General features: G+C 38.4%; 2 protein-coding genes across 2 annotated transcripts; one reads left to right on the top strand and one right to left on the bottom strand.

The window, feature by feature from the left end:
* Positions 1 to 4,409: 4,409 nt before the first annotated feature.
* LOC139739283 (DDB1- and CUL4-associated factor 13-like) lies at positions 4,410 to 16,673 on the bottom strand. Its single transcript, XM_071649893.1, has 10 exons — positions 16,571 to 16,673; positions 14,657 to 14,856; positions 13,998 to 14,105; positions 12,640 to 12,729; positions 10,337 to 10,492; positions 9,484 to 9,644; positions 7,253 to 7,417; positions 6,392 to 6,527; positions 4,998 to 5,161; positions 4,410 to 4,497 (listed from the first exon to the last, which is right to left on the bottom strand). The coding sequence occupies exons 1-10, from the start codon at positions 16,641 to 16,643 to the stop codon at positions 4,410 to 4,412; spliced, it is 1,341 nt and encodes a 446-aa protein (XP_071505994.1). The 5' UTR covers positions 16,644 to 16,673.
* A 9,606-nt stretch (positions 16,674 to 26,279) lies between these two features.
* LOC139739276 (ficolin-2-like) lies at positions 26,280 to 28,593 on the top strand. The gene is made up of 3 exons (XM_071649885.1): positions 26,280 to 26,306; positions 27,055 to 27,316; positions 28,322 to 28,593. Exons 1-3 carry the CDS (start codon positions 26,280 to 26,282, stop codon positions 28,591 to 28,593), a joined length of 561 nt encoding a protein of 186 aa, XP_071505986.1.
* Positions 28,594 to 55,814: the final 27,221 nt, after the last annotated feature.

The raw sequence follows: 55,814 nt of genomic DNA on the forward strand, positions 1-55,814 counted from the left end.
ATCAGGTTGGTATATACAAAATCCCTCAAAATGCTAAACAAAAAACAAACAAACAAAAAAAAATCAGCTTTAGTAATCGAGGGGGAACACCCCACCCCCCCCCCCCATTGTCTTGTCTTATATGCCCATGGTGGCCTTTCTCAATTTTGAAACAGAAATACTGTTTCATACTCACTTCTCAACTACATTGTACATGGTACATGCATAATCTATCCCTTCACCATCCCTATCAAACAGGTCAAATTTCCCTAAGTGGAAATGATGAGGCGGGTTGCTTTTTGTGTGCTTGTTTGTGGATATGGATGTGTGTGTATGTGTGTGTGTGTGTATGTGTATGTGTGTGTGTGTGTGCGTGTGTGTGTGTGTGTGTGTGTGTTTGTGTGTGTGTGTGTGTGTGTGTGTGTGTGTGTGTGTGTGTGCAATTTGCTGATATTAACATGGTTCAGACACAAGAAATCAGCATCTGTCAACATTTTTGTTAAAATAAATTACAGTGTATGTACTTTTTATTTCAGCTCCAAGCTCTTGCTTTTCTGCCATGGCATGAAACTGCACTCAACATCACCGGTGATTGTGCTCTGAATGACTGAACATGAAGATTTACAACACCTGTGGATTGAGAGGATCAGCATAAACACAAACACAAACAATTTTATTAAAGGGATGTACAGTTTTGGTTCAGATGGGGCTTCAGGTTTCCAACGTTTTTTGATGATGAGTTTTTGAAATACATGTTTGTAATGATAAACCTGATATGAAACATGAAAGAGCATATATTTGTAGAAGGATCTCAAAGTTTATTTGATGAAAATTGGTATCAAAATGGCTAAGATACATATATCTCACACAAAGCAATCCTAACAAAAGGTGGGACCCACCTTTCATTAGGATTGCTTTGTTCCACTTTGTTTTTGGATATCTCAGCCATTTCAAACCCATTTTCATCAAATAAAGCTTGAATCATTTTACAATTATATGCTCTCTAACATTCCATAAAGTTGTTTCTAAGTATCTTGCAGAAAGTTAAAAGCTGAATCCTCACCTCAACCAATACCACACCATCCCTTTAAAAAGACACAATTCTTCATGAAATAAGTTAACAATACTGTCTGTCAATACATTTTTCAAAAGGGAATATTCCCCCCCCCCCCGCCCAATAAATGTATGCATTTGCATTAGTATTTTTTTCTCACACTGCTTTGCCACCCATATGAAGCTTTAGTTTTCCAAGACAGTTATGCTTTGTTCAGGGTCTGAGCTGCTCCAGTAACATTAACATCAAAGCATCTATTTCAATCACAAATTGTTCAAATCACTTTCCATTTAGAATTTTACTACATTTGTACTAATAATCTGGACTGAAATTGTACAGAATTAATTCTGACAAGTCAGTCATAATTTTAGCTGGCTACAATCATAGAACAAAGAACAAGATGTATCTAGATGTAAAAAAAAAAAGGAGAGGCATCCTTACAATTTGATATGAATGAGCATAATGGACAAAAAAAGAAGAACATATGCATCAATATTTCAAAAACTGGGCAACTATTTGACTTCAATTCAACCAGAACCAACAAAATTTAGACTAAGATAAAAGTTCATTGAGCTCATGGGGAAAAGATAGATTTTTTTTTTTGTGTGTGTGTGCAGCTTTTTATTTGCATTCTCACATTTATCATAAAAAATGGAGTGAGAATATTACAAAATCAGAATTTCTGTAATGAAGATGTCTAGCTAACAATCCTGAATGTATCAAATAAACAAAAACACAGTTTGTCATAAAATGAGGCAGTACATTATGTCACCTTATGATAATTTTCAAAATATTGCTTGGTAAGAAACAAGCAAGATTCCCCCGCCCCGACACCATAAAACTCTGTAGACATTAGACAACTCCACTAAAATCAGAGATAATTACGATCTGTGGAAGGAACATGTTTATAACACTTTTTTTCTTCTTCCAGTATAATTGCTGACATCTGTACGATCTAGACAACTGCACATCAAAATGTGATGTACAAGTTTTAATAACCTGCAAGCCCCATAAGAGGATACAAGCAGAATCAAGCATTTTCTTGGATGACGGGAAGCGTCCCTAACATGTGGATGATATAAAAAATTATGGTACAGTGCACTCCCGTTATAACGAAATGCTTGGGACCGGCAGTTTTCTTTCGTTATAACGAAATTTCATTGTAACCAAACAAATACAATATAGCGAAAACAAGGAAACCACGCATGTCAAATCATATTCTGTTTGTTGAATACTCATCATACACTGGAAAGCTATGTGGAATGGGATGATACCTTTTCAATTTTGTTTAAATATTTCATTTAAAAGAGAGCATTATGTTGTTTGTATTGTCATACATGTATAGAAAATGATGGTTTAGGATTCAGTTACAGTTCGCTATTCCAAAGGTTAGTTTCATACTAAAGTTCGTTACTTTGAAGGATCCTTCTTCCGAAGTTTCGCCATTCCCGGGATTCTGAAGGTTTGTTCATCTGAAGCTTCGCTCTTCCAAAGATTTGTTATTCCAAAAGTTCATAATTTAGTTAGAAATATATTGTTAGTTTTCCGAAGGTTCGTTGATTGGAAAATGAAATGAAATTCACCATTCCGAAGATTTGTAAATCAAAAATTGAGAAAGGTTCACTATTCCGAAGGTTCGTTGATATGAAAATGAAATGAGGTTCGTCATTCCGAAGGTTTGTACATCAAAAACTGAGAAAGGTTTTCTATTCCAAAGGTTCGTTGTTCCGAAGGTTTTTTAATCCAGAAATGAAATAAGGTTCGTTATTCCGAAGGTTTGTTAATCAAAAAATGAGAAAGGTTAATTAATTTCGAAGGTTCGGATATCTTAAGATGATTATAAGCTATTAGTGGACTCACCTTTTTCTCTCTTGGATTAATAAAACTTTTTTTTAAATGTTCTGATTAACGAACGTTTGGAATTTCTATCATTTTCAGACTAACAAACCGTCGTAATAAGACCCATATTTCATATTGTCGGATTAACAAACCTTAAATTGATAACGAACCTTTGGAATAACGCCAAAATGTTCGTAATAACAAACCCTATTTCGTTTCCAAACTAACGGACATTTTAGGTGTATCAGAATCTGTGTGTTTTGTAATAAAGAACCTTCAGAGCAATAAAACGAATAGTTATTTAATTTCAGATTATTGTATTACAATAACGCAAGTTACCCATCACAAACTGTGCGTGACACACGGAGCGAACACACAGTGATGTGAAGCGTTCGCCCATGCAGAGAAGCTATAAATGCTTGTTCCGCTACGTATTTTCGAAAGCGATCCGCATTTCGTTATAATGGAGCACGTTTCTTTTGTTTTTCTTTGTCAGTGGCGCTAGAAAAAGACTTCGTTATAACGAAAATTTCATTGTAACCATGTTCGTTATAAGTGAATTTTGTACCATAAGCTGTAATGGCGATAATTTTGGGACTAGAAGTTTTACTTCGTTATAACGAAATTTTGTTATAACCGTGTTCGTTGTAACGGGAGTGCACTGTACTGAAACAGTTTGATAAATCGAGCAGATACAAACGATGGACAATAGCTACTGAGGGATGAGTTCCTCAAAGTCTATGGGTAGACTAGCAAATAACGTTCATGTAAAATGTCTTCTTTGGTTTGAGAAAATGGGGTAGATGATTTAGTTCTTTTTTTTTCTGGAATTTGGTGATAAGAGGGAGCAGGAATGCAGTGGAGGCCATCATACAATGGGACGAGCTGGTAGCAGCATCAATAGTCTCAATGTGCAAAGCACACAAATGCAAATAATGACTGACAATTTGTTGCAGTGATACTTTTTTCTGAAACGACGGTAGAAAGAAATAAATAAAAAAGTCCTTTTCACAGGCACAAGGCAGGAACCAAGGATTGTTGAACTAAGGTACTACATGTTTGTATACCAGAAGCAGCTGGATGGTGAGTGTGACACTAGTATGCCTTTTTCCACAAAATGTGTCTTCCATAGCACAGCAGGTGAGTATCTTTGGTTGAGAGTTCATCTAGAGTGGGCAATCTCTCCTTACGATACCGTATAAGGTGTTATATTCACGAGGGTTTGATTTTTGCAAAACACAGAAAATGTCGCCTTACACTTGGGTATCAAACAGTGCATTGATAATAATGTCGGTGTCAAGTCGTGAAAACAACATCTTGTGAAAATGTCTGTGATTTCCTCATTTGCAAAAATATCTGTACGCGAAAATAACAGCTTATACAGTAGATCACCAGATGCCAGATCACGGTCGGTGAAAGTTCTCGGCAGGGAGTTTTCCCCAAAATGGCCACATCCTCGTCCGCCATCTCACCATACATCAAAACATTCCTCAGAGGAGAGCTTCAAGGGTAGACGGAGACCGGCAGGTCATCCCTCTCACTCCACCTCCCCTACAACATGCTTCTTCCTCTCCGCCTTGAAGGGGACGGTTCCTGGCTTGCTGTGCTTTCTCCTGTTGTGCTCCCTGCAGATAAAGCATAGAGAATGACAATTAACCCTCTCCACACCACCAACGCAACATGCCTTTCATATTGCACACAAACGGGTTCATGACATAAAGGAAGAGTTTAAAGTTCGTGGATAATTTTTGCCACCCTGATAATTAGATTCCTTTCATAAGTTGGCATATTTCAGTGGTAAGCAATTTACACCTTTCTTCAGAATAATAGAACTGAAAATTCCTTTATGATGGAGAAGAACTGCCCCTCCCCCCCCCCCAAAAAAAAATGCAATTTTACCATTTGTTTTGTAATCCCAAATTTTAGAATAATGTAGACGAAGGATTGCTCTTTCAGAAAATGTAAAAACTTAAGATTGATTAGGTTGACCTGTCTCACTTATCACAATATTATGCCCTCACGTAAAATCGACATGTGTGACTTTCTGTTGGTTTTGTGATGCACGGGTCACATAGTGAACATTTCCTCCATGAAGTAGATCATACAATGCCTAATCCACACTTACTTCCTCTTCTGAGATTCCTTCTGGATGCGAATGGTCTTGCTCTCCTTGTAGATGAGGCTGGGGACATGGCGGTGGCGACTGATCCTCTTCACCTGGGGATGGTGCTGGAACTTCTCCTTCAGTCGAGCGTTGTAGTCCACCGCCGCCTTCTCCCTGCGGCTCAGCTATAGGGAGGGATAAAAGTGGAAGAGAGGATATGATCAGGGGGGCATTTCATGAAGCATTTTGTCCGACAAAATTGTCGGACAAATTTGCTCTCAGCCAATCTCATGCAAGGATTTCAGTAGCTTGTAACAGTTTGTCAAAAAATATCCGACCAAAACGCTCCATGAAATGCCCCGCAAGGACCATCATCTTGTCACAACCATTCTGTGCAGCACATCCTACCACTCAAAACTGAATACACTAGAAATGAAGGCGGTGGACATGTGAACCTTTAACCCTTTTGGTCCTAAATACATGTGGCCACCAATCTTAGAGAAAACAACTTAAGTTATTTGGCGAGGAAGAACGTTCTCTGTTTTACACTTATATAGCAGAAAAATTGAATTTGTCTTTTTTTTTAAACCACAATCACGAGAAAATTTTGAGGTGACAACATCATCAGCTCACTCATTCGCTTATTTCATATCAACTGTTTGAGTTTGCACAAATTAGTGAAACTTCACAATTGCATTATTTAATTCTTATTCAATTTTGATTACATTTCATTGCTGTGCTTAGAAGATTTTACTCTTTGTTTTCAGACAAACTGTTAACTGGTCTGGAATTCTCCCTTGAGAGTCTGAACAGAACTTGTTTCAGATGTTCTACAAATATAAGCACAATCTGTCCACGTCGCTAATGTGATGACTTACTTGAATTGAAAAATCTCAGTAATGACCCCAAGTAAACACCAAGCCTTTTAAATGATAATTGTTTTAGTGACCCACCCAGGAGTTACCACGTCCATGACACTCTGGGAAACTTTTACTCTGCATTGCACATGTTGTCTAATTTCCAGATAGTGTGCAGACTCCAACCCCAAGCACCTTCTGATCTGAAGACTCTCCCGCCTGAAACCCCTAGCAAACAGGAGACTTTAAGTTGATGTGCACATCACGAGCTTGAAGTTCCTTGCGGTTCTAGCATGTCTAGGTTCTAGATGCTCTCACATGCTATCTAAGGCTTATTTTTCAACATACGATATGGCAATAAGTAAGAAATCCTTTCCAACGGGAGACACAGAGCCAGGGCGGGAGAAATTAAATCTCAAGCAGGAGAACAGGAGATTTTGCAAAAATGGGCTTTCGGCGGGAGATCTCCTGTCGAAAGTGGGAGAGTTGGAGTCTCTGAGTGTGTAGTATCAACATAATTCAGGTTCACAGTGCAGCCTGATCAAATATCAAAGTTACCTTTCCAAGTTTCTCTGAGGCGTTGGCCTTCCACAGTCTGATGTTCATCTCATCTGACCCACTCAAGATGTACTTGTTATCTAAGCTCCACCGCACACACGTCACATGCTGCATGCGTTTGGTGTGGTACACTTCTCTGATGTCGGGCGGAATTGGGATATGAATGTTGGCGTGAAATTGGAGTAAAAGAGAGGAAATTTGAGAAAATGGAAACAGATGAGGGAGGAGGAGTAATGGAAGGTATGCACACCAAAGAGAGTGGCATGAAAAACCCCCTCCCTCCAAATGAAAATAATGACTGTAACACAGAACTCCCTATTACAGGGATGGTAAAGTTTCGGTTGAGATGAGGCTTCAGGTTTCCAACTTCTTTTGATGATGATCTTGAGGTAATGAGAAACCTGTCATAAGATAGTAACAGCAAGTATACTCTCAGGAAGTTCTGCACAGTACAGGAAGAAGAAGATATGAAAGAGAATATAATTCTACGAGATGTTCAAAGTTTATTTGATAAAAATTGGTTTTGAAATGACTGAGATATAGAGAAACAAAAGTACATGTGTACATGTATTCTCATAAAAGGTAGGATCCACCTCTTATTAGGATTTCTTTTACTTTGTTGCAGATATCTCAGTCATTTCAAAACTGATTTTCATCAAATGAATTTTATGCTCTATGATATGTTTCTAATTATCTCACAAAAAGTTAAGATCTCAATCCCCCGATCTAAACCAAAACTATACCACCCCTATTACGCAGGAACTGTACTGTTTACAGCCATAATAAACCATCGACAATTAAGTTGTTGTTTTTTTTTCCTTCCCATTGCTCCCTTCACCAAAGCATCACAGATTATCTCACCTGCTGTGTCCTTTATCTGTTTGGAATATTCTGATGGTCTTGTCGAAACTGCCTGACACAAACTCTCGCCCCGTTGGGGAGTAGTCAACATCGAGCACCGCCGAGACATGGTCCATGTGAACATTGACGGCTCTGTCCAACCTCCGCATATCAAAGGTATACAGGCTGCAGGTGGAGAGACAAAATTCACCATGTTTGGCATTATCAGCATCTTCGAAATTCAACTCTTTCGAATTGATAGGCGCTGTTCGACTAACAGAATTAAGGCATTCCGAGAAGTACAAAATGCATCTTCAAAGCTCTTTGAGCATTTCTTGTTTGCTATGGAAATTACAAAAAAGTGGATTATCGTCTTCAAGTTTACACAGGAGATGTTTCTCTACATCTTGGAGATGTCTAAAGACTACATACATGCTCCCACTATGTCTCGAGCAGAATCACTGGTATATAGAACTGTACATGTAAAATGAGAGACGTTTCATATGAACAGCCATGTAATCGCTCTAATAGTGATTTATCCACTATAATTTTTGCATGTTTCCCATAAAACAAAATAACACGAGAACTACAAAATATATGTGCCTTTCTCCCCTGCAGTCCAACTTTTTTCATTGATCTGTGTTTGTCGTTTCATAAATTCACCTTGAAATAATTTTCTGCATGGTACATATTCCTTTCCCGAATGACAAACACTTACTTCACAATACCTTAATCTAAGAAGGGACTAAAATTCTACAATGGGAATGACCCACCAACCATCAAAGAATTATTGTTATGACGAAACATCAGAAAAATTACATGTGTAAAGTCACTGCTTAAACATTGCATAAAATAATTATGATTTTTACAGTAACAGAGAAATCAAAGAGAGGAAGGATAGACAAGGAACAGAGAAAGAGCAGAAAACGGACATTGTGAGAGAAACAGAGAAGTGCATAATGCACAAGCTTGCAAAAACAGACAAGCTGGATTTGATAAGCTTTGATATTCCAGGAATTCACAAAGTCCTGTATTTGCTTCGATGAAGTTCTCCATCATTCTGCCATATGAATGCAATGTGCAAATCCCTTATTAACTCTGATGTCATTAATCTTCAAACAAAAATTGACCATGGATTGGCCGAGGAAAAAAAGGGGGTTCTCCCCGAGATTCTTCTCGTTGAAATATGTGAGAGTGTGAGTTTGTGTGTGTGTGTGTGTGTGTGTGCGTGTGTGTGTGTGAGTGTGTGTGGGGGGTGGCTTTCACCACTATTATAACATTTACATCAGGTTTACAATCACTATTTCTTTCTATCCTTCCTAAAAAATTCTTTTTAAATGCATTACGAAACAATCCTCGATAGGTTAAGTTTGAAAATGTAATTTTTAGCCAAAATGTTTAGTGACCTTTGACCTCAGTCCAACAAGTTTATGGAGTTTTCCCAGAATTTAAATTACTGTAGGTACACAATCACGTCGAAAGTACCACAAAAACCAAAGAGCAGATTTTTTTTTAATCCATTACAAGTTGCGATAGCCATATCCCAATTGTTCATCAGTCAGATTGAAGGTTTGTTTGGAAACACAAGTGTCCTCTACCTAGATGTTCTTTGAGCGAAAAAAAGGAAATAAGTTTGTTAATCCGAACATTAATTGTGGCGTTATTCCGAAGGTTCATAATTACTAAGGTTTGTTAATCTAAAAAAAAAAGGAGTTTGTTATTTTGAAGTTTATGAAAGTTTATGATGTTATGCCCTAATAATTTCTTATTCATTTCAATACACAAATGACAAAAATCTCAGATTTCAGCTGTATATTTGCACGAAACTGTCCTTGGAACCATTTGGTATAAGAATATACTTTTACTTGTACTAGCTAAAAATAACATTTTTTAAAATAGTTTTTCTGAATTTCAGATATAACATACAGTACATGAAAATTGTGAGGGCATGACATCATCTCCTCGCTCATTTGAATATTCATAAAGACTGGTCAAGAAATGTTTTGTGAAGAAATATGAAATTCCAAAATGTCATATCTTCCTCTTTTCTTATCTGATTTTCGTCATTTTATGGAATGCTCTTTAGCGATTTTTTTTTCTCTTTCTTTTAGAAGTTATTTATTTTTAGGGTGGATTTCCTCTTTAAGAGGGCAGAGGCCTTCCTACACAATGAAAGAGCCTAACACCCAGAGGAGAGAGAAAGAAAGGCAGAAAGCAAACAGTGAGAGGCATCTTGTCAAAAGAGGGCGCACTTGTAGTCTTCATTGGCAGCAGTGAACATGAAGGCCTCCATGGGGTTCCACGCCACGGTGTTTGTCCGCATCTCCAGCACCACTTTCCTGACTGGCGCGGCTCCTCGTGTGTCGTACAGAATGATGTTCCTGTCCTGGGTGCAGCTGGCCAGCATGTAGGTCTGTGAGGGAGATTGGAACAACAGTTTTGATGAATTACAATGGTAATGATGTTTTAAAACAACTGTAACAGTGGAATCAGCAGTGACAAAATGAGATATCAATCCATAATAATGATAATGATATTGTAAAAAAATACACTGTACTATTACCATTACTACCCTTCTACAACTATGAAGTACAAATACCAGTACTGATAAGATTAGTTATTATTACTATTACCATCATTATTGTCATTACTTGTAGAAGCATTAGAAGTAGAAGTAATAATAGTACAGAGGATGTAAAAGTAGCAGTACGTAGTGCTTGTACTAAAGCAAATAATCATTCAACATGTAGTCGTAGTAAAAGTAAAGCTACTACATTCTACTGTCAAGTATTATTATTCTGACTTGGACACAGCCTGAATCTAGTACTGTAAAAGTGGAAATTTTTGCGCTGTTGAAATTTTTGCGCATTTCGCGCAACCCGATACTAGCGCAAAAATAAAAGCATGCAAATATTTTTGCTTGTCACATGTTCCTGTAGTTGACGTCAGGATTCTGCGGAATTAAAAACACGCAAAACTCTTCTTAACCTGGCCGAGCGCGAAAAATTTGTCACGCGAAAATATCCACTTTTACAGTATTCTGTTAACAATCAATTCAGGGATTCCTAAACTCAGCCTTCTTATTCAGCAACCCTCTGGACTCACCTCCACAGGGTTGAACTTGACATGATGGATACTGTCCGAGCCCCATGTGTAGGAGTTGATGGGGTCAGCATGACTCTCGTCCCATATGTCCACCTGTGTCCCGCTGGTGGCGTACTTGCTCTCCTTCCAGTGGTGGTCAATGGAGATGTACATGTTCTGCAGTGGCATAAGATTTCATGGGAATTGTGGAGTTGGTTTGTGAATATCTTTCAAAATGAAGATCGCCAAGACTACAAAAATGCACAAATACAGAGACAAATCTGAGAAATGCTATATACTTCCTTGTGAGATTTTATCAAAGAGATTATACCTATAGAGTAAGTAGTCGCCATACGCGTGCGTACAAATAGTGCGTCCAAAATTGAAGAGGGAGCGCACACTCAGCTCCTGGCACTGGATCTAAGTCTACGTTCAAGTCATCTTCTCATATCATACCTGGAATGATATGTTATTCTTCATTACACATTTTCATTTTCAGAATCACAATGTGGTTAATTGTTTAAATATTAGTTTCTACGATGATATCATATCATTTGAACCATTTGGTAGAGTCCAGACCTTTTTGTTGTTCGCAAAATAAACAGTGGGAACTTGGGTGTAGACTAGACAGTACTTGAGCATTATGACGTTTTTTTCGCGTAAATTCCCACTCACGCCATAAAATCAAACAATATCAGCACCATTATGACGCTTAAACATGGCCATTGTGACGTCACAATAAAATAACGCAAGGTCACTGCGCCGAATATTCAAGTCGAGCGCAATAAACAGTGCGCTGCCATCTATTGTACAGGAGCCGTGCAATGGCGGCTCCCACAACGCGAAATGGCAGCTCCCTCGCGCGGCTGCCTCCCCACTGGACTACGCCCTCTTGTGGTATAATCTCTTTGGATTTTATAGACAATTATCAGAAATTTCATAACAAAGATCTTCAATAAATGGCTCATGACAAGATTCATTACAACAGAGAAACACACAGAGTTAGCTTGAGAAGAAACAAAACCAACTGGGGAAATCATTTGCAGTCACGGATGTGTATGACACTGTCCTCATGAACACATCCTATTCTGACTTGTTGCATTCTAACCCACACTTGAGAGAATCCATGAAGTAGCATTAGGACATTTATGCAACAATGCTGATTTTCAACATAGCAGAGAATGTTTCACTGTAGGCGCAGTCACATGTTACAAAACTATGCACAGTTTTACATAAGGTATGCCGCTTCCTGAACAATAGTTTGGGCAGTGTGACTGCAAACTTCTCAAGAAGTTACCGGCAAAACTTTCCACTAAGCTTCCTGCATGCACTTGGGAAGTTTCCCACTTCTCGTGAAACTACACATAGTTTTGTGCAGTGCGACTGTATGCTGCTGAAAAATGGCATAGTAATAGATCCATTCGTTTTGTTAATGCACATTTTCCTTTTTGTGTACGCTGCAGTGTGTTTGCATTAAAGGGATTGTACAGTTATGGTTGAGACCTAATTTCAGGTTTCTAACATTTGTTGGTGAGATAATGAGAAACCTCTTATAAAATGTGAAAGAGCATGTAATTCTATGAGGAATTCAACGTTTATTTGATGAAAATTGGTTTTGAAATGGCTGAGATATCAAAAAAGAGCGATTCTAATAAAGTGTGGGACCCACACTTTATTACGATCGCTTTGTTTTACTTTGTTTTTTGATATTTCAGTCATTCCAAACCCGATCTTCATCAAATAAACTTTGAATTCCTCTTAAAATGGTATGTTCTGTACTATAACATAAGTGTTTTCTTGGTATCTCGCAAAAAGTTAAAAACCCAATTCTCATCTCCACCAAAACTGTACTATCCCTTTAATTTTTTTTTTCCTGTAGGAGACTGAAACGTAAGGTACTTTCATACCACTGAAACTGCACATAGTTTTGTCTGTAGCATGATGGCGTGCACAAAATTTTTGGAAATTATCAGGAAGCAAACTATGTGCATTGCAACTGATTGACCATTTGCCCTACATCAACGTAAATACGCACTAAACTGATGAGATGAGTGTTTTAGTAGTAGCCATGGTAAAAGAAATCATGGCGTACATACTAGAGCAAGATTCGAACCTACTACCTCCTGATCTCTGGTTAGGCGTCATCTCCACTAGACCACTGAGCTTCCGCCCAACAGCAACTGTTGGTTCTCATCCTTATAGCATGAAGCCGATACTGGGTAATTACTTAAATTCATGAAATTTGAACAAACTATGTGTAGTTTTGCATGGTGTGATTACAGCTTGTGCTCTCTTGCTCTGTTCCGAGGTTTCCTTTGATTTACCTTTCCAATGACTGTGTCAAGTGGTTCCTGGCCCGCATCACCCATCCTTGGCTGTGTCCTCCACTTTTTTATTGATTTGTCATCTCCAACCTACGCCCCATGAGCAAACAAAAGGACATCACAAATTATTACAATCCAAACACGTTTCAAATACAATGAACCGTTAATTCAACTATCAGTCAACCTCACCAACGTTGAATCCATTTGGACTGAAAAAATAGCTTCAACTTAGAGAAAATTCAACTTCTGAAAGATTACATAAAATCAAAAGAATATAAAGAGAAGAGGACTTGAAAAGACCTTTCACTTAGGAAATTATTCAACTTATGTGAGGTCTACCTACAATTGTAAGCAAGGTCAACTGTAGTTTAGAACATGTGAGAGGGTTTTGAGTGATAGAAATGTCTGTTTCATCAGCAGGATGTCACAAGTTACAATAACAGTAAAAATCTAATGATGTGCATGTGATTTCTCACTCCTAATATTGTTTAAATGCACGAACTAGTAAAACTAGAATTACATTATTTTTGTGGCTACAAAGTCTTTTGAATTTTGAAATGCAGTCTATTCAAAATTGCTTTTCTTCTTTTTGTCACACACACGCACACACACACACACACACACAGATGCAATAATGCTTTCACTAAGATTCATAACCATTAAGTTCATATTGTCAGTTGTTTTGTATATCACACTTTGAACTTCATATCATTCAAACTCACTGAGCTTGACACTTTTGAAGCCCTCTCAATGAGCTTTTGCACAATATTGAAATAGTGTTGTGTAGGATACTGTGTCTAGCAAAATTGTTGCAGTGGCTGACCTATGACGTAGTAACATCATCAGCCAAGTGGAAATAAATTACCATTTGAATAGTCAGATTAACAAAACTAGCATAGTCACATAAATAGGGATACAGATGTTTGTTTAAAAGGTTAATTAATGGGAATGTTCTAATGGTATGATTTTTGTCCATTTTCATACAATAGTTGATAGCTTGAATTAAAAAAAAATGGTTCAAAACTGCATGCTGATATGGCCATACAACTGTAGGTCACATGCCCTGTGTTCTAGTAATACATTATTATTGTACTACTGCTGCATTGTTTCTAAGACTAATGGGGTGTAAATTTGATGTTCATTGAAGGAAAAAATACAAGAAGACCACTCTATTTAGGACAGAACATAACTTGTGTGTCACAGAAAGGAGATGTTTAGCTGCCAATCTACGGAATCCACAAAAATAGTGTGAAATTCCACTATTACAATATTTCCAAACAAAGTTCTTACAAAACAAAATTCCGTTGCCAAAACCTCATGATGCCATTGAACTACGGTACCTCAAATAGACAACTCACAGAAAGAAAGATTTGCCCTGTTCTGTCCAGGCAGAGTCCACGGACGAAACCCCGGTGGGCATTGACAGTTCTCTCACAGGTCCTGGTTGAAAGATTCCAAATCTTCACCTGAAAGGTCAAATGAATATATCAAAATAAGTAAATGAATGTATTTTTATTTGCAGTATGAGACCCTTTAAATACATGTACCGCCTAAACATTATTGTTTTTAACTTGACTTTGATGCCAACAAGTACTACATAACTTTATTCTTTACAACTTTTCATGTCACTAAATATGATTAACAAAAGACATTGCAGGGAAACCTGCAAGTTATTGTTGTACGTTTGTACATGTACGCTCAATCAAGTGGAAGGTGTATTCTAATGCATTTTGTGAGTCATATTACTACTTGAGCAATGTGAATAATAGACAAATGATGTCACTGGCAGAATCTCAGATTAGAAGGATTTTTTTGTGGGCATATCAAAGTAATCCACAGAAAAATGTGAGAATTATTGTTATAAATTATATGGTACATATTCAGATATTCTTATTGCCACTAAAAAAAGAGGTGAGTAGGGTATCGTGAATCCATACAAGTCAATGTGCATTTGTACTGCATAGCCCCTTCACATAAGGTTAAACCTAACATACTGAACATGATGTACAGTTCTTACCACACCATCACAACTTCCTGACAAGACCGTAGACAGACTGGTCGGGTGTTTGACCATGCAGTGGACCGAGTCCCTGTGCCCTTCCAGTGACCCTAGGAATGGCTTGGCAAAGACTCGTTCCAGCTTGGTGGCATTCAGCGCTCTCACATACTCCCTTGGTGCCTCAAAGGGGTGAAGGGCAGGGTCATAGTTCCTTGGAACTGAATTTTCAAACAAAAGAGAAAAAAATCAGAGATAAAACATACATGTCTATAACACTCAAACAATTTCAAACAGTCAGATTACACGTCATTTGAAATTCTTTTCTCCATCACAACAGAAACAATGAATAGCTTAACTGTTATCTCGGCTCCATCAGCCGAGAAGAAGGAAGCAAAAAAAAAGAAGTTTTGGATTGACATATTTTGATTATGAGATGTTAATCATTTTCTAAAAATCCCAAGATCGGTATGACCATACGATTTTTTACTGTACACGGATATACACGTACATGTATTGTGTTAAGCCTAATTTCATACTTAGATTTAAGCATTAAATGAGTCACATATTTCCAGTATTTGCATATCACTTCATTCAAGCGTATGGCAAAATATGCCTGGTTGATACCATTTGCTGACTATTGCTAGTCACCTGCAGGGTGAACCCACAAGGGGTCAGCATCATTTGCCCATTTTCTTGTGTGGGTGGGTAGGGGCTGGGGGACCACTTCACTGGGCGGATAAGCACCCAGCTCTTCACTCTATCTTAATAGTATGTATGAAATGGGATCTTTTACGTGCATGAGTTGTGGCTATTCAAACTCTAACTGTGACCAGCAGCCCCAGCGCATAGCGTTGGGGCTGTGCATTGTAGGATTTTGGATCTGGAAAGGCGTAGTATCGCGGTTAAATTTAACCTTATATACTAAAAAATGCGTCAATTTGAATTCTTACCGATGTGGATTCCAATCATTGACAAGAGGATATGCGGAACGTAATAGTCCGTTAATAGTCCATTTCTGTCTAAATCAATGACTTACAATGATTTGGTCAGTAGGGATCTCCGAGATCGACAACTGCTCACTTAGACGGGATTTGAAACCTCTGCGCTTGCGTGAGTCGGTAGCACTGTAGCCTTTTTGACCAGGCACTATTGCTGTGCAACATCGTGTGGCACCCGATCACTCGCTGCTGGTGTTCACTCGAACCCTTCCGCTCGCCACCACACAGCACACAGCAAAAGGGCCTGGTTCAAAGGCTAAAATCATCGCGACTCTCATGCGTTATTCATATCGCCAATGCATAAAGTGCCACGCAAAGCTAGTATCGAAAGCCAAAGAATGAATGGGAGGTACATGTATATGGACATGATCTCGTAGAAAAACGTCTTTTCAAGACTAACACTGTTACATGGCCAATGGGATAAACACTGATAAATGTGGAAATTAACAAGTGAACGTATCGTATGAATAAGGTAAGAAATGTACTTACATTATAAAAGTAAGCATTTTGCTGGTAAATTACGAAACTTATAGTTGCGTGAAAATTTGTGTTGCTTTTCCAACTTACAGACTTGTAACAGAGATAGCACTCTTTTTTGACTCACAGTCTCAGGGCGCTCCCACACAGTAGGTATGTAACTGTGTACAAGGAGCGCCCCGGAGTTATTCAAACTCATACATGGGACCACCATTTTAAAATGTCCTATCCGATGGACAGAGTGTTTGTCTCTCTACTAGAGGGGGCGGAATGCTTACAGTTACACACAACATTTAACGTTAGATAGGATCTAACTTAGTTAGGAGTTTCTAATGCCTCTAAAAGGTAGGAATTGGAGGAAAAAACTTACACACGTGAAAGTCAGCGAGTGGGACTACACAAATTCGTGCTGCTTATATACAAATCAGTTTAAGGGTAAAAATTGTTAAAATCTTACCTTTGTGAATATCGAATTTAGTTTCCCGAACGTAGTCATCAGGATTCCGACTTAGGACTTTCACTTTTACCATGATGAGTGTATTCCACAACCACAGGATCTGGAGTTTCTTGATAATAATATCCCCTTCACGTGGTCACAGTCCCTCAACGCCGCGCCGCTCCATTGCATAACGCACATCTCCCCCAGCTCTCGCGCAACACGTCGCACACACTCAATGCTAGCTAGCTACCAAAGATCCTACAGAAGCTTGGCTGCTACGCTCTTTGACAGGTGTTAATGATAGATCATTGCTGCTACACAGTTTTCAATACAGTGAGTGAATGCTTCCGAGAGAGAGGGAGAGGCAAGAGAGAGAGAGAGAGAAAAAAAACGGCCCTCAGCGCAACTTCTGGTGCCACTTCTCATCAAACTGAAGCAAAAAATAATAAAAAAGGACTTCAGCTCAACTTCTGAGGGGCATTTCAAGAAGTATATTATTGTCAAATTTGCTCCCAGCCAATCACATGCAAGGATTTCTCTAGCTTTAATTTGTCTGAAAAAAAACCCTGTTATTTTTAAGCTAGAGAAATCCTTCCATCTGATTGATTAAAAAATAAAACAAAACAAAACACCCCCAACAATAGAAAGAGAAGGAAAAAAGGGTCTTCAGCAGCCAAAACAAAGGGTTTAACCTCGCTCACACTTCAAGGTTTCATTTTATTTCTTTTCTTTTTTGTTTTGTTTTTAGTGCCACTTCTGGGGTAAAAAAAAACCCACCCAAAACGTGTGTGAGTTCAGGTTGGGGGGGTTGCCCAAAATGATGGCACCCTACCCTTGCACAAAAGTGGGGGCCAGAGCACCCCCCTCCCCGTTCCCATGGCGCCGGCCCTGCAAACAACAACAAACAAAAACCAAACAAACAAAGAAAAAAAACACGAAACAGAACCCCCTCCCCCCAAAAAACCCAAACAAACAAACAAACAAACCCAAATCAAAGCAAAACAAAAACATGTAAGATGCATCGCAGCAAACAAAAACAAAAACAAAAACAAAAAAAAGGTTCTACATTGTATGCGAAAGATTCAGTCACAGCGTCTCTTGTTCCCTGATAGTACACAAACTTTTTTTCTTTCATTTCAGTTCTGAAAATTTTTAAGGGGGATTTGTATGCTGAAACTCCGCTCAGAGAGGTTATTATCAAGCAAAGACTATACACTACGACTGAAAAAAAAAATCGCGAGATTTTTTAATCTATTACTCAGGGATGGTTTAGTTATGGTTGTGACGCGGGATTAAGACTTCAACATTTTAAGAGATAATTAAAAACCACGTATGGAATATTAAAGACCATAATATACAATTCCAAGAGGTATTCAAGGTTTTGAAATGGTTGAGATATCCAAAAACAAAGTAAAACAAAGTGGTCCAAATTAAAGGAGGGTCCTATACCTTTAATCAGAACCTCTTTGTTTCTGTATATCTCAGTATAAAACCAATTTTCATCAAATTAACTTTCAATACCTCTTATAATTGTATGTTCTTTTATATTTCATTAGAGGTTTCTCATTAATTCACAAAAAAAAAGTTGAAAACCTGAAGCCCAATCTCAACCAAAATTATACCATCGCTTTAATTTTGCAGTCCCTAGATTCAAAGGAATGGCATATAGTATTGACTGATCGAGGTGAGATTCCAGCTTTAAACTTTTTGCGAGATATTTAGGAACCACTTTATGAGATTAATATTAGAGAGCATACAATTTAAGAGGAATTCAAAGTTTATTTGATGAAAATAAAATTTGAAATGGCTGAGATATCGAAAAACAAAGTAAAACAAAGTTATTCTAATAAAAGTTGAGTCCCACCTTTTATTAAGATCATTTTTTTGGATATCTCAGCCATTTCAAAACTTGGCCAATTTTCGAATTATTGATGTAGATTCTGAATATATACACATCATTGTAATTGAAATTGTATGTTGTTGTTAAATCTTTCCAGACCTTTTCTTTAACGCATAGGGACATATGCATTGTATGTATTGTGTCATAAAGCACTGTTATTATACACGTACATTGCAATACCTCATTGCATTGTACCATATTATCTAAGACATTATTTATGATTTGCAGATGAAACAAAAACCCAGCTTTAGTGCTTCAAAATAGTTCTAAAATGTGACTTAGGGATAGAAACGTGTTAATCAGTATAATCAATGTTAGGTATTGTTGATATACAAAATGTGAACAGTAGTTATGAAAAAATATAAATTATTTCTAGAATAAACCGTCTACATTAATTATATGGTTTATTGAGAAAAAACAATGATATCTCATTACATTTGTGGCTTTATTGCCAAATTTTTATGTGGTAGGATGTTTTGTGATACAACTGAGCTATACACATAATTTATATGCATCAAATGTGCGATCTCGAACATTTTTAAATCACTGCTCGAAATGGTAAACAGTACCTTTAGTGTGCAAATCATTTTGATTTCGGGTTGTTGTTGTTGTTTTTTTCTCTCTCTCAACATAATGTCTACGTATCATCGGTACATGTGCTGCTGATTATCTCAGGATTCCTGGTCCCCCCTACGCACCTGTCAGCCTCCTTAGTCGACAAAATGACACTTTACGTGATCAGTTTGATACCTGGGGGATGTTTCACAAAGAACTTGAAATTTGAGATTGACTAAAAATTATGGTATGCTGTGTGTGTCTTCAATGTTGCTCAACTTTCTAACGAAAATGAAGATTTTGGAGACATTTTTCATGTAGCCATTGATAATACAAGATAAAATAAATAACAATGGAATTATTCTGTAAACATTGATGATAATTTGAAGTGGGTGGTGATTATATGCTAATGAAATTGAACTGTGAAACCAGTGGCATACCATAATTTTTAGTCAATCTTAAATAAATAAGTTCGACTTCGTGAAATACCCCGTGGTCCTCGCGCCGCTCCTAGTAATATAATTTGATGCCGGTCTCATCGGGGACGCTGTCCAGACAACAGCTGTGGCAAATCGAACAGGTACGTGAAAGCGGCTTCCTGGATAGACGCGCTCCTCGATCGCACAAGACGGCTTTTATTACGCCAATCATGAATCCACCACTTGGAAGCCTTCACAGACGAGCCTGAGCAGGAGCAGGCAATTTTGAACCAGTACGGATATTAGTTCAGCCAGAGCCCGCCTCCAGAGGTGTCCTAGCTGATTGGAGGTTCCCTCTCCAGGTAGTGTCATGGTACGCACGTGTCAGGTAGACTACATGCCCTTTCTTTCGTTTACGGCCGGAGATCCATATCCCGCTTTGAGGCCATTTTCGCAATCATTCTGCTGCTCTCCCACGTGAGTTATAAGACTGTTTCCAGCTCTGGTATTATAAGAGATGTACGTGTGTCTCCCGCGGTACGATCTCCGGCGCCCAACTTTGTCAGCATAATAAAAAAGAGTTAAAATAAAGCCCCACACGATATCTACCAGTCAAAGAAAATTAGGTTCAACTTATTGCACCTTTACCAAATGTCACATTGGGGGCACCTTTAAGGGTGCAATTTTGCGCCTTTCAAGACCAGAAAGTTGTAAAGTTGCACCTTTATAAGGTGCTCCCATTGTGAGATTAGTCTGAAAGGTGCAAACTTGCACCCGTAAAGGTGCTCCCAGTGTGACATGCGTAATGTGCAAAGTTGTGCCTCTTTTTCTTAAAAAGTAGGATCTTTTGCCCTATAGAACGGTATTGTGGCAATACCCCTCCAGCATATGCAAGGGACGAAGCACTTAGCGAATAGCGTCCTTGATGAGTGCTCATGACCAGCGCACATCTAACTGGCCCTGGTAAAGACGATATTTTTGTTAATAACTGACAAATATTACACATATACATACAATGCAGTAGTGAAGGTTGAAACAGAAATGACAATCTATACGTGATGATATCAAGACGCGGATGAGAACGATGCAACACGATGATAATGATGACGTATTTAATGGCATTGACTCTGCTAAGATACCGGCAATGTTGCTGCGACTGGCAACTTTTTTTTTTCATTACGATTATTACTACAACGACTGCCGCTAATACTCCTGCAGATTAAATGGAGATTGCGTCTGTGGACTTCAATATAGAAGAGTATACAAGTTTAAACACTGACGGCAAAATAATGAAAACAGTAATGATGATGGTGATAATATACATGTATTAACAATAACAATCATAATGATATCAGCAACACTCTATAAAAATGAAATGGTAAATCATCATTTGTTACTCCTCCGACCTTTTGTTAAATGCTACACTCTAAAAAAAAATCCGGGTCAGAACTGACCCGGAACTGAGTCCGTTGGGGTCACATACCGTTCCGGGTCAGAAATGACAAGGAATGGGGTCAGATATGACCCCATCCATAGTCATGAATTGGGTCAGGGTGACCTCATTCCGGGTCTTCATGACCAAATTCCAAGTCTTTTTTGACCCGGAACGGTGTGTGACCCCAACGGACCCAGTTCAGGGTCAGTTCTGACCCGGATTTTTTTAGAGTGTAGATTTACTGCTCAAAAGTTGAACTACCATTTCGCAAGCTGTAAATGCAAAATTTATTATTGAGTGTTGGATTTAACATTTACAAAAAGGTTGGAGGAGTAATGATATTTGAAATGTTGATTTACCATTTCATTCCTTAGAGTGAATGATAATAATCATGTCGACAGATTAAGCAATCAGCATTTGAAGAGATTTTGGAAATATCAACAGCGTTGAATTCATTACATTGATGGCGACAATAATTAATGTTTATGTCTTTTTTCTTATAATGCATTTAGATTAATAATAGTAATAATAATGGTAATAATAATAATAATAATAATTATGATTATTATTAGTAGTAGTAGTTGTAGCACTAGCATTGCTATTATTATTATCATTATTATTATCACCCAATAGAAAAGGGCAAGGGGGGGGGGCAGAGCGAGAGAAGAGAGAAAATCCTTGTCTCTGATTGTTCATTGAGCACAAACAAAGTGTTTAATAGTTTCAGACTGCTCAGAAAATATTGCGTGCATGTTGCGCTTCCGCTTTGCCCTACTCCCAGTTCCCCCTCAGGATGAACTGTTAAACACGGCAAAATCGAGTGTGGAAGGCGCGTCATCGTCACAGTGAAGTGAGTAATAAGCGTTGACGCCAATGCAAGACGTTTTGTTTTCTCTAAACTTCAGTCTCCCTCTCTCCCTCTCCCCCTCCTTTCTTTCCTTTCTTTGTCTTCCTCTCTTTTCTCTCACTGTTTTACTCTCTTCCTCTCACCCTTCTCTCTCTCTCTCTCTCTCTCATTCTCTTCCCCTGCAAATCCACATCTCTTTTTTCCTCTTTCTTACTAAAATAATTATTTCGTGCAAACCAAAGCGCAAATAGAAACACTGACTTATGTGTCAAAGGTACTAAAGAGCGTTCGAATCACCTCCAAACCAGTTTGCGATTGCTATCTGATAATTTCCCATAATTATAAATCTCCGTTCGGTTGTTCTTGGCATAACTTTAAACCCTCCTCCTCCTTTTTCTCCTCTTCTGTTCCATTCTACTCTTCTTTGATCTTGTCTATCTATCTTTCTCTATCTGGCACTTTCATGCACACTCGATAATTTCATAGTCAATGTTTTCAGTCAATCAATCTACGTCTTCCTGTATTCTCATTCCCTATTTTATGTCTATGATGCTCTCTGAGAATTCTTTCATATATCCAGCTGCATCATTAGTCAACCCCCTCCCCTCTTTCTTATGCTATCAAATCTTTATAATCTGTTCATCTCAACTCTTCAGTAATGTAATCTTCCGTTCCCCTTTATTTCATGTTCCTTTGTTTTTACTTTGTTTCATTTTTGCCTGTTCGTCCTCTCTGCTGCAAAAACAGTCATTTTAAACTATCGAGTTACCTGAGGCTTTAGTCATATCGTAGCTGCGCTACTTGATTTTTTTTTCCCGCGAGGAGCTGTCAAATCTGACATCACTCACTCGGATAGGACTACACACAGACGGGACATCCTATGGGGGAACCGCAGGAAATAGCGCATAGGACAAATAACGACAACAAATTATTATTACCCACAATACTTCGCATATTATGACTTGCGATTGCCGCGGGATAGCCAAGGGTGCACACCAAAGACGAGGTGCCTATTCATTCTTTCTTCTTCTTCTTTTTTTTTTTTTTTGGTATCTGCATGCAGTCTTTGTGTAAGATTCTTTTTCGCCTCAACATAATTCGTCTCCTCGTATGCCGTGGGTTCCCTGAATCTGTCATTTACCCCACAAAAAGTGTTCAGTGTTGAGGCGGGATACATTTAACAATATGACGTGGTTTCCATGGAGATGTGCTGATCGACTTTTACTGGTGTTTTGTTTCGTTGCCTTGACAACCGCGTGGATTAATCCACCGAGGGGAGAAGAAAGCCAAATTACTCCGAGTAGTCAGGTATTTCTGTAATGTTGTTATTATCGTTTTTCCCTGATGTTGATATGATTGCATAAAATTAGTTGTTAGATATGAAATTTTGTCAACATAGCCAGTTGTATGTAGTTAATTGCTCGTTATGCTTTGGTCGTGATCAGAAAAGAATTAATACATGCCTATATCCATCTTTGGCAGAATCTATTTTCTTCGACTTAGCCAATTTTTTCGAATTTGAGAGATCGACTTGTAGGCAAGGTTTACTGTAATTCATCAGTGTAACTGTTTTGATATTATCACTTATATAAAAAGGCAACCGCTATTCGATTGCTATCCATCATGCGTATCGTAACAATTCTGTAAAATATTTCATATATTTTGCTTTTACGTTAGACGGGTTGCAGACATTCGTTTAGTGCATGATAGCTTTAGCATAATATGAAAATATTTAGATTAAGATATAAGCCCTGCAATTTTGTAGTTTCTTTTAAAATCATGCAAAGGTTGATCAAGAAATAGTGTCGTCTTGGAATAGCGCCTATAAGATGGAAATGCTGCAGCTTCAGCTTTTTGAACACACCGATTTAAAACTTAAGGGTGATAACATCATCGCTACTTCTATTTTTTTTAAATTTAAATTTCAATTCATTTCTGCATTTTTTTCCAAGAATACAACGTACAAACGAAATACAAGAATTACGCGGAGATTTAGGGTGAATTGAATATTCTCAGGAAAATCACATTTTACAAACAAATTTGAAAAATCAATGTTTGTGCTTGTCAGAGTTTGTGTGATTGCAAAGAATTTTCACTGTTTGATGAAACCTGCCAAAACTTTGAAACTGCATAGCTTGCTTACTGTGACAATTTTTTCGATTCGATAAAACTTTCACCATTTGTTTCTATCATACGTATTAAATGTAAGTTTACTCTGTTATATTTATCAAACTCAATTTGAACACGATGAGGGATTACATAAATCGAAAACTCAAACACAATGATTAAAGACCATAATTATTCTCTCACGTCCCCCCCCCCCCCCCCCCCCCCCCTTTCTCTCTCTTTTCCGGATTGTATTCAATGAAGGCATCGGGGACAATTCGCGAAACGGAACGTCCCATGGGTCTAGATGTGTTAAACTTGGTGGCCATGGCAAACAGAAATCTTAGGATGTCAGAGTCCCTTCTGAACACGGTTGGCCACAAAGGCGAGTATGTCATCTACTTTCAATACAATTTTATACATACTGGACTCTATTTCTGTAACGGATTTACTGATATCGTATCAGAAGTAGCCCATGTTGGGAAACCTGTCGAATTTGTTCAAATGACCAATCCCCATCATTACAAATGTATTTCAGCCCCTTTACCTTACATTTATTCTAAAAAGTATGTTATTAACTAACATCACTTGATGACATGTGCTTATAATAATTGTTCGTGTTATACGATCAGGCTGATGTAATATATATATATATATAAAATTGAGTGGAAAGTAAATTTGATCCAATTCAATCAAAATAAATTCAAAGCAATTCAGTTCACTTAAGGCCCCAGTCATAATACCATATAAACACGGATCCTCAAGGATCTACACGGTGATCCAGGGAGATCCGGGGAGAACCAGGGAGATCCGGGGAGATCCGGGGAGATCCGGGATAGTTTCGACCTCGATGAAGTGTCGACGAGCGTTGATATGACTGTAAACACGGTATCAACACTGCAGATACACGGATAAGGCCGGAAGAGCGCGGCGTCTACACGGACAAACACGGCATCTACACGGATCAACACGGCAACTACACAGCAGCCACACGGACCATCCCGCATTGCTCTGCCAACACGACAATCCCCGGATGACGCCGGATGTTTTTGACGTCCAAAAGTTGCCGTGTTGGCCCCCGGATGCCCCCGGATCTACACGGACATACATGGATGTCCAAGGATGTCCTATTTAGGCGTCAACACGGCTCTCTCCCCGGATCATCCCGGATCAGATCCGGGGTGGACAGGTCCGGGGTGATCCGGGATGTCTATGTGACTGGGGCATTAATTCTGTTATTGTTTATTTCCATCCAATAAAAGGGTGGAAAATGGCATTATTGAATCAGTTTGCAAGAAATATACAATGTGGATCACGATATATTTAATAGAATTAAGAACCAACTCGGTAATGATAGATAATAATAGAGCTATAGTCCAACAAATAAACGGCGATGCGTGCTTTGCAAGATTGACAGGAAAATAAGTATGAGAATGGAATAGAGTGGCCCAGTCATAGCGAATGCAGCACATTGATAGCGAGTATTAAGAATTATTATTAATGTTGATTTGCAGCTGATCAGATTTCATAGTTATTTCACTTCAAAATGTTCAAACTAGGCAACTGCAATCATTTTCTACAACAAAAAAGTGACAAAAATATTGAATTTACATGAAATTTGATAATGATAATCGTAAGCAGTGTTTATAAAACTTGTCAGTCACTGACAACGGTTACTGACTGTTTTATACTATATTGAAATCCTTGCAACTGATTGGTTGAGAGCATTTTTTTTTTCTGTGAAATCACTGATAGAACACTTGATGAAATGCCCCCCCCCCCCCCCTAATGTGGTGTCCCTTCGGAAATTTTACTGCCGCTACGAAACGTGAAGGAATCAGCATCACAAGATTACGGGATATTTCACGATGAGATATTCTGGACGCATTTTGATATTTAAAGCCAAAACAACATGTTTTAACAGAGCTTAACATTGAACTAAATTTGCTGAAAAACGAGGGTAGGCCGGCGCCAATGACACTTAACGACGATTCCACTTTTCTTTTCTTTTTTACGTGCATAATAAGCTCTGGGGTCTTTTAATCTAGCGACGTAGGTTTTACATGAAAAATTGTTTTTAGAATTTGTGGCAACGAAACGTAGCAAAACAGGAAGAAAGAAAAAATATTAATTTTCTAGTTTTGTCTCACTCTGCCCATTCACCGGATATATTTTGCAATTGGCATGCTCAGTATTCGATATGCTCATTAATTATTCGTCGAGATTTTTTTTTTTTTTTGCCCCTATGATTTTTGTTGTGGCATCAGCGCCACGAAATGTTTTCACATTCATAAATGAGTGCACGCTATCTTCAATATTCATGTTCACATGCAGTAATTTACAGTTCCGCGGACGGTTTCCTTCCTCGCGATTGTGCCGACGTACAGGAATCAGGCCGGAACGTTAGCGGGCGCTATGCCATCTATCCTGATGACTGCGAAGATCCGTTTTTCGTTTACTGCGACATGGACACAGATAGAGGGGGCTGGACTGTAAGTACGAATACGTCGAAGTGGTTTGCTTTAATTCTGACAGTACTATCGGAAACCAGTTTTTTTTAAAAAAATACAATATTAAAGGTATTTTGAGATGGCGCTCCTGCCTTTCCCCCATAAACCTATAAATAAAATTCTTGTTTCTATATGGCATCTTGCAGGGCTGCCCCCAAAGAAAGGAAAATGACATTTTAGGAGAGCTCGAAGTATTGAACTAATAAGAAGTTCTCCCACGTGTACTTGAATTATGTTAGTCTTATCACACCTTGGAAACTGAGTAACATGATTTATTTTTCTTGAATTTGCATCTAGAAAGTGAGTAAAGCTTTAGTACCTCTTACCCATTGAATATGCTAGATTTATTTATTATCATTATTTTCCCAATCTTTATACATATTATGCATTTCTATTTTAAAAAAAAAATCACTGTTTCAAATTCAATGTCATTACTCTGTATCAAAATGCTGTCTCTTTATTGAACGTAACATAAGCTAGCTCTCCTGACAAAGTCTAAAAGAGAAATTATTCCCTGTACCGTTTTCCCAAGCTCCCCACCCACTCCCTCTCGGGGAAAATTAATTATAGGGAAAATAACGGAACTAGAATCATAGGCCAAATCAGTGTAATCAAAGGAGATGACATGCGCTCTTCGCTTTGTCTTGTAAAGACTTACATAGAAACATAGAACATACAAACAAAATTAATGTATTTGTCATCGTTCCTGAAACAATGACATCCTTCCAAGATTTTCCACAGACGACTGGACGGCGGTGAAGACTTCGACCGCGGCTGGGCAGACTACAAGTACGGCTTTGGGTCGGTGGTCAACGAGCACTGGCTGGGCAACGAGAGGGTTTACCGCATTGTCCGTCAGAAACTCTACCAACTACGAGTTGATCTCGAGGACTTTGACGGGGAAAGGCGGCACGCGGAGTACCTGACGATCCGATTGGGCAACGAACACCAGAATTACGTCATCAAACTGGGGCCATACAGTGGCGATGCAGGTAGATACTAGTTTCAACTTTGTAAACTGTGTGTCGGTATAAGATGATACACTTTTATCACTGGGGTGTCAGTGTCATTGGGAGATATCATGCTCGAACGTGTCGGCATATTAAACCGCAGGCTAGCCGGGAAAGCAGTTAATAGATAGATAGATAGATAGATAGATAGATAGATAGATAGATAGATAGACAGATAGACAGACAGACAGATAGAAGATAGATGGACAGACAGATAGATAGATAAACAGATAGATAGATAGATAGATAGATAAACAGATAAATAGATTGATAGATAGATAATCAATAATCATATAGATACTGTAGATAGATCCGTCTGTGTTTTGGATACTTCTGTCATTTGTGTGGGGTTTTTTATTTTGGTCGTTTTCTCATTCTGATTTCGAGTCGTTAAAGGAGACATCCGGATGATTTTCAGACTTTAACATCAAAAATAGATTTTGATCAACTATAAATTAGTCATACTCGGTACAGAGTTTCAGAATTTATAGCGACTGGGATGAGAAATAAGAATGTTGTCAAAATTTATAACAAGTCATAATGGAGAAGGATGATGACATGGCAGCCTCACCATAAGAATGATTTGAGTGCTGCGGGCTCAAGTAAGCAGAACCCCCCCCCCCCCAAAAAAAAAAAAAAAAAATGCATCAATTCCATACAGGTGAACTTTCCAAGCAAGTGGTATTGTAATGAAATTACAAACATTGCTATATTTCTGAAATAATATTATGTGAGCCTCCTATGTCATCATTCTTGTTCAGCGTAATTTTGGCTATTTGATGAGAGTATTGGCTTCTACGCCCAAGGGCCGCAATGAATTCCACAAATTTTTACCTGGAGCTGTCGATTTAAATGATTTATGTTCTGCACGATTTTAAAGTATGACATTTTTCTAGACTTCAGCTCCTAGAAATTTAAAAGTAAGTTGAAATGGTAAATATTCTAAATATTTGTATGTTCCTTTAAAAATCATCAAAATGGCAACAGGGAACGGACTTCTGTCTCACAACAAAAGACCATTCACAACCAAAGATCGCGACAACGACGGTCACGATGGCAACTGCGCGCAGACCTACCACGGGGGATGGTGGTACTTTTCTTGTCACACCGTTTCTCTCAACGGCATATTCCTGGCAGGCTCGCACGACTTCGGCTCCCACGGCGTTGTCTGGTCGCCGTGGAGGGGCCAGAACTATTCGCTGAAGCGAGCAGAGATGAAACTCCGCCCTCTCTCGGCCAGGGCACGTTTCAACGACTGAGCACCTTGAAAATGTTAAGTGACTGTCTCAAATGCAATGGGGAGCTGTAGATTTTCGCGACGCGGACGTTCGACAGGTTCAGAGGACAAACCCTGTTCTGCGCATGTGCGAATTTGCTTATAAACATCGAACTCGCGTCGCCCGAGTTTGCAAGGTCGGTTGTGGGCACTGATCTCTATAGACATCAGTGGTCAGTGCTTGTGGGCCATTTTAGCGTCCCCTCTAATTTGCGACGCACAGAGCTACTCGATGTAATAATCCAACGGAGGCGCCATTTCCTTTGTATCTGCTGCGTCCTTGCGTGATCTAAAGCTACCTTGCAACACGACGCAAGGGGAGAGGAGAACGGCCAACGCAAAAGTCGTTTCAAACGTCCGCGCCGCAAATCTAAAGTTCCCTAATTATTAATGACGTTGTGGACGACCCGCTTGGGAGGAGTGCAAGAGGTGACACGACATGAACAATTTGCTCCTGGGACAATTGCTCCGGACTTATTTTCTTTATAGGGTTAGGGTAAAAGTTAGGATACGATTTTAAGTTAAGTTTGATATAAGGAGTAGGGTTTAGGCTTAGGGTTATGTTTGTGGGTAGGTTTCGTGTTTCATGTTTCATCTTACCCGGCAGATATTATTTCATGAGAAGAATTGTTGCAGTAGCAAATGCCATGGAACTGTTCAAGATACCCAGGGTGTTTGCTCATAATGTAACAAAATGTACTGACTTGCAAGGAACACTTTTCACAGGTGTAAACGAATGCAATTCAAATGGACATGCTGCATAACACCCTGAGAAATGAATATTGAATACTGGATGGGTAAATGAAAATATGCCCGAGAGGACGAATCGAATGAAAGAGAGTCTAATAACAGGAGACTGACTAAAATAGTGGTTATGGGTTCAGAAGATAGATTGTTTGAAATTGGTATATGGGTGCATAGATAATTTGGCAAATCTGTATAGACCGATTCTGTGACGCGCTATGTGTATTTTTGGCATGGGCAGCGCCATTAACGCGGTGTCTTAGCCGACCCCCCCCCCCCACCTCCTCCCCTCTCCCCCACCCCCTTCTACGCACGGAATGAAAAACTGTTGCATGGTTGTTTTAGCCAATGGGCGTCTCGTACTGAGTGCACGAATGCTTGCTTAGTGCGCGAGCCTTTGTTACAAGTGCGCGATAAACATGTTGCCCGGGGGTGGGGGAGAGGAGGGAGGTCGGCTAAGACACCTCAAAATGAGCTCATGGCTGCGCCCAGTGCCACAAATTGTCTGCTGCCCTCAACGAACCCGAATCGGTCTATAGACCATGTCTACTAAATCAACCAAATATTTCATTTAAAATGTTAAAATAACCACGCTTTTACTTTGACATGGTATGATAGATAATAAGTATTTATTGGTTTGCTCGAATGATCATAAGTTTTGTTTTGAATGATTTTCTTTCTCTGATTTAAAGGGGATGGCTAGTAACTGATCAGTGGGAATCAGTGGGAATACTGGGGGATGATTGTTCCAATCCTTATGGGATTCATTTAAGAGTACATTATTATATCTATTGTTGTGTGAAAATTATTTGCTTCAGAATGGTCTCATATTCAAGTAATGTGCAGTTTAATGTTTCCAGGTTAGCATGCCTGTACAGTGACGGGGCGATCGTTAACGGGCCGTTAGCATTAAACTGCACATTACTTGAATATGAGACCATTCTGAAGCAAATGATTTTCACACAAAAGTAGATATATAATGTACTCTTAAATGAATCCCACAAGGATTGGAACAATCATCCCCCAGCATTCCGAGTGATTCCCACATTGTTTGGTGTTGTTGTATTTAATGCTATAGCAAATAAATCGAGGGTAAATCGTATTATATCATAACGTCTAAATATATCCTTGTAATTTGATTGCTCGTTTGACAAATGGTCATTCGCCACATTTCACTATGACGTCATCATCCGTGCAATTGTGGCTCCATTTACCGTGCAATGTTGGATCCATACGATTTGCTCCATTGCACGCACGCCGTGAGCCCGGCACGCTACGCGTGTAAACGCTTGCGTTTGCATGCAGTGTGTGTATGCGACAGCGCGCTAGCTAGCATATAAGCTGCGCCTCGTTGAATGGATCATTTCAGCTTTTACCTCATGAAAATAAATAATCATTCTCTCCATTGCCCTCATAAACATTCATTATTTTTACCTATCATGAGACAACGCATTATGGCGATTTACATTAACGTTGATCACGTCTGCACTTCGGGTTTCAAATGTTTGACCTCCTTCTTCGTTTAGTTAAAAGGGAAATTCTGTACCAGTTAAATGTTAGTTTGCAAAGAAAGAGTACAATTTAGAAGCACAGCAGTGAAAACTTAACAAAATCGGATAAAAACCTGTGAAGTTTGTGAAATTTGTGTGAAACTGTTCTTGAAGAGTGAATATGAATATGCAAATAGCGAGTTTATGATATCATAGTCTCTAAACTTAGAATTTGAATATAATTTGAGTATAATTTGAATACGCAGTTTTGATGATCTAGTTTCAAATCCTAATATCATATTTTCCTGATCACTATTTTGATATTTGAATATTCAGCCAGGAATTAATTGTTTTACGATTGCATATAGCAGCAGCAGAAGAATTGAATTTTTGTCTTTTTTTTTAATGGGGGGGGGGGGATAATCAAACCAAACTTGTACGATGGTGACATCATCAGATTAGTCGTTAAAAGCATTATTTACCATTTGCAGACACCCAGCTTTAGTGCTTCAACATAGTGCTAAAATGTGGGTTAGGGATAGGAACGGCCAATGAAAAAAAAAAAAGTTAAAGGGATGGTACAGTATTGGTGGAGATGAAAATTGAGCTTTTAACTTTTTGCGAGATACCAAGAAAACACTTATGAAATAGTACAGAGCATACCATTTTAAATGTGATATGTTCTATAGTTTATACGTTTGCATCCTAACATCCTAGTAAGTATTGTTCATAGTATCAACATCATTATATCAATGAGTAAAATGTACAATAGTATATAGAAGAATTTAAAATGAATATGTCTTATTGGTATAACAAATTGGTGCTGTTGTTGTTTTGTTCCAGTGTTCCACGTTTTACAAGCGTGGCTTTTTTAGTGGAACACTGTTTTCCATCATTGTGATTATTTACTATTTTTGTTGCCATGACAAAGTGCATTGTTTCTTTTTTACGACATCATTCGTGTATAATTTATATTGTATTGAAAAAAAATCCTTTATCGGACGAGTGTAAGAGAATGAAAACAAAAATTGTATCACTTTGGATTATGTCAACTTTTTCTTTTCTTTTCTTTGTGATGATGGAAATAAATAAACTATTGAACTATTGAAAAAAAAAGAGGAATTCAAAGTTTATTTGATGAAGGGTTTGGAATTTCTGAAATATCCAAAAACAAAGTAAAACAAAGCGATCGTAATAAAAGGTGGGTCCCACACCTTATTAGAATCGCTCTGTTTTGGATATCTCAGCCAGTTCAAGACCGATTTTCATCAAATAAACGTTGAATTCCCCATGGAATTATAAACATGCTCTTTCATATTTCATAAGAGGTTTCTTATTATCTCACACACACAAAAAAATGTTAGAAACCTGAAATTTGGTCTCAACCAAAACTATACGATCCCTTTAATCAGTATAATCAATGCTAAGTATTGGTAAATGTACAAAATGTGAACAAGAATTAAAAATAAAATTGTTTCTAGAATTAACCGTCTACAGTTATGGTTTATTGAGAAAATAGTGATATCTCCTTATATTTTAGGTTTTATTACAAAATTGTTATATGGTAGGATGTTTTATAATACAAGTTTACTGACCTACACACATGACACATATGCATCAAATGTGATAACTCGAACATTTTTAAAGTCACTGCTCCCAATGGTAAACAATACCTTTAACACATTATTATTTCTTTCAACTGTTAGTGAACTGTAATGTAAATATGAGCAAATTTCAAAATCTCATATATTTCCCTTTTCACCGATTTTGATTAAATTTTCCTTCTTTTTTTGTGCTTGTCAAAATGGACTCTTTCTTGTCAGACAACTTTGAACTACTTGTATGAATCGAAAAGTAAAAAGTTAGGGGTTGCGTATCGTTTTCAAGTATCCTAATACCCGTGACGTGACTGTGAGAGTCATGTATTATGCAAATTCTCAGTGTATTTTATTTTTGTCACTTATCTTCTATTCAGTAAGGTCCCAGAAATATCGTTATATAATTTATTTGTGCCAATAAAAGTGAAATGGTTTCCTCTCATCTATTATGTATTCATTGATATCCCATCCATTATGATTCTGTGAAAATTTGATGTAAACAATTAATGTCATTTGTTTTTGTAGAATTCATGCCAATTACATAAATATTTTGTGACAAAGAGAGAAGGAAACTCGTACTTGTGTGTGTGTGTGTGTGTGTGTGTGTGTGTGTGTGTGTGTGTGTGTGTGTGTGTGTGGGAGTGGGTATGACATCAGCATCTATCTCTATTAACTGGTCCGTACGTAGCTTCACCCAGCCGTTACCGGATGGCAACAGGGTGAATGCACTTTCAATGGTGTTGTATTTGTACGGTGTGTCGTTATCAATTGTACAGTGAACGAGGAGATCTTCTATTTCTTTCTTTCCTGTTCTTTCTCACCATCTTTCATTATCGCCATCCCTTTCTTCTTTGTTTTTCTTTCTTAACATCACCTATGTATATGACCACGTTTGTTTTCGCGTGTGAAATAGTTCGTTTTTGTTGAAGTTAAGTAAGTCGATAGTTGGTTAAAACTGTTCATTTCTTTCTTTGTGCATTCAGTGAGGCCCAAATATTAAGCTCGGCCAACTGGAAATCCTCCTGTATATGGTACTTTGATTTTTTCTTTTATTATATCTCTGTTCTCTGTCACAATGATTTGCTTACCTTTCATGTGCAAAATAGCAATGAATGATGATGAACCATGTGTATATTTCCTAAAGCAATCATAGGTGATTATTTGTACCATGCAGAAACAATAAAAAATAGATGTAAATATCGTCGTATTTTCTCGAATTTATGCATAATATTGCATTTGTTTATGTCACAGCGACAGATATCACTAGTTTCGGTTCATGGAAAATTTATGAATTGCTAAAAGATTCGTAAATGATTTATTTCTTTTCCTGCTGACGGCAGGAAATTGCCAGTGGTCTGCATGTGTGAGCTAGAAAGTGAACTAGAACATCAAGTAGTTTTCACTTTAAGTTGAGAATAGGACATAATATGATAATATCATAAAGTGTATGAAAACCCCCAGTCGACAGCCATCGTACGCGTCTTTTTGTCGATGTCTATATATCAACTGAGAGAGTAGATGCATGTATTGAATATCGTGTATAATGACCGTGTTTGTGCAGGGAGGTGCAACATAGAAGGAGAAGAAGAAAACAGAATCTCTTCTTTGTACGCATGTTCCGTGCCGTTGAGAAGTAATGTGCTCTCTCGTAGAAGGTGTGAGTAAACTGTTTTGGCAAAAAGAGAGAACATCTTCTAAGTATGCATCATTTAAACCACACCGAACTTAGGGAGCAGCAGTTTCCATGCTCATTTAAAAAAGATAAAAAAATAAAAAAATTGGTGTACAAAGAACGGAGCACAATAATGAATTATTCGTCAATAAACGATTTTTTACCTCTTTTACTGTGAAACGAGTAGGCCCTTTATAAATACTCAGAAGTACGCATTAATTAGCCAATGGCTTAATCCGAAACAGTTAATATTCAAGTTCTTAACCTGGCTATTAAGATCAATTATGCAGAAATGTTTCCAAGATGGTTATATAGAAATGAACCTAAATAACATACTGATACAATACATGTATTCCTCGATCCACTCCTCTTGAATGCTTAGCATAAGATTGTCATGGCGGGGATTTGGCGCAGTCAGTAGCGCGTCTACGTCAAGATCCAAAGGAGCAGGGTTCGATTCCCGAGTCCAGCTGAGCAAATGTCGTGTGTAATCATACCGTTCCCTCTAGTTAGAGGCAAGATATTCTGTCCCTCGGATAGGGCATTAAATGGAGGTCCCGTGTGTGAGAGAGTCACAACTCATGCACGTTATACAAGATCCCACTTCATTCATTCATGCGGCAAAGAGGGTGTTTAACCTGGTGAAGTGGTCCCGCCTCACATCCTATAACTGGACCCCATGGAAGACCTGCTAATATAGCTGAATATGGGCTTGATATCCAGCCATTTTTTCAGATGGAAAAATGAAACAAAGAAAGACAGAAAGAAAGAAAGAAACAAGTAAACAAACAAACAAACAAACAATGGTAATTGAAAGAACCTACTTTTAGTATTGCGCATAAATTAACACAGATTAGGAAAGATTCCACTCCTTTTATATAACACTTTCCTGGTTTAATGTGTCCCTGTCTATACGTTGTCAGTGTGTCAAGCTGTGATTGTAGATATGTCCGTTTTAAATCTACGAAATCTAGTTTAACGTACTGTCTGCAAATACGTTTGGTTTATCTATTTATATTTCGTTGAATGCATATCATGATGAAATGCGATAATGTTGGGTTTCTTTGAAGTAATTACGTGGGGTCGCAGATTCGTTCTTTAATACCACAAGCCATTCCGAAATTTGCTATAAAGGAGTACATCTTCTGAAAATGATCCTCCCCTCCCCCATTATAGTTATTTATGCACTTTACCCGTTTTAAAAGCGCTAATGCGCTATGCTTGCTGAACAAATACGATTATGGAATTCATGTTCAAACAGAGAATGAACTTGCCGAAACCAGGTAACCAGAAAGATACATCCAGAAACACTGATTGGAAAGCATCCGTGGCATTGCCTTACAATGAAAACGTTAACAAACTTTTCTATAACTATCTGCCAAATGATATCATTCTCTAACGGACACTGGCCGTGAGATAGGTATGCTGCAATAGAAGCACTATGAAGAAGGATTACATGAATAATCATCACATTTCAGATGCTTAGCTCAGTTAATCTTTAAACCAACATGCCTATTAAGGCAAATGACCTTTTCCTGCTCTTATTACAAGTGGACATTTGAAACGGCTCATTGGCAGCCTTTCCCCCATTATATGTATGTCCTCCGTCCCCCTCCCCCACCAAAAAAAAAATGACCCACAATCTTGTCTTGTTTTATAAAACGATATTTAAGTCTTGAGGCTGACTCTCATTTGGAGCACTTGTGCGTGCGCATGTCACCTGATGAAACCCACACTCTATAACTGATGGAGAAAAATTAATATTGATTCCCGCGTTCGTGCGATTCTTTTTTCTTATTTCTCACAACCGCGCATTATAATGGACGTAGCAGAGAGTGCGTGTATTGATCCATTGCCGTCGCTCGCGAATGGAGAAGCAATGGCTACTAATTATAAAGTCAAGCGATAGATCTTTTCGGATACAACCAGTTTATGTACTTTTCTTTGGGAGACTTCAACATGAGAAATCCTGGAGCTCATCAACCGACAAAACGCCATGTTTGAGAATTCGTCTTCTGCCTTCGGTCTTATTATTTGCTCGCTACTTCAAACAACTGGACATAATTGGTCGCTACACGTGCAGCAATTACAATAGACTTTAAATAGGCGAAAGATGACTGCGTTACTTTTGCTCGGATATTCAGAGGTATTTCCGTATCAAAGAGGTAGGTTTTCTTTGTCATCTGTATTCACTGGGAGAGAGAAAATAATGCAAAACAAGCAAAATGGAAAGATTGAAGAGGGGTTTGTTTCCATTTTTAACGTGGTGGAACTTTACGCATTAATTTTTACAATCCATCGTCAGCGCCGATCCTTTATCAATAACACACTACTCGACAGATAAGTTTCTGTCAAAACGTTCCTTCAGACATTTGTAACTTTTAACTATCAAAAATAAAGGCAAATGTCACCAACAATGGGAGAATTTGCTCAAAATAAAGAAGATATATATATATATATATATATATATTTCTAAAATGAATAAAAAAATACGGAAAAAAGTTTAGAAATACATGTTGTCACTTGATTTGGTGTAGTTGGCTTGTGTTACCATGGTTGCAACTATATATTATCGATGTATACTATTGTATTAGGCCTACATATTTTCGATACGTTGATGATACTTTGAGGGTCCTATAGAGTGATTGCTACTTTTCGTTTTGTTGATTGTAATCTTGGTTGTCAGATCGAGCCAACGAAAAATCAACAATTTTGGACGTTTTGTGGCCAGACATCAATCTTGGAAGCAGGGGATATTAAGTACGCTTATCTGGTCTTATCCATACGGAATTGGAATCACAGCCCTAATGGTAAACTTAGCATTTTCACAATCAGAACTAAAATTCCGAACATTGAGGGGATTTCCAATGTTGGTAGGCAAATGAAGTTATATTCATTGTCACGCACAAAATCAAACCTAGCAAGTTTGAATGATGACAATATAATTTCTTTGATCTCTTGAGAATGTGCCACGTTCGCACGCCCGACTCAGTAGACGGCGTGCCAACTTCTCATATTCTGCTCAACCGCACAAATCCGTCCAAACCGATCGAAAATCGCCAAATGCCATAGTATAATGAAAGGGTTTGTCGCGATTTCGTTCCGATCACATATATTGGCTTGCATTTTATGTAATGATTGACCAGCAAGCAGTATTGCCTACTGGATTTGCTTGTAAATTCTAAGTTTCTGTCACTGTTTTGTATACAAAAGTCATGCATTTACAGTAATGTAGCTGCTAGTCATTTGAAAGAAAAACAATCAAAAATTTGTCGTACAATTTACGTGAAAGCAAGGCTTGGCATTTTTTTCTCTAAAACTTTGCTCTCTACATATCGAGGTTTTAACATAAATGTACATATTGTTACAGAGATTTGAAAAAACATAATATTTTCTCAAAGCATAACTGCGTTGTGTCTCAGAATAATGTGGCACACAGGGGGTTTCCACCGTGGCACATAAAGAGTTAAGGCATCAGTTATTCTAGGCAACGTTTTGTTGTGATAGGTATAGATGGAACATTATTATTATTATCATCATTATCATTATCATCATCATTATTGTCATCATTGTTAACTATTAATTAATTGATTAAATTGTTTATTTATTTATTTATTTATTTATTCATTCATTCATTTCATTTTATTTCATTTCCGACGAAAGTATATAATATGACAATTGCATATAAACAAAGTAAAGTACATTGTAACTTTTGCATATCCAAATGAGATTTAAATGCACGTCATCTGTTTACAATAAGACAATAAACATACTTTAAATGAAGAAATACATGGACAATATGTGACTGAATCATAACAAAGAAATAATAAAGATGAACATAATCTCAAATTTGGTCCATCATAATTGTCAATACCCGTTACTTCCCTGTGGGTAGAAGAGATACATTAGTGATTATTTTTCATCTCTGTCGTTTGCTAAAGGTCGAAATGACTAAGAATATACTGTTTCAACCTCATGTAAAAATAAATCGGGGAAACAATGTGTACCCCTCCACGCAGCTGCAAGTGTTCGTAGGACACACCAACTCATAATCACAGTCCTTCAGAGTCGGCCTCGTTATTTCTTTCTCATCTTCGTCCTACCTCCCCCCCCCCCCCCCCACACACACACACCCATGTGCATGAAACGAATGGCCGCGGTATAATGACATTGTAAATGATCATGTGAATGTACTTGGTATTGAGCTTTCTCAATCATCTCTGCACAGCTCGAAAGGTCTTTTAATGATTAAGACGTCTGTATCCATGTCTATGAATTATTAGGTTAATGTGTAGATACTGTTGTGTGAGAGTATGGAAATGTACACAATTATGTTCTTAAATTGTCCATCTGTCTCCCCGTATATCCCATAATTTTTTAACCCTTTCTTTCCTAACCCCTTCTGTGCAAATAAGTAAAATGAGCATCCATTTCACACACATGATATCTATGGTCAGAAATCAATGTGGCACGCCGAGGTGCACAATGCAAGCTCAGCTTTTGAGTGTAGTTTCCCTCACCCCCTCCATTACAAAAAAAAGGGGGGGGGGGGGCGGGGTACCTCAAGTTCTCTCGAGCGTAAGACACGATTAATTGTAGATCTCCTTTTAACATCATCTTACTACCAAAATGTTTTCATTACGCATATTCAAATTCATATAGCATAATATACTCCAATTTTATTTTTAACAAGTGCTTTTGTATGCCCGTTCCTTTCTTTGCTGGCAATAGTATTACATTTTCTACACTTGTATGTGGTTATCTTTATTTTATGGTACTGTATATGACATGTGAAAACAAATGTGAAAGGTTCCATTGCAGTTTACCGTGCCATCCACACATGTAATGAAATGTGCATGATAAACGAGTTTAGAACATCGAAATCCTGACAAACATCAGATTTCTGATTTGGCATCATAAGTCTTAAATCTCATGGGTTTTTATTGAAAACTGAAATGAATTTTGTCTCACCTAATTTCAAAACATCCAACCACATAAATGCTAACAAAGTTGACCTCCAGATTAAAAACATTTTCTGCGAAAGTAGGCTTTGGAATACATTTTGAATTCAGTCAAAATCGGCATTATTTACCACTTGCAGATGAAACAATTCCTCAGCTTTAGTGTTTCAAAATAGTTCCAAAATGCGAGTTAAGGATAGAAACAACCAACATAAAAGTGTTAATCAGTATAATTAATGTTAAGTATTGTTAGATATATATAGAAGATGTGAACAATATTTAGTTACAATAAAAAAGAATGTTTCTAGACGACAAGGTGTACAGTTATGGTTTATTGAGAAAAATAGCGATATCTCATTGTATGTTTTTTAGGTTTTATTACGAAATATTTATATGGTAGGATGTTTTGTGATACAACTGACCTACACATATCCATGAAAAGTGATAACTCGAATATTTTTATATCATTTCTCCCAATGGTAAACAGTACCTTTGTAACACAAAAAGACAATCCAAAATACCACATAGAATGTCCCTATTAAGTATACCAGAAAATTGTAATTCTCAATACATCTTTATGACAACAAAGTTTTGATTTTTTTTTTGTTTATGAAGTAAATATTAAACTATTGTATATACATGTACTTAAAGTTCACATAAGAAGCCGATCGCCAAAAACTGGACTGTTTGTGTTTTTGAAAGGCTTATTAACCATACTTTCCTATCTCACATCTTTCAAACCCCTAAAAAGGTTGGTTTTTGAGGAATATGCGTTCAAATTTCGTCAAAATATCGAAGCCTTATTCCCCGTTGAGTCAAGACCCCTAGATTATGATGTCACGTAAGGGTATTCCCTCTTATGTCCACGCAAATGCAGTGCTGTCAAAGCTTTAAAATTGCGTCATATCGCTCTCTTATGATGGATTTTATGTTCTAATTTGTTTAAGAATTATTAGAAAAAAATGTTCTAGTGAACGATTTTTTGATACATCACATAATATTCAGAAAATTTAGAATTTTGAGAGGACTTTTTTAGTTTTATTTTGGTTGGAAAAATAACGTCCCGCGTAAAAGATTAATCCGCGAGTGATGCGACTCTGTACGTGCCAGCGCGCGGTACGGTGCGGACGCCAGATGCTGCCAGCAAAGAGCTACCTCTGTGTGTGTGTGTCACTACGTGTGTGTGTGTATGTGTTGTGTATGATGTGCATATCGAGGCAGGAAACTGGGCTGGTGTCGCTTGCGATAGCTCCTATAGGCCTACAACACGCATCACAGCATAGCACGCACCCTGTACTGTACATATCGGATACAGTCACGCTCACAAATCACGTACGTCTTGCAAAACAACCAGACTAAATTTCTGTCTACTATTATTAGTTTACTTGTGGATTGGTTATGATCTTATCGTTGTTCATTTATATGGCATTTATATTTCGAAAGTGCACTCGCGATGCTCGAGTCACTGGCACTATAAAGCCGAGAAGTCGGTTGTGAATACAATCATGTCCGCTTAGCCAAAGTGCGAACGTAACCATGCTCGCCATGCCGGCTGCCCTGGCTTGCAATCGCGATGCTCTCTCGTCCGCTCGGCTCCCCGAATTTTACCGGCGGGGCTGCCTAGCTGCTGCTAGCTAGCTGCGCCTGCATACATACGCGGGGTTCGTACGTGTTGTAGGGCGCTCAATACGGTACATGTGAATCGAATGTAAACTGAATACCGAGCACGTACGTACGCACGCAGCGCACACAGGGTATGACAACACATAGGGGGAGTGGCTTCTGCGCTTGTTACGCGTATTTTCTAACCGCTGTACGCTCATTATCTGATCGCTGGAGATCCACACGCGAATGCAGCTTTTCGGCGTTGTTTGCAAACATGATTTGGGTCACATTTTCATGCGTGCTCGTAAAAAAATGGGGTGATATTGCTGTGATTTCAAAGTTAAATTTCTCAAGATAGAAACATCATTTCGCCATGAAATTTGAAATATGTCTTAATGAATATGTCTAAAATCGAGACGAGGAGCATCCCCGTCGTTTGCCATTCCATCTCCATCGAAAGGCAGCGGCTCATAGGGTTGCGGCACCCGTGGCCCTGCCGCTGCTTCCCCGGCTGGATTGACGTCGACAGCACCTTGCTCTCCCACTTCTCCATCGTCCTCTCCCCAGCTTACATCTTCCCAACTTCCATCGTCCTCGTCTATATTCTCGTCCCCTTCTCTGCTTTTGTCGCTTCATTCCTCTTCACTAACGTACTCCTCAAAGTCCATAAAAAGATCACTCTGATAACTCACTGTTCTCGGCCATTTTCGGAAGGAGTGAAAGCTCAAAATTGATCGACGCGAAATTTCGAAACGAACCGCTATGAAAAAGTTACGATGATACAAATGTGAACCGCACGTACGTACGTACAATGCATACGATACGAGCTGCGAGGTGATACGTCATACCGACCGACGGCCGACCGGATCTACTTTCGCACCAAAACTATGAGGAGAAAATTGTGATAATTGTGTGAAATTTGGGCTTGTTGCAGATCATAGTAATACAAAATAATTGTTTGAGAAGAAGCAGTTCATGATAATACTATTAAGTGTAGACAAACAGTAAAGAGTTGGTGTCAAAAGTATAAATAGCAGAGATTTCAGACTTTGAAAAAAAATTGACAGAAATTCTTTCCCGATGCCAAATGCTTTTCTACAGAGCATCCGGGGCCCGTGGCTCTAACTACCCTGGCGTGACGTCACAACTTTTGGAGTCCCGTACTGTGGCTGGTTTTCGAGGGGGAGGGAGGGGGATGTTTGGGACTTGCAAATAGCGGATATCTAGATGCTTGCGGGGATTTGAGCCAAACTTTTTGCATAATTGGTCAATTACCAACATATATTTCATCTACAAACGAATTTTACGAACATTTATTCCCTTCATATAGGATCTTTAAATAGTCAATTCACTTCAACAACATTTTGCAGAAAACATGGTGACAGATCACATCCACACACACACACACACACACACACACACATACACATATATATATGTATATATACACACATATATATATATATATATATGCATATATATATATATATATATATATATACATATTCTGTGGCAACAGCACGTGTTGGGCATGTGCGAGTATAGCTCTTTATGATATACGGTACACCTTCTTAATATTGACACGTGGACACCACGCAGGTGGCCATTTCCCAACATTGTCCGGTCGGCAACAAAACGCCAAACGTCACTTCGCAAGGGCATATTAACTGCCATGACTACCAGTTATAATAATATGCCTATTGAAGTTTGATAAATAGTCAATGAGCTGAGGCTGGCTTATTTTGTTGCTGTTATAAATGATTTATAAATGGTTTACGACGTAATTAAGACATCAGAGTTAGCGTCGATCCCACACGGGACTCTCCACAACCTCACTATGTGTGAGTGTCACCAAACTGAACTGTATGTTAACCAATTCATTGCTCGTTTTGGTAATATGGAACACGCATAGAAAGTGAATTCGCACAACCTAAAAATAATTTTATATTCCGTTGTGTAGGCTGAGGTACAAACTCGAGCTATGAAAATGAATTTAAACACAGTAAACCCTGTTCTATAAGAAAAGCTGCGGGGGACGCCTCAGAGGTACACTATGGACAGAAACAGGAGTTGTCATAAGGGATTGAAGCTGCAGAACCTGGTTGCATTTACCACTTTTCTTAATAATGTTATATTACTAAATAGGCTGAATTCTGATGTATTTTGTTTGATCATCTGACTACCTATAAACATTGATGTTTATGTCACAATGAATCATGCAGCAGTATAACGACAGAGACGGAATGAAAGACAGACAGAGAGACAGACAGACAGAGACAGAGACAAAGAGAGTATGATGTCAAACATCGCCATAGCATGAATATTAAAAGGACAGTTATAGTATTCTTTAGGATGAGAATTTAGCTCTGAACTTTTTGCAAGATATTCAGGTCCCACTATATCTTGAATGTTAAAGTGCATACAATTCTGAGAGGAATTCGAAGTTTATTTGATGAATATCAGTTTTGGAATGGCTGACATATCCAAACAAACCATACATATCCAAACAAAGTAAAACAAAGCCATTCTGATAAACAGTGGGTCCCACCTTTTAGGATTGCTTTGTTTTGTCTACCTCAGTAATTTTGAAACCAATTTTCATCAAATAAACTTTTTAGTCCTCTTAGAATTATATATTCCTTAATATTTCATAAGAGTTTTGTCATAATCTCATTAAAAAAAAAAACAACGTTGGAAACCTGAAGCCCTATCTCAACAGGAACACTGAGATAATCAACTTAACATTAGGAACAAGTTTACAGAAAATACCGATCTGTGAAGACATATACAACAAAAAACAGCTGAAAAACGAAAGCCATGGACCGCAACAGAATGAATTATGGACATATTTTTATTTTTCTATCATATAAACTTTATTACAGTAGTTGCATCCATATCAATTCAATTCAATTCAATTCAATTCAACAAAATTAGATATCAAATTCAAATTCAATATCATAATCCTCGCTTAGAGGACCGGGTTTTTGAATAGTGATCGTATAATATGAATTATTTTTATTGCTTTTGTGTTCTTGTTTTGGAATTGGGGGATGTATGAGTATTATGTACGCCACCACACAATCACTCAGTGTAATGAATTGATACTATCTTCTTTTACGCGCGCCTCTGTAATTTGTTTCGCATGTTTAGGAATGTGTATTATATTCATAGATACACTTGCATCTGCTCGACAACCTGTGTTTGAAAGTACTCAAGGTTAGCAATACTGATTGATCATATTCAGAAGCTTTCTTATCAGCGTATGCAGGTGATTTTCGTCAAACCAGGATAAAGTGGGAAAGAGCCTCATCCACGTCAAGCTACACGCATTACCATTGCAATCTTGTAAAATACTAATCATATTGAGCGTTGATAAATTGGCTAAAGTAATTGCACAAGTCACACAACTGTAAACAACAGTGCGATTCGGTGAAAATAGATACACATGTACGCAGGCAATGACAGAACGGCGATTTCGTGTAACAAGGGGGAGGGGGAGGGGATTAAGGGGGGGGGGGGGGAGGAAAATATTCGAAAGCAAAACAATCATACTCTCTCGACGGGATGGAAGGGAACCAGCGCCAGCCTTGAACAGCAATGTATATCATGATTATATGCATAGCTGTAAGCTGGATTTTTGGGGGTTTATTATGTTCAAGGGGTGGGGGGGGGGGGGGGGCGTTAGACGGAGTATCTCTTGCCACACTGTGTGTGTGTGTGTTGTTGTTTTTTTTTGCATGTTTAGAAGTAGAAATTCAACGATAGGGTATAGACTGCTTTATTTTGTGGAAGGAAACGATATCATTCCACGATAATAAAAAATGAAGATGAGCATGTGAATGGTTAAATCATGGTATCTGTCACCTCCTGATCTCTGTGTGTATCTTTACTGTGTAGGCGTACATAGTTTGTAAAGGTGGACGGAGTTGGGGCGGTCCACTCCCAAACGAGGGAGATTTCGCATTTCTTTAATTGAAATTTAACGATCGAAACAAAAGAGAGAGAGAGAGAGAAAAAAAAAACATGTTCGTAGATACAAAATCTATCAGAAAATAAATGCTGACGTGAAAATAAGAATATTGAGCTTTAAAAAGTAGGGGAAGGCAGTCTCCCCCGCCCGTAAAAAAATCTGGAGGGAATCTGCATTTTGTAAAGGTGACTCGGGCAGGTGTCTATGGAAAATGCGTGTTGTAGCAAAATCAAATCGTCCTCAACGGGTTAAGAGGGTTTCACACCGCTTTACGTAGAGTTGCGTAGAGTTGGGCAGTGTTAAGGGGGTTTCACACCAAGCTTTAAGCCCCAGTCACATAATGCTCTGCGTCCGGCGTTACGTCCAAAAAAGTCATTTTTTTCCGCGGACCCCCGCGGATCCTTTGCCGTCACCAAAAATTTGTACAAAACATGCGGGCAAAAAATGCGGGCGATACGAACAGATACGACCAGATGCGAATATTTGCGTCCACTTGCGGATATTCTTACGAATTGGCACATAATAGTTCTGAACACTTGCGAAGAGTTGCGGATATTTTCGGATAGTTACAGATTGTTATGAATAATTATGGACAATTTGGTTTTCTCGTATGATCCCTGCTAAGTCAGTGTATTATGACAGCAAGGTTATCACATTTTGGACTGTCTTACATTGTACATTGGGGAAAACTGAAATTGAATTGTGAAAAAAATCGTAATCCTTTAATTTGCCTTACAATAATAAAAGATATATGAAATTTTGAACTTGAAGTTTGAATTTTGTTTGTGCAACACAAATATGAATAAACGTCATAAATGTAAAGAATATATGTGACCGTGCATCACAAAACGAATAAAAAGTCGCACACACTGATTTTGTGTGAGGACTGAAAATAGGTGAAATGGGTCAACCCAGCCGATCTTGACTTGGCTACCCTGGGTAGATAAGGCCGTATAATTATTATTATTATTATTATTATTATTATTATTATTATTGCTATTATTATTATCATTATTATCATTATTTTCATTATTATTATTATTATTATTTATTTATTTTTATTACTAATACTTTCAGTTTAAGCTGATAATCACCTCATTGTGGTTACTCCGGCGGTTTCCATCCTGTTTTTTGTCCCATTCATCACACAACCAGCACGGCTTGATAAAGATTAAGCGCTTGAATAGACACTGTAACTTCAGAGCCTCTTTTCTCAGTTTACACTTTTTCTGAGTGTGTGCATTCTTTCCAATATTTAGATAGGTTAGGAGAGTCCATTTGATTTGAGTAATACATCATTTCAAAGCTTAAAGGGGATGGCTAGTAACCGATCAGTGGGAATCAGTGGGAATGCTGAGGGATGATTGTTCCAATCCCTGTGGGATTTATTTAAGAGTACATTATAATTATGTCTACTGTTGTGTGAAAATGATTTGCTTCAGAACGGTCTCATGTTCAAGTAATGTGCAGATTAATGCCCCGTCACTGACCAGGGACGCTTACCTGGAAACATTAAACTGCACATTACTTGAATATGAGACCATTCTGAAGCAAATAATTTTAACACAAGAATAGATATATAGTGTACTCTTAAATGAATCCCACAAGGCTTGGAACAATCATCCTCCAGCATTCCCACTGATTCCCACTGATCAGTTACTAGCCATCCCCTTTAAAGTATGCGCTTTCAGAATAGGCTCTCAACTAAAATTTCATGCGTGGCGACTTTTTGTGTGTTTTGTGGTGCAGGGTCACATAATATTATAACATCACTATACCACAAATAAAATACAATATAGATCGAAAAGTTAAACATTAGAGTAAGAAAATATTACTTGCAGTCATGGAATAGACAAACTGTGGTTACGCTGTCGTTGTTCAGTGATATTCATGACTTAATGGGTTATGTTAAGGAGATATTTATGATAAAGCAATGCTTATCAAATTTACAGAAAAAAAAAGACATCAAAACTTTCAAACACCCCTCCCACACCCAAGTATAATATCAAGTCATCTCTTGAAGTATTTTTCTGTTTGAATTTCTTGTATGCTGTCATTTTGTAATGCGCAGTAGAGTATAATATTATAGTAGCTGCGCAATATAAATGTCCTTTATTATTATTATTATTATTATTATTATTATTATTATTATTATTATTATCATTATTATCATTATTACCATTACTATTATTATTATTATTATTATCATTATTTTTATTATTATTATCAAAAAAATGTGTAATACACATTCGATGGAGCGTAAAGTGGGTAACACTATAGAGAAATACTAAATTCGTTCTCATTTTATATAGTTGCCCCTGTCCCACACCTTCCCCGGCCAGAAAAGTGAATAAAATGCTGTCACCCCGCCCCCTACCCAAAATATTGCTTTTTTCGAAAAATACACATTCGAAGAGTACAAGAAAAAAAGTTCAGCACCAAGAGTCAACCGATGTCATGAGTATACATGGTATGGGTGCCACTTAAAATGACCATTAATTGTGGGAGAAATTTCATAATTTGACCATGCAGTTCTGCCTCTCCACCGCTCCGACTGTGTTGAAGGGTCGAAGGGTGTAATTGTCCGCAGCATCCGTAGCTGTCCGTAAATATCCGTAAGCAGACGAAACTGTTGTGATTCGTTAACTTGCGGTTAATTTCGGATACTTACGGCGGACGTAAGCGTACGCAAACGGACGGTAGGTAAATTTTTTTGCGGATGGTCTGCGTCCAAGCCACGGGTAGTTACGTTCATTTACGGATAATTACGTTTGGTTACGGTTACTTGCGTAAGTTTGCGTCCCTGGCGTCCCTCTGCGAAATTTTGAACATTTCAAAATTTCGCAGGTTTGGCGACGTCATTTTGCGTGTCTTTACGGATGAGTTACGGACAGTTACGTCTACATACGTCCCTGCGGATGCCTGCGTCCACGCTGCGTCCCCCTGCGTCCACTCATTCGTATCTATCCGCGGCGGACGTAATCCATCGTAAAGCATTGTGTGACTGGGGCATTACGTAGAGTTACGTAGTGTTACGTAGTGTTGCGTAGGTGACTACGCAACACTACGCCACTATACGCAGTGAGAACGCAACTCTACGTAAGAGGACGCCGAGGGACGGAACATAGGTACGCAAGATGTACGCAAAAAATTAAACATGTTTAATTTTTTCGCGTACCCTCCGCGTAGAGCTCTGATACGCAGGTTTTACGCAAGTCTACGCAACACTACGCAACTGTGCGCCATCTATACGCAACAGTACGCCACCGAACCCCTTTCACACCAGAGCACTTTTTGTGCTCGCGTATGACATGGCGTAGTGTTGCGTACTGTTACGTAGACATTTGCGTAGACTTGCGTTGACTTGGCGTACATTTTCGTAGACTTGCGTAGGCCTGGCATACATTTTGCGTAGTGTTGCTTACAGTTGTGTAGCCTATTATTATAGGTGCAGATTTGGCATTCAAATGCCTGACCCATGTTAGAAAACTGCTTGATATCATTCATTCCATTGGACTCTGAATTGCTGGTGAATGTATAGCCTACTTACCTGTGCTCTTCGAGACTTGTACTTAACTATTTTTCTTCTGTAGGCGTAATAATTGTAAAATGCCGAAAAGGAAGAACAAAAGGTGTGGTAGGAACAAGAATTCTTCTGCTCGTTATACATGCCTCTAGTGATCAAAATGCAGACAATTCGCCAGCACTAGTAGACCCAAACGCATTTTCTTCAAACCGTCTGGTTCGTGAAGCCTATACTTGTAGACTCGCTGCTGGCGAGTCATGCCACAAAATGACAGAGGCTTCATCAGCCAAGTCCTCAGTGCAAGAGCATCATCTCCCACAAGGAAGTAGTCAAATGGCTGCATGGTCACCGTGGGGCAGAGGGTCTGCTGCAGGGAGGTTCAGTTTGATGGCTTAATGGCTGTCTTGAAAGGGCTCTGGTTGAACACGGGGCGATCGTTAACGGCCCGTTAACGATCGCCCCGTTACTGTCCAGGCATGCTAACCTGGAAATATCAAACTGCACGTTACTTGAATATGAGACCATTCTGAAGCAAATAATTTTCACACAACAACAGATATAATGTTCTCTTAAATGAATCCCACAAGGATTTGAACAATCATCCCCAAGCATTCCCACTGATTCCCACTGATCAGTTACTAGCCATCCCTTTTAATCGAGAAGAAACCTTTGAAGTTATAAAACAAATTTCAGGTCTTTGCAGGTTTCTTGATGACAACATGTTTATAAGCAAATCGAAATCCATATTGTAGGGTCTTGTAGGTATTGTAAACCTTAAAGTTACGGCAGGTTTCAGGTTCCAAAGATTCCAGAAGTTGGCATCTTGTTTTGTAATTCTCAGTGCAATTCGTGTCAGGAGTTAATTGAATACCTGTGGCGCCATCCGCATAAAATTGATTATTTTAATGAAGAAAAATCTTCGGCATGCAGTTCTTTCATCAGTTGTTCATATTGCCGATGTATGGATCAACGGCGGATCCAAGGTTTGACCCACACTCTCCTTCTCATTGTTGCAACAGCTCGTTTTCTTCTCTTTTTCCGTTCTTGAAAACGTTCGCATTCTGAGATGCGAATCTCAGTAGGGCGTCCAAATTGCTGGGAATTAAAGATAGTAGCAAAGGATATAACCTCCCCCATGATATTTTGCTACGTATTCGAACAGCATGCAAGAGTGAACTAAAAAGCAGAAGGCTAAATGTGCTCAAGTAGCTCCGCAGTTTCATTAATTTGTTTATAAATTACAGCTGTTATAATCGCTTCTTAATTACAATTGTTATTATAATCCCTGCAGCATAGACATGCGTATACTGTATATCATTAATTTCCTATCATATCGTTGTTAATGCAAGTCAAACGACTGTGTTTTAAATTTATGTATGTTGATTTGCAGAAAATAAAGTATCTATCAAACAAAATCAAAAAAAAAAAAATCGGCGGTACGCAACTCTACGCAACTGCAAGCAACTATACGCGGTCTGTACGCCCGGCCTACGTATATATACGCAACTGTACGCCCGCTTTACGCAAAATACGCTACGCGGATACGTGCTTCCTACGCAACCATACGTAACTCTACGCCTGGACCTCGCCGGGACTACGCCAGTCCTACGCGTAGCATCATGATTATTTTTCATGAGTACGCAGGTAATTTCGGCGTAGACGCTACGCAACTCTACGCAACAGTACGCAAAGCCCGATGTGAAACCCCCTTTACGTAGTGACTACGCAACACTACGCATCGGTATGCTGTGAATAAGCAACTCTACGGAAGAGTACGCCGAGGGACCCCGCAAAATACGTACGCGAGATGTACGCAAAAAATTAAACATGTTTAATTTTTTCACGTACCCTCGTAGAGTACTGATACGCAGGTGTTACGCAAGTTTGCGCAACACTACGCGACTTTGCGCCATTTATACGCAACAGTACGAAATCAAACCGTGTTCACACGAAGGCACTTTTCGGCTCGCGTATGACATGGCGTAGTGTTGGGTGCTTGTGTTGCCACGCTACAGTTGTTCCGTATCTGGCAGATGGGCATTGTGTCTCCACGAACCTGAAGTTACTTCATGATAATGCTGCTGGTCATCTTGATCACATGAAGGTTAAAGTAAGTTTGAAACTAGGTTCTAAAATTTCCTGAAATTAGTGTTATGTAATTCTCGGTGCACTTTGTGTCAGGAGTTCATTGAACGCCTTTGGAGCATTCACATGAAATTGATAAATGAAGAAACATCGGCGGCATGCAGTTTTGTCATCAGTTGTTCGCATTGCCCCTTGGTCGCCGCTGGATCCGAGATTTGACCCAGACACTTCTTAATTCTGATTCTTGCAACGTCTCATTTTCTTCTCTTTTCTCATTTTTGCAAAACGTTCATATTCATGCGAATGCTGTTTCTAGGACCGGTAAATGCTGGAGAACTGAAGATACCAACAAGGGATTTAACCTCCCCATCATATCATGTTTAAACAGCAGGCAATTAGTGGAATAAGAAGCAGAAAGCTATGCTGAAGTAGCTCTGCAGTTTCATTAATTTGTGCATACGCCCGCTGTACGCAACTTCACGCAACTGTAAGCAACTCTACGCGGTCTGTACGCCCGACCGACGTTTATGTATGCAATTCTACGCCCGCTACATGCCGAATAAGCTCCGTTGATACGCGCTTCCTTCGCAACCATACGTAACCCTACGCCGATCCTGCGCGGATCATCACAATTATTTTTCATGAGTACGCAGCATATTTCGGAGTAGTCGCTACGGAACTCTACGGAACTCTACGCAAATCCCGGTGTGAAGAGCCGACATTTTCTACATGTAATATTGTATCTTCTACTCATGGTGGAAGGCGCCAGAGTATCTTTGTAGTTATCTTCAGTGTTACTGTGCTGCATTGAAGCTCGACAGTAAAAGTAAAGAAGTTGGTTCATGCCGTAGTTTGAGTCGAGAGGAAGATCCACTAATGCTCGAGTAGAGGTAATAACAATGCTGAAGCTAGATTATCTTTCAAATTAATTCATTTTCATAATATTTCTCAGGCAAATGAAAGAAATACATCATGGTAAAACAATACTAAACCTGTAGTAATTGACTGGGTAAACAGTGTGAGATTAAAGTCCACCACCTCTGTAATATACTTGGTGTTAAATGCATGAGAAGAGAATGAAACAAGACGAAAAGTTACAAAAAGCAAGGGATTGTACGAACAAAAAAGTTTTCCGGTGAAATATGAGTTCATATAGTATCAATATGGGGATCGCAAATTAGTAAGAATTTGTAAAAATAAAAAAATAAAATCTGTATTTTATTTTTCGCACAACCATGACTTGGAGCAAACTATTCGGCTCTGTTTTATAAGCATCTGTGATAACGTAATGTCCCTCTCGTCTAAATTTTGAAAAAAACCAACACAAACATGTGTGCAAACAAGCATTTTATTTTTACAAGATATAAGAGACGGACTAGACCAGCTAGACAAAGACATTGTTATGTAAAAGGGAAAAAAAAGCATGTTCGTTGTTGCCGGTTTATTATTTTTTTTTTCCAAGAGGGAAGGGGAACTGTGTATTTTCATGAAAAATTAGGATCATAATTTTAATTGTTATGAAATCATTGCATGTATTCTTTTTGACCCCACTTTGGCTAGAAACTAGGCAACAATTTAATTCAGCAATGAAGCTGTTGTTATAACTTATCGTGCTTACTATGCGCTGTAGAGATAGTTTGTTAATATTTTATGCAGTCAGATTATGCCCATTGTGTCGAAAGATCGCACAGTTTGGTGGATTCGATATTCCTGCAGAACTCCATGCATGTAGAGCATCACTTGGAGAACATATTCATACATTTTTGGAGGCTATAACATGGTTGGTGAGACCATATTTTAGAAGTTATGCAGCTGTATTGGTTTATATTTTTCTGAAAGCACTCTGCACTATAGCATGCCTTTCTTGTGCTGAGTTCTGTATTCGACATTGACAAGTGGCAGTATACTTTTACTGGCTAATTTCATTTGTATGCATAACAAGATATTCAATCACTCCCCGACGGCTAGATCTACTTCAGCAATGCCTAATAGTATTGGCGAACGACAATAATATTGTACCAAACAGAAACAAAGCAAAGTAGGGGGTAGTAACTCGTCTCAATTCACACTAAAAGGCTGCTTTAACGAGAGCATTGCTCATTTTAGCTCGCACGTCAGATTATTGTATAATTAATTGGGAAGGGATTTTGGACGTGCAATTTCTATTTGCACCAACCAGAAGAGATATGGTTAAGTACATTAGGCGTTATGAAGTTGTCCGTGTCCACGGTTCATTCCACTATATATGTATATATATATATGCCAAAGACCCGGGTTCGATTCCCGTCGGAGATCAATTTTTCAACTCTTGCGCTTTTCCAAAAAAGAGGAACAGTAAGAGGAATAGCGATGTCAAAGCTACGCACCGATTTCGCCTCCCTTTCTCATTTCTCACATATAATATATATACATATATATGTATATATATATATATACATCCATGTAACGAGTCCTACTACTTCTTCTACTACTTCTACGACTACACTTTGAAGGGACTGTACAGTACTGGTTGAGGTGGGGATTCAGGTTTATAACATTCCTAAGTGAGATAATGAGAAACCTTTTATGAAATATGAAAGAGCATGTAATGTGAAGAAGGATTCAACGTTTATTTGATGAAAATTGGTCTTCAAATGGCTGAGATATCCAAAAAAAAGTGATAATGATAAAAGGCGACAGGCCACGTCTTTTATTAGGCTCTCTTTGTTTCACCTTGTTTTTGGATATCCCCGCCATTTTCAAACCGATTTTCATTAAACAAACTTTTGATACCCCTTAGAATTGCATGCTCTTTGACATCTCATAGAGTGGTTTCTGAATATCCTCACCTTATAACCAGAACTGTACACACCCTTTAATGTAAATTCCTGCATCTATACTGCTTCTGGTAGCTACTTTAATTTGTTAACATGTTCTTTCGAATCTAAGATCTTTGAATACGAAGTCTCAGCCTTATCTTAACAATCATTATGTTAAAGTCAAAACAACGCGAGCGGCGCCCATAAACACCTAATAGCACAATCAATCAGTGCAGCGTAAGCATGGTATAACCATTAAAAACCATTTACCCTTATTATCCTAACAAAGATTAACTCAATCTGAACTGGTCTGGTCACTAATTAATCCATGTGAGGGGTTTAGGTTGTGGGATGAGGTTTTGCAATAACAGGCACAGATGTTAATGCTTTCTGCCTTAAAGGAGAAGACCTCCTATCTGAAGGGGTTTTAAATATTCAATTTCTTAATCGCGTCATCATGCTGTGAGTACTTTCGTATCAGCGGCAAACCATCTCATCAACGCAGTGTAATACATAATACGTGACCCCAGTTGGCGCAAGAGAAAGTCAAGAAGATAATTCTCTGATGATAATGATGTGTTGGTTGCTGTGTTCCTTTTTTCCTTTTGTTTTACACAAAAATGGTCAGTAAAAACCTGGTCGGAGTTTGGGCCTATAACAATTGCTTCACGTGGTAATGGGCATATCGGGGGGGGGGGGGGGGGAGATGATTCCGTTGTAGGATATCGGCCATTGTGACCGACGTCAGACATGATACCACGTCGAGGAACGATGAAAAGTTGGACTTGATGGCGAAGATCGACCTGACAAGCCAATAATTAAGAAAAAGAAGAAAGAAACAAACTAACTAAAGGAATGAAATGAGGGTCAAATTTATGTCAGAGAACATAATTTTGACTACTGTGGTCACTACATGCCGGACCAGGATGATCGGTATGTATGTATCGCAGCCTAGTCTACGTTTGCCTTGCATACGTCATGACTAGTCAAAAAAAGAAAGAAAAACAAATAAAAAACAAACAAACAAACAAACGAACGCATATTTATCATGTAAGTATGACATGTACATTTACTTGAATTGTGAAGAGTTATACCCTTCGTATAGCTTTGTTTCTATAAATATACTAAAAACTCTTCTCCTCATAGGTGTTTGTTGCAAGCCTTATCAAAGCTAAAAATCTCAATTAACGTCGCCAAGACCTCTTGCTGTGATTTTACTTGGCATCAGATGTCCAGTTAGGTTATACGCTTATAATCTTCTTGCTGTGTACGCAAACTATTCTACATTTCAGTTTACCGGTACCTTCTAATTTACGTCTTCACGTGTTCCGGTCTTTTGGTTATAATACAAAAAAAAAATATGTTAGAATAATTAAGAAAAATAACATTTCCATCGTAAAAGAGAGTGTATCAATGTGGTGTGTTGACATGAAGGCAAAACTTGTCAATGAAAGCAACTCAGGAGAATGTAATATCCTGTAATTGCCATCCATCAGTGACACTATACTATGCCCACTTCGTTTTTGCTACGAGGTCGTTGTTATAGCATTCAAGGTGGGTCCAGGTTAAACGGCAGGTTTTCTATCGCATGTATTATGCAATGAAGGCACTCCACTTATGGCAAAAATTGTCACCCTTGGGTGATGCCATCATGTAAAAGTGACTCGCACCGGTGGCCACTTGAATAATAGATGATTGCCACCAAGAGGGCATGGAGGGAGAGCAATTAAGCAAGCATAGTCGTGGAAATAACCAGAGATACGTAGTTGCGTATCAGTCTTTTTGTTTTTCCTCTCAAGGTGGCTGCTGTTTGAAGGTAATAAAAATTCAAACGGGAAGACGGTTCAAAATGATGTTCAACAGGCGTGCGAGCTCTTCGTACCTTTTTGGGCAATCTAGTTTTTCAACTAGATATGGCGTCTGAAGACCACCGCACACTATACGACGTTCGGTCAAACGACTGACCGACTTCGGATCTGAAATAAACGAGCGTGTTTATTCTAAGGCTGTTGTGATTTATTTCGGATCTAAAGTCGGCCTGTCGTGCAACAGAAGATTGTAGGCCATTAGTGTGCGGTGGGCCTTAACAAGCACACACACACACACGCACAAAAGCCAAAAGGACTGCACAATAACCATTTGAAATGAAATTCGACATATTTCGCTCAAATGTAACATTCTATGACACCACCGCACTTTTTAAAAGAATAATATCAAAATGATGTTTCTTTCCACCACAAAGCTTGCTCGACATAGCAGTTGTTCACCAAATTCTTTAAGATAATGTAATTCGTTGAGAGTCTATACCGGTTAAAGTACTAGTAATGGCTTGCTCCTCGGAGGAAAGTTTTTTCTAATGTTATTATATTCATGTCTTAGGAGCATGACAGATGTCATTGGCTCTGTTTTCTTTCTGATATTACCTTTGGTGCACTTGTATTTCAATCTGAAGTTTAAAATGTCCACAGTTGATTGAGCTGGCGGTATTAAATTGTCATTAGATACGTTCAGATGGTGATCTTTAACCGCGAGGATAGACTCGATGGGGCGCCAAGTGTCGCACAATCGATTTCATCGAAAAAAAAATGAAATTGAATTATGAAATCGACCGTGCGACACTTGGCGCCCAATAGAGCTTATCCTTGAAGTTAGCTAACCCTCGAGGTTCATCAGGATCACCGTCTGAACGTAACTAATCTGTTCAACAATAATGCATTTCATCTTTATCTTAAATGTTAAGTTGTACTAAGTAGTT

Source organism: Diadema antillarum, unplaced genomic scaffold (genome assembly GCF_040938485.1).
Source record: "Diadema antillarum isolate AM-2024a unplaced genomic scaffold, OU_Dant_1.0 seq00000792_RagTag, whole genome shotgun sequence".
Classification (NCBI taxonomy): domain Eukaryota; kingdom Metazoa; phylum Echinodermata; class Echinoidea; order Diadematoida; family Diadematidae; genus Diadema; species Diadema antillarum.

What these genes read in the sequence shown, in the direction of transcription:
- LOC139739283 (XM_071649893.1), bottom strand. Translation starts at nt 16,643, where the DNA reads ATGGTAAAAGTGAAAGTCCTAAGTCGGAATCCTGATGACTACGTTCGG. An exon ending in GCTGCCAATGAAGACTACAA is followed by an intron (nt 7,418 to 9,483) that starts GTGCGCCCTCTT and finishes CTCCACCTGCAG; the next exon opens with CCTGTATACCTTTGATATGC. An exon ending in AAGGAATCTCAGAAGAGGAA is followed by an intron (nt 4,498 to 4,997) that starts GTAAGTGTGGAT and finishes CTTTATCTGCAG; the next exon opens with GGAGCACAACAGGAGAAAGC.
- LOC139739276 (XM_071649885.1), top strand. Translation starts at nt 26,280, where the DNA reads ATGGACACAGATAGAGGGGGCTGGACT. An exon ending in CAGATAGAGGGGGCTGGACT is followed by an intron (nt 26,307 to 27,054) that starts GTAAGTACGAAT and finishes CATCCTTCCAAG; the next exon opens with ATTTTCCACAGACGACTGGA. An exon ending in GCCATACAGTGGCGATGCAG is followed by an intron (nt 27,317 to 28,321) that starts GTAGATACTAGT and finishes AAATGGCAACAG; the next exon opens with GGAACGGACTTCTGTCTCAC.